At 40.7% G+C, this 63,788-nt stretch overlaps 1 long non-coding RNA gene and 1 pseudogene across 1 annotated transcript; one reads left to right on the top strand and one right to left on the bottom strand.

The window, feature by feature from the left end:
• The first annotated feature begins 24,673 nt into the window (after nucleotides 1–24,673).
• On the top strand, nucleotides 24,674–48,499 carry LOC102148875 (uncharacterized). The gene is made up of 3 exons (XR_288868.4): nucleotides 24,674–24,920; nucleotides 25,530–25,620; nucleotides 48,304–48,499. It is a non-coding gene; the product is annotated as an uncharacterized lncRNA (long non-coding RNA).
• LOC111773935 (mediator of RNA polymerase II transcription subunit 6 pseudogene) lies at nucleotides 36,297–41,087 on the bottom strand (annotated as a pseudogene).
• Nucleotides 48,500–63,788: the final 15,289 nt, after the last annotated feature.

Genomic DNA, 63,788 nt, shown 5'->3' with positions numbered 1-63,788 from the left:
GGAGGAAGATTAGCCCTGAGCTAACATCCACTGCCAATCTTCCTCTTTTTGCTGAGGAAGATTGGCCCTGAGCTAGCATCCATGCCCATCTTCCTCTATTTTATATGTGGGACACCTGCCACAGCATGGCTTGACAAGCGGTGCGTAGGTCTGCACCTGGGATCTGAACCGGCGAACCCTGGGTCGCCGAAGTGGAACATGCAAACTTAACTGCTATGCCACTGGGCAGGCCCCTATACAAATAATTTTTAAAACTATGTCCCAAATTTGTCTTAGTTATTCACTAAAACCTTTAAAGCAACAATCTATCTAGGATAGCAATTTATATCTAGGAAAAATGTATTCATTCAACAAACAGTTAATGAGATTCTTCTGTAAGCCTAATACTCTGATAGATCCTATAAGATGACGTAGTAGGAGCATGCGTATTTTTTTCTTAAGGACCTTGTAGTACAGTAGGAGAGTTAAGATGTAAAGAGTATTGTCTGCAAATGCAGTATAAGATACTACAGAAGGAACTACACTGAGGACAGAAGGATTATGTTGGGCAAGATAGTGTCATGGAAATTTCGCAGAGGAGATGTTGATGTCTGAACTGGGCCTTACAATAAAGCTAGAATCTGGACATACTAATCCATTTGCAGGAGGAAAGCTGATAAAGCACACTCCTGTGATATGAAAAAGGACAAAAAAAAAAAAAGGCCAGAGAAGAAAAATAATAAATCGTCAGTAGAGGTTAATCTGATTTGGTTAGATCAACAATAATCACAGCATCATTTTTTTCTACTTAATTTCAAAGATTATTGGCTTGGGATGACAACACAGGCATACAGAATTGAGTAGACGAATTAGGGAAGTTCGTAAAAATCAAATTCTCAAGTGTTTATTTCTATGGCCGGTATTTTTCAAAAGACTGAGAAATGAGTACCCACATGCTTAGTAAGATGTTCATGAGAGTGTCAGGGAGCTTGTTCATCAACCTTAATTGGCAACTGATGTTTAAAGACAATAGCGTAATTCTCATAATTTAATGGGAACATACTGCTATTTACTGCCAGAGTAGGATGAACTAATATATGCAAAAGCCTGTAGAATTGAGAAATATGGACAAAATAATCTCTTTTTTGTTTCAGGAAAATGTAAAGTGTTGCCCCAGGGATTGTTGGCAAATATTATCATCTTCGAAATCTACTACTTAACACAAAATCCGGGAAAGAAGAGACTTGTGGGTAATGTGAATCACAAAGAGAGAATGCCCCATTCTGTGGCTGGAACTTTTTAATGGAATACTGATTGATCTAAGTGAAGAAGGCCAGGGGTCATCGTCAGTTTGGGAGAACTTTCTGCCTATTTAGGGCCCTTCTTTCTTGGCCTGTCTGATTGGAATGTTTTGTTTGATCACTTACCTGTGGCAGCCCCTCCCATCTCTGGGGATGGGTTCTTTTTTTTTCTCTAATATGTAGAGTTATATGTGTATGAATGCTACTTAACTTAAGACAGAGCTTAATAGGACTCTACTCGTTCTTTAAGTGAACATTTATTACGCACTGGTTGCATACGTGGTTCCTGTCTTGGAGGATCTTGATTTAGTGGTGGTATATACCAGTCAAGATCCACTCAGTAAAAGAGAATGACTCTACATTTTAAACAAGAAAGAATTTTCTATAGGAATTGGTTACTTGACAAGGGAAAAACTGACATGATAAAGAGGATGCTAAGACAACCCAGGGATTAGTAAGAGCAGAAAACTGCTACTCCCCTAAGGCAGAGGTACAGCAGGGGGTGATACTGTTGCCAGAGCCTAGGAGTCCAGGCCTGACTAGTGGGAGCTGGTCTTGAGGGGAGCAGTGAGGGACAATGCCAGGAACATCACAGGAAGCTGAGAGGGAGGGAGGAGAAATACCTTGATTCCTCCCAGCTTCCAGCACTCTGATCTTTCACCAGTGTCTTCCATTGGCCAAACCTATCCAGACCTAGAGGAAAGTGAACCTAGCAAAGGTAGTTCTCTGCAATACAGAGTAGAGCAGGGAATGAGTGAGGCCACTGAGGGGCACTGGGAAAGAGATGCATAAAAACGATTATAATGTGGTCAGTGCTGAAGTAGCTGTCTATAGTATATCCTGTGGGATCAGGTTGTACAAACCTTTGCATGCTGGGGATGGCTTCAGAAAAAGATATTATTTGAGCCACTTCATTATGAATAGTTTTATGGTAGGTAGAAGCAGCGTGGTGGGTAGGGGAGGAAGGACACTTTGAAAGAGAGTATCAAAGACTTAGAGGGCAAAAAGCTAATGTTAGTGCTGTGGGGTCAGAGCATCAGTGGATGGCAATGGTGTAGGCCATGGGGCTGGAAAGAGTTTGGGACCCGCCCAGGACCTCCTGGTGCTTAGACAAGGAGTTAGCATAGCTAAAAGTTCCTGCCCAGATCCGTGCCAACATGAAAATGAGGTATTGAAGAGAGACTGAAGAGAGGGAGATCAGTTAGGGGGAGGAAAGAGGGGGTAGAAGGGCCAAATTTGCCAAGGTGGAGCACACAGAGAGGAGGGAAATCTAATGATATAAAAAATGTAGAACATATAGGATTTGGTGATCTAAATGCAAATGATTAGGGGGGAGAACGTAATGCCATTGGATTGTATATACACACAATATAAACTGGGTTTATATTGTGATGGTTAGATAGAAGATAGAATAGAAGATAGATAGAAGATAGATAGATAGATAGAAGATAATTGAGGTGATGGTGGTGGTGCCATTTACCCCAAAGAAGGAAGAAACTTTATCTTTACCTTTCTGATATTTTTTCTTTATGTTGATTTTTATTTTTGGCTGAGTTCTACAAATTGGTGGAATATGAAATGGAGAAATTTAAAACTGCCTAACTAGTTGCTGCCCCATTACTGATAGAGAGAGAGTAGATAGCATACCTACTTCTTTCCCCATTAGCCAGCGCATTTCCTAGAGGAGAGACAGATTATGCAATCACAGAGTATCAAGGTAACATGATTATTGCTGTGAATAGAGGTCAGTGCAAGGTGCTAAAGAGCTGAAGGGAGAGCTAGCCTCTCTAATTCTGCTTGTGGTGGAAGTAGAGGTGGGGTATTGGGGAAGGCTTCTGAGAGGAAGTGGCCCTTGAACTGAGGCTTGAGGGATGAGTGGGAGTTTAGTGGGTGGAAAATTGAGAAGAAAACTGTGTAAAAGCATAACGTATAAGAGAACATAGCTTATTCGGGCAATGGCAAATGATCCAACCTCGTTGAATACTAGTGTCAGAGGAAGAGAATGACGTGAAACAAGGCTAAGAAGGTAATCAGGGGCAGAACAGTAAGGGCTTTGACTCGATAAGAAGTTATAATTTTTACCCTATAATTGGTGGGCAGCTGTTGGAGAATTTTGAGGAGAATCTTTACAGCTGCCTCTCACTTGCTCGCTCACTCTCTCAGCAAATATGATCTAAGTTCCATGTTGGACCACTGTGGGAGCAACATGAAGGATGAATAAATAAAAGATTTGTCAAAGAATACCAGCTGTTTTCCAAAATAGACTTCTTCTTCTGCCTAGATATACATCTGGACCACATTTCTTAGTCTCTCTTGCAGTTAGGTATGGCCGTGTGTCCTTATTCCAGTCTATGGCATGTGTGCAAAGGTGAATTGTGCTACATCTTGGCCAAGTCCTTTAAAATGTCACGTGCTAAGTTTTACACGTTTACTCCTACTGGCTGACTGGGTTGAGACTTTGGAAATCAAGTCATGAACTTGTTAATGCTGCCGTCAGTATAGGCCTCCCTACTGTCTTAAAACACACCCTGGACTGTTATGTGAGCCAGAAATACACACTTATGATGTTGAGTCATAGCCGTTGGATCTATGACTGTAGCTTGGCCTACCCTAACAAAACAGAGTGAGATACGAGTTTGATGTGAGAAAATGAAAGATTCAGCTAGGGACAGTGGAAGTGGGGATGGAGAAGAGGGGACAGGGAGATAATAAACAGGTATTTAGGACATGGAACAAACAGGACCTGGAAAGTGGTTGGCTTAGTGGATGAGCGTGGAGCCCAGGTCCAGCATGACTCCCAGGTTTCTGACTTGGGTAACTAATAAGACAACGGTAACATTCATGAAGACAGAACATGCCACGAGAGGATCAGGTTTGGAAGAAGAAATGTTTGGTTTTAAAAAACCAAGGCTTAGGGGTATGAATCTGGCTTAGTGCAGAAGTCTGGAATTGAGATAAATATGTGGGAGACAATAAGGTATGAAATCATTCATCTGAATATAAAAATAGAGTGTAGAGAAGAAGACAGATAATGGACTTCTATGAAACACCAGTTTTGTTTTTTCATATTGGCCTTAAAATATTTTTATTTTGAAATTTCAAACATATAAAATTGAGAGAATGGTATAATGAACTCCTTGTGTGCCTATCACCATGCTTCAATGATTTCACTTTTGCTAGTTATCTACTGCACATAACAAATTACCCCAAAACTTTGTGACTTAACACAATAAACACTAACTATTGCATATCATTTTGGCAGGTCGTAAATCTAGGAATGGCTTAGTTATGTGGGTCTGGCTCAGACTGGAGCTGTGGTCATCTGACAGCTTGACTGGGGCTTGAAGATCTGCTCCCTCTAAGGTGGCTCACTCACATGCCTGGCAAGTTAGTGCTGGTTGTTGGCAGGAAGCCTTAGTTTCTCTCCATGTGGATCTCTCCATAGAGTTGCTCAAGCGTCCTCATGACATGTTAGCTGGTTTCTCCAAAAGTAAGCGATCTTAGAGATAGCAAGGCAGAAGCTATATTTGTGATCTTTTCTTGGAAGTCAGGCACCTTCATTTCCATAATATCTTGTAGTTACACAGGTCAACACTATTCAGTGTGGGAGGAGATCACACAAGAGTATGAATACCAAGAAGTGGGGGTCTTTGGGGCCACCTTGGAGGCTGTCTTCCATAGCACTCACAGCCCCCACCCTACTCTCCCCTGCCTAGATTGTTTTGAAACAAATCCCTAACGTTGTATCATATTATTAATAAATATTTCAGTAGATATCTCTAACAAATAAGACGTACCATTTTTGCACCTAAAAAGTTAACAACACTTTCTTAACAGAATCCAGTAGCTAGTTAGAATTCAAATTTCATTAACTGCTTTGTATATACATACATAAATATATGCATACATATGTTTACTTTACAATTAGTTTATTTGAGTAATGAGCCCACTAAGGTCTAAATATTGTAATTAATTGATATAACTATTAGATAATCTGTGGGTTCACTTTTTCTTTTAAAGATTACATTTATTTGTTGAGGAAAATAGGTTATTAGTTTTGTCCCAGTCTTTTTGATGATTGCAGTGTTATTTAACATGTCTCTTTCCTGCCTGTATTTCTCACAGAGACATCAATATTTAAATCAGCAGAGAAAGAAGACTTACAAATAGACAATTTTGTGGTATGGCCTAGTGTTAAGATCAGTATTTGGCCATAACTAATATACTATATACTAATGAAATTCTGGCATATGAGAATAAAGTTGAATTCTTATTTTAAAATGTAATTATTGCTACTATTTGTTATTTAAAAATTAAGTAGTTGGGGCTGGCACTGTGGCCTAGTGGTTGAGTTTGGTGTGCTCCACTTCAGTGGCCTGGGTTCAGTGCCCAGGTGCAGACCTATACCACTTGCTGGCAGCCATGCCGTGGTGGCTACCCACATACAAAATAGAAGAAGATTGGCATGGATGTTAGCTCAGGGTGAATTTTCCTCAAAAAAAAAAAATTGAGCAGTCAAATTTGAAAACTTTTGATATCATAGCGTAGAAACCATCATTCCTTAGTTTAATCTCTTCCTGGACTTTTCCTGTGGTCAAGCATCTGCACATTTATAATAAACTGCTGTTTGCTTTCAGTTGATGTCGATAGAAGAGTGCGATATTTGGGGGTACCCATTATTCTCTAACGCTTTCTTCTTTTCTTTATTTCTTTTATATTCTTTCTTGTGTTTGCACCAAAAATAACTGATTGTTGTTGTGTCCAGATTTTGGAAGGCCTCCTACTTGTGAAACTTGGAGGTGGCAAAGGTGACATTTTCCTTTTAATTTATCCTCACAAGGCATGAAAGTATTCCCAACAGACTTTTTCTTGAAAGACTCTTGGCCTAAAGCAATTAAATAACTGAACAGTCAATATAGTTCTTAAAAGTGATTTTATTTATTTTTGTGAATGTTAGTATAGTTAGTTAGTTAGTATAGTTAGTATAGTATAGTCTACAAAGACTAAAATCATGATATCTTGTCTTTACTATTTTGACCTGTTATTATTATTTAAAATTTCATAAACATTTTTGATTCAATGGATGTCATGTTCTCACAAAAGACACTTAGCAAACATACTGTCTACTAATATTTATATTAACTGATATATTTCCTTATTTAACTATTTGAAAGCCTTTAATAACTGTTTTCCCACATGAAATAGACAGCTTTCACAATTATTGTTAATTATTTCAGCATTCTACTCTTATATTGACACATATTTTTCAACTAACTGGTAGAGTTTAGGCATACACAGCACTCAAGATTTTCACTCCCAGTTGCCTCTAGAATGTTTACCTATATTTGAAAGTGAACGTTTTGATAATATCAATAATCTGAATGACATAGTTTTTCTGTATTACTGTGGTTTGATCAGATACGATGGAAACCTGTGCTATCCCATTATCAGTATGCACAAGTTCAGGAATGCCAGATATAACAATGGATTTGGCATTCAGTTATTTGGCTTTCAAAGATGAAACTGAATATCAGCTGCATACTGAGGTAGAAGGACACAGAGAGAAAGTCCAGATAAGCAAGAGAACCAGAAAGGAATAATTAACTCAACAAATATTTGTTTAGAGGCTATTATAGGCCAAGCACTGTTATAGGCACTTAGGATACATTAGGGAAAAACAGACAGACCCCTGTCTTTGTGGAGCATACACATTCTCATGTGATGGACTCAAGGAAGCAGGAGAGTTTCAAGGATCAACAGTTTGTCTAGGCCAATTAAATAAGGACTGAAAAATGCCCATTGGGCTTGATGCTTAAAGAGTTAAGCTGGTAGCCCTAGTGAGCATAGTTCTAGAGGATCTGTTGAGTTGGAGGTCAGTTTACGATGGACTCAGCAACAAATAGGGGGTAAAGAAGCAGAGACTATTATATAGGATTCATTTAGAAGTTTACCTGTCAAGGGAGGGAAAAAGGGCAGTAGTTAGAGGAGGGGAGGGGTGGAGGAAAGGATTTTTCTTTTAAGCTAAGCTTGAGTATGTTATGCTGATGGTACAAATTAGTGTCAACATCTGGAAGAATAAAGAAAGTTAGTGAGAGGTGAGTGGTCAAGGATGAGGCGAGGTAGAGATAGAGTTCTTTAGACATGCCAAAGCTGATGGAAAGGACAGCTGCAGAGAGTCTCCTTAGACTCTACCAAAATGACCTTAGCAATGTGCTTTCCCTTCTGATGAATGCGAAACAGTGACACACACAGCACTTCCTTTCAAGAGCCGTGGCAGAAGATGCCCTCCAACTTCTGGGTCCTTATTAGTGTCCAACCTGCCTAAGCACAGGGCTTCCTTCCAAACCACAGAAAAGACAACTGAAGTGCTGGGGCCACCTTCAAACCTGAAGCCATCATGCAAGCAGCTTAGGCCATAAAAATGAGGAAATGGTAGGATTCCTCTGGCTTTGTTTAGTTTTCAGAAAATCAAGAGTTCTGCACAGGAACTTGGAGTGACAGACTCAGGGCAGTAGGATAAGGTCAAGCAGAGTGTTCACTGTTCACAGGCATCTGGGCTAGGGAGCAAATGGAAACCAAAACCCTCCATTCATTGAGCCTTATGCCCAGGGCATGAGATTGCAGCCCCAGGAAGAGACATCTTTTGTTCTAATTCACACAGACACCGTAAGCGCCAGCAGCAGCCCTGGAAAAACTCAAAAAGACACCTCTATAGAAGCTCTACCAATGGCTTAGGTGAGAAATTCCTTATCTTTTAGATGCTTACTTCCGTACTCTCATACACTTGGAACACAATTCTGTTTCCAGAGTCTAGCAGGAACTTCTTGAATGAGAATCTTTTAAAGAGATATCTCTGATAACCAAGAAATCATCCACAGATGAGTCACACAAGAGGCAATGTGAATATTAAAGAAACACATGGGAAAACTTTATGATCTCATTAGAAAACAAAGTAAGTAGAATAGAGGAGCCTTGAGACAACATATTATACACACAAAAATGGAATGATTATGCCCTGTGTGGGGAAGTTGGTGATGCAACATGCATTCACAGGAGAGCTGGCATCATGTGAGGACTAACCTACTTGGAAAGCAGCATGGCAGCATGCACCAAGAACTATAAAGCTGTTCCTATTCTCTTTTCCCACATAGTTATCCCATGGCTGAAATTTATCCCATGGAATTAACTCAGGGAAAGAAAAACTAGATGCATGAAGTTTTTCATTGCAACATTATCTATAGTGTCAACTAAATCATAGGAGCTCAAGAAATAATCATGTACTGGTCTAGCAGTAAATGAATATACGTTTCCGCTACAGGAACATTCTGTATAGGATAACTCTGTAATAATGGGAAGTTTCTAGAAGTTGTATGTGCAAAATGTCCCACTGTTTTATAAGCAAATAGTCTATACAAATTATTCAGTGGTTTCTTTTGTGTTTACAAAGGATCTTAAGCAAAATTTTTACAAAGAAAATAAATCTAGGTACTGCTTAGTGCTTAATATAGTAGTAAGTAGTAGTTCCCAAATTGAAGTGGACATCAGAATCATCTGGAGGACCCCACCCTCAGAGATTCTGATTCAGTCAGTTTGAAGCGGGGCCTGAGAATCTGCATTTCTAACAAGTTTCTAGGAGATGCTGCTGCTGTTGCTCCCAGGTCCTCATTTTGAGAACCGCTAGTTTAGAGTAACTAGCTTTTGCCCAGGGAATCACAACGATCACTAAGTGTCTGGAGTAGAAAACAAAAACAAAAGACATAAATTCCTAGAGGTCATGAACTATTTCTTAGTTACCCATGAGTCTCCTGCACGTAACCCCATGTGGTTTCTAGGTGAATGCTTGTTAAATTGAGTTGCATCCAAAGCAAGGAATTTCAATAAACAGCGCAGATCTTCACTTCGCTTTCTAATTTCTTGCCATCCACTGGAAGTACGATTGACATGACCACCCAGTCATAGTAGTGTTTATGTTGAAACCTTCTGGTTGGCGCAGGATCTCTCATCTGACCCTTGAAATATTTAAACTGCTGCTGAGACTGGGCAATGGGGTGGGTGGTGAGTCCTGCTCTTGTTTTCTTTGCCTGTTAGATGCTGGACTTTCAGCAATGGAAGCTGAAAAATCGACGCGCTGGCCTAGGATGAACTCCATCCATTTTCTACAGCAAGGAATGGAAACAGCTGTGCCTATGTAGTCAGTGGAATTGAGTCTCTTGATGGGATGCACTACAAATAAAAAATAGACTTTAGTTAATATCTTTATTCAAGCTTCTTTGTCTTTTCACAAATTGTGGAAATGCTAGTCACGTGTCTCCAAATTGCTCTGCAAAAGGGATTTGACATGGTTTTAAAATTTTACTTCTAGTGATAAAGCTTCTTTACAGCTTTGTTGATATTGGATGCTATTAATCTTTTAAACTCTTTTTATCTTAGGAAAAAATATTTTTATTGTTTTAAGTTGCATTTTCTTGACTTCTAGTGTGAGCTGAGCAAATCTCATATGCTTATTGTCCATTTGTGTTTCTTCTTATGTGACTTTCTTGTTCTAATTTTTTGCCTATTTTCAATTGAGTTGTCAGTCTTTACCCTACTTATGTGTAATTGCTTTTTATGAATTATGAATAGTGATTCATTGTTGGTTGTATGTTCTCTCAGTCTGTTGAATGTCTTATAACCTTTTTATGCTCTCTACTAGTACACACAAATTTTTATACAGTTAAATGCCATTGCTTTTGTTTTTGGCTTCTGGGTTTTCCATCCCACACTCAACATTCATAAGATTATAAAAAGATACTTTCTCTTTTTTAAATTTAAATTTTACTATTAAATATTTTGTTTATTCTATCTGGAATTTATTTTTAGTATGGTATGAGGTAGTGATCTAATGAATATCCATTATCTCACAATATCATGACTGTCCTTTCCCCATTGATCTGAAACGCCACATTTATAATATTTTAAGTTCCCATATACACACAGTGTTTGTGAATATGTTGTTTTGGTGAGCCATCTCTCCGTTCACTAGCTAATACTAACATACTTTACCTTAGGTTTTTAGCATTCATCAAGTTACCCCTTACTATTATTTAGAAAAATATCTTGGCTTCTCTCATTCATTTTCCTTCATACAAAATTTAGAATCAGTTCGTCAAGTTCCAGAAAAGTTTTTATTGGAATTTTGAGTAACTTTTAAAATATATTGTATTTTTCCATTTAAAACAATGGTATATCTCCATTTATTTTGATTTTCTTTTATCTTATTCATATAGTTCTTGAATGTTTCCTGTTGGATTTTTCAGTGTTTGTTGCTGTTATGAATAGTGTCTTTTTCCTTTTAACTTTCTGATTATTACAGATGATTAGGAATTCTGTTAAATTTTCTGTGATGGTCTTGTACTAGCTGTATGTACTCTCATATGAGTTCTGGAAATTTCTTAGTTTATTCCCCTAGGTTTTATGTAGACAATCATATTATCTGCAAATAATGATTATATATCTTTTTCTTTCCCATATGTATGTTTCTTTTAAAAATTTTTCCCATCTTATTTAACTTGTTAGTATTGCCAGTAAAATATTTAATAATTGCAATCATAGCATGTTTTCTGGTCTTTTTTGATTTTATTGGAAATTATTTCAATGTTTCTGTATTAACATGGTGCTTTCTATAGGCTTTTGCGATATACCCTATATCTTTTGTTAAGTTAAAGAAATTTCCTTTTATCTTCTTTCTAAGGTTTTTTCCTTTTTGAATCGGAATATGTATTGAAATTTACCAAATGCTTTCTAAGTCTTGTAAAAGTCATATATTTTTTCCTTTGATTTGTTATTGCAGTGAATTTCATGAATATATTCTACATGGAATATAGAATAAATTCTACTTGGTCATAACATATTATTCTCTTAATGTTCTTTTGGATTCAATTTTCAAATACTGTCTTTTTATCACTTCATATGTGAAACTTACCTATGAACTATTAATCACATATTGATTGATCCAAGACTTTCTCTGCGATTTGTGTTTATTAAATCTAAGTTAAGGTTCTTGTGTTCTGTTCTACTCTTTACAGTATTTTTCTCTTGTGTCTGTTTCTGTTTTCAAAGAATTACTTATGATTTCTAGTCACTGATGAGACCTTCCCCTATTTTCCAGTGCTCATTGGGCTTATCCTTGTTATATTAAAAAAACTTGCGTGGGAGGTTTGACAATGATCTATGTTCAGTCTGTCCTCTTGATCCAATTCCAATATAGTTGCTGCTGTATTTAGGAAAAAAAATTGTGCCTATTTTGTAACTTCCTGCCCCTTATTAAATTCTCTTTTTCACATTGAGAGTTTTTTTTTATCATTTTAATTTTTTAAGATAAACAAAGATATTATGTGCAAATAATAATTTTATTTCCTTACCCGAAGCTACCTTACTTTCGTTTTTGTCATCTTATTTAATTGACTAGAAATTCCAGACTGTCTCAAATGTTTATGGTAAGAGAGAGCATCTTTATCTTCTTTCTGATGTTAATAGGACTCACCATGCATATAATGCATGGTGAATAGGACTTCATCATGCATATAATATTTGCTGTTGGTTTTATATAGACATTCTTTATCTTGTTTGGGTCATATCTCTTTGTTCCCTCTCTTTCCAGATTACTAAGTAATTTTTTAAAAATTAAGCATCAGTGTTGAATTTTTATCAAATTGCTTTTGACCTTTATTCAGAAGGGCAATTTTTTCCCCTTTGACTTAATAAAATAATGCATTTTCTAATTGAGGGACGTCACGGTCATCTTTTTCTCCTTGGTTTTCTTTCGTTGTTCTCCTATTGTCATTGCAGAACGGGATGAACAGTAAGACCCTGGTAAGTGACAGGTTGTCTCCTGCCGGTGAAGATGGCAAGATGGATGGACTAAAGTGTGTTTGTCTAGTTGTTTTTTTTTTAGTCGTGGCAATAAATTTTCATCACTCTCCAAAAAACTAACTCATTCTTAAAGAGAACAAGGACCTGCAGAGTCAGCTTCCTGGTCAGGGTGCCAGGTACATGCTGTAGCCATTGAACATGATGAAGTCAACTGGGGAATAGGATAGAAACTATGACCCTGGCTCTTTACCAACTAAATAAGCGGGCACAGACATCACAGGTTTTCTCTTTGCCAGTTCAACATGCCAAAACAGGATGCAGGGTCCGAGTTCATCAAGATTCTCTCCAGTGTAGCTCTGTTCCCCTTGCTCATTTTGTTCAATTTTGAATAGGCGATTTCATTCTGAAATATTTTATATTTGGCAATTTCCCTCAATGCTAAACTCTTAGAACTAAGTCTCATGATTTCCAACAGCTATGAGCAAATGCTTTTCTTGTGAATGCTGTTTGGCAAATGTGCCCAATTATCTCCCATGCTCACAATTATTTCCACAAGGTACATCCTGGACTTTGCTAACTAAATACAAGGCTAATAAACTATGTGTGGAGGAGATTTTTTTTTAAGTATTCAGCAGAGTCATGGAAGGTGAGCTATCTTTCTATGATTGTGTGATTGTAAAGGCCTGTCTTAGTATTCAACTACAGGTAAGACAACAGCCTAAACATTTTAAGGCTCTAGTGATGAGCCTCGCAGTCTAGGTTACCAAACTGTGCAAGAGTATTCAGGTGTTCTTGCTATCCAAAAACATGATTAGTGAAGGGAGATCTAGGAAACTCTGTCATGACCCCCAGGCTGCCACACTCAGGACCTCCAGCCCCTTTGCCAATTGCACCAGTGAAACGTCTCATTGCCTGCTCTAACCACAACCACCTTCTAAGAGGAGAAGCTCACAGCAAGTAGTCACGGCTGTTATGTTATTTGTCTCCATTACCACTGCCCCATCGCACATCTACATAACAGCCTGGGTGGGTACCTAACTTAGGCTCGTCAGTGACCTTGCTCAAAATGTTTTTGGATGAATGGCACTGCTCTTTCAGTAAGGTAGAATTGGGGCACTGAGAGACGAGCCAGGTAGGGAACGAACATGAAAATCACAGGTCAAGTTGGGGCAAGAGAGTTCTGAAGAAACCAAGTACAAGTTAAAATGATGAGTGAGGAAAGACTATGAGGAAACAGAGGACAATGGATGGCAAAAAGAGAAGATAAGAACAGATGTCCTGAGAAAAGCAGGTAAGTCCTATGAAATAAAGTGACCCTGGTTCCTGATGGTTCCCCAGTTCTGGTTCTCACGAGGCATCAGGTTGTGCTAGTTTCTTGTCCATGGGTTTCTGTGAGATCCCTATGTATTCTCATAATACCCACCCTTTATATGTGTGAGCTTGAATGTTCTTGCAGTCAAAAGACCTGACCATGAACACTGGGAGTATGAGAAATCCAGCTTTAGGCAGACAGTGGAAGCTTCAAAACTCTAACTTTGTCCTCAACCAGTTGTTCCTAATTTGCCTACTTCACGGGAAACCTGTAGGATCGGAGCATGCATTTCTTGGTGCAGGCTGGGAACACCCAGAGCTTGGGAATTTAAAGCTCACTGGCAGGGCTGAGATCTCTTCACACTCCTACCCACAAGACCTGGTGATCTTCTATCATCTCAAGCAGGTTTAATCTAAGGCTTTCAAGTCATGTGTGATTATTTATAAATGATGCTAGGTAAACTGACTCCTGCATGTCTACTTAGACCTCCAGAACTCTTCACGGTGACAATCCCACTCAATTCTTTGTTAAACAAAAGGTGAGAACTAATTGTAGGTATTGGGTATATTAGGAAAATATTCCTAATTTCAGCTTAGTGGGGAAAGAGAAGGCTGGAATGTGATAAAAGTCAGCGCCAGGAATTTTCTGAACACTCTAGGATTCCTATGGAGCCTGCAGTCATTCTCAAGGCCCACTTCACGAAGAAACTTTTCTTGAATTGAGACTTAAAGGGTGGATAGGATTTGGACATGAGGACATGAAAGGAATGGCATTCTTTGTGGAGAAAATATTGTGACTGAAAATGTGGAGAGGGTCAAGTACACTACATACACGGAAAACTAAGGACAACTCAATTCAGCCGGAGTACTAAGGGGTACGTTAAAGGGGAAGATGCATGTTGTACTAGAAGGTAAATTGAGACTGAATCCTGCAATGCACCTAGGCAGGCAAAGTGAGCACTGGAGTTTTATGAACAGGAGAGTGATTCATTAGCCGCCTTTAGGACACACTGTCTTGTGAGGATTGGGGTGAGGAAGGAGTGAAAATCAGAAGACCTGGTGAAATATAATAAAAGAATAGCGTAGTTTTAATAAAGGGAGAACAAGTAGGGAGCAGATGAGAAAGAAATTACAGACGAATGGCTAAAATGGGCCATGAGAAGAAGCAATCTGAGTCACTCTTGGACGTTGCTTGCTTGCATCGTTGGAAGGATGATGGTACCTTTTAGGAAAGTGGGGAAGGCTAGAGGAGCAGGAGGAGATGGGAGTGAGGAAGAAGGAATGGGGGAGGGGAAGCCATTCTTGAATCACTTTAAAAAACTTCAAAGACTCAATCGATGAGTTAACGTCAGATTTAAACACACCCTTTTTCAGTTAGGGAGAGACTCAGAAAGATACACTTATGTCATGGCTATATTAGACTGAATCTTTCATGTCTGCACTGGGGGAAGTGTGTCGGTCTATGTCCGTAACATATATGTCACTAAATTCTTCAATGCATTTGTAATTTGTATAAAAATGTCAAAAAAACCTCAATCTTTTTTTTCCCCCAAGAAACTGAGGCTATCCTATGGTCTGTAGCCTTGGATTTTTATTTCATTGTGATGATTTTCATATCACTTAGAAGTTTTTTGCATATTACCAATTTATGACTCCAAATTAGAAAAACCGAAGGCCTTCTGTCTTAGCACATTACATCTCTGATAAGACATACTTACCACAATGACATTTGAAGGATCTCTGGAGGTGACTGATGGGACAGTAATTTTGAGTGAATTTAGAGTTTTAATTACTGTTTTATTTAATTGCAAGTGGGTACTGTGAAAAAAAGGCCATCAACAAAGGAAATAATTGTTCCAAAGAATTACATCTGCACTGAATTTCCTTGTCAAAAATTTCTCATTAAAAATGTGTTTCTTTAAAAGTAACTCAAAGCAGCTGATGCAATACAAGAGCATGGAAAGTTTCAAATCCCAGTGCAAATTTGGATTCATCAAGGATCATTTGCCAGAGACTTGACTCAATGGCAAAAGAGCGTCTCACCATTTCTCACATCCCTTAACTGAGTTTCATACTTAAGTTCAGATGCCTGCAGTTATATTTCCAAAGCTGAGTATTTTCCACTTAAACATTTCCTTTTCATAATACTTCTAATGTCTCTGGAGTATTATTACTTTTTGATTTTTCCCTTTAATAATGACTCTTACTGTTGTGTTTCCTTATTTTAAGAGAGTGGATTAAAGAAAGACTAAACCATAGACGGCGCTCCTAAAGAGGAGACAATCCTGAAAACCATCCCGGGATGTCTGAGCCACCATCAAAGACTGGCATGTGAGAAATGGCAGTAATCAAGATTATTCCCAAACATGCTCCAGCTTTTTTGAAACCACAAAGATCAGGCCTGCCTGAGAGGCCACTGGGGCAAATCTTACAAAAGAATAAGACCGTAGAGAAATGTGACGCTCTCCTTGAAGCTGGCGCTGCTGATGACTGGGAAAGCAGTAGAGGGGCAGAAGGAGAGGAATAAAGACAGGCCCAAACTCGGATCAAGCTGATGCTCTAGAAGAGGACAAGGCTCATGGATGAATATAACGAACATCTATCGCACAGGGACGTTGCCCAATGCTGCAGGACTCCTTGTCTCAAGTGGACATTACAGTTTATTGAGAAGATAAGGAACAAATTTACCCAAATGATTTAATTATCCTCTCCTCAGGCAGGTTTTCCTGGAAGATCTCTCTTAATGGAGACCTTCTTGTCCTTTGCCCTTAAGAATACTATGATTTTCTTTTTTCCCCTTTCACAGCACTTTTTTTTAATTTATCTTTTTTATTGAGGTTATGATAGTTTACAACCTTGTGAAATTTCAGTTGTACATTATTATTTCTCAGTCATGTTATGGGTGCACCGCTTCACCCTTTGTGCCCATCCCTACCCCCTTTCCTCTGGTAACCACTAATCTGTTCTCTTTGCCCATGTGTTTGTTTATCTTCCACATATGAGCAGAATCATAGAGTCTGTCTTTCTCTATCTGGCTTATTTCGCTTAACATAATGCCCTCAAGGTCCATCGCGTGTTGTGAATGGGATGATTTTACCCTTTTTTCTGGCTGAGTAGTATTCCATTGTGTGTGTGTGTGTGTGTGTGTGTGTGTGTGTGTGTGTGTGTGTGTATACCACATCTTCTTTATCCAGTCATCAGTCAATGGGCACTTGGGTTGCTTCCACATCTTTGCTATTGTGAATAATGCTGCAATGAAGATAGGGGTGCATGAGTCTCTTTGAATTGGTGATTTCAAGTTCTTTGGATAGATATACAGCAGTGGGATGGCTGGGTCATATGGTATTTCTATTTTTAATTTTTTGAGAAATCTCCATACTGTTTTCCATAGTGGCGGCACCAGTTTGCATTCCCACCAGCAGTGTATGAGGGTTTGCTTTTCTCCACAATCTCTCCAACATTTGTTATTTTTTGTCTTGGTTATTTTAGCCATTCTAATGGGTGTAAAGTGAAATTTTAGTGTAGTTTTGATTTGCATTTCCCTGATGATCGGCGATGATGAACATCTTTTCGTGTGCCTATTGGCCATCTGGATATCTTCTTTGGAGAAATGTCTGTTCATATGCCCTGCCCATTTTTTGATTGGGATGTTTGATTTTTTGTTGTTGAGTTGTGTGAGTTCTTTATATATTATGGAGATTAACCCTTTGTCAGATATATGATTTGCGAACATTTTTTTCCAGTTGGTGGGTTGTGCTTTTGTTTCAATTCTGTTTTCCCTTGCCTTGTAGAAGCTCTTTAGTCTGATGAAGTCCCATTTGTTTATTCTTTCTATTGCTTCCCTTGTCTGAGAAGACACGGTGTCCGAAAAGATCCTTTTAAGACTGATACCAAAGAGTGTACTGCCTATATTTTCTTCTAGAAGCCTTATGGTTTCAGGTCTTACCTTTAAGTCTTTGATCCATTTTGAGTTTATTTTTGTGCATGGAGTAAAAGAATAGTTTCATTCTTTTACATGTAGCTGTCCAGTTTTCCCAACACCATTTGTTAAAGAGACTTTCCTTTCTCCGTTGTATGATCTGAGCTCCTTTGTTGAAGACTAGCTGTCCATAAATGTGTGGTTTTATTTCCGGGCTTTCAATTCTGTTCCTTTGATCTGTGTGCCTGTTTTTGTACCAGTACCATGCTGTTTTGATTATGATAGCTTTTTAGAATATGTTGAATTCAGGGATTGTGATGCTTCCAGCTTTGTTCTTCTTTCTCAGTATTGCTCTAGTAATTTGGGATCTTTTGTTGCCCCATATGAATTTTAGGATTCTTTGTTCTATTTCTGTGAAGAATGTCATTGGGATTCTGATTGGGATTGCATTGAATCTGTAGATTGCTTTAGGTAGTGTGGACATTTTAACTATGTTTATTCTTCCAATCCATGTGCATGGAATGTCTTTCCATCTCTTTATGTCATTATCAAGTTCTTTCAGGAAAGTCTTGTAGTTTTCATTGTATAGGTCTTTCACTTCTTTGGTTAAATTTATTCTGAGATATTTTATTCCTTTTGTTGTGATTGTGAATGGGATTGTGTTCTTGAGTTTTCCTTCTGTTAGTTCATTATTAGAGTATAGAAATGCTACTGATTTATGTAAGTTGATTTGTACCCTGCAACTTTGCTGTAATTGTTGATTACTTCTATAGCTTTCTGAGGCATTTTTTAGGGTTTTCTATATATAATCATGTCGTCTGCAAACAGCGAGAATTTCACTTCTTCATTGCCTGTTTGGATTCCTTTTATTTCTTTTTCTTGCCTAATTGCTCAGAGCACTTTTTCTACATAAGTAATTGTACATTTATTTGTTTACCTGTTTCTTGTTGGTCTACCCCCGCTGAGCTATAAGAATAATAAGGGCAGGGGCTGTATTTGTTTTCCTATTGCTGTATACCCAGTAGCTAACACAGTGCTAGCACAGAGTAGGTGCTCAATAAATGTTTCTTGAATGAATAAACAAACAACAAGGTTGACTGGAGCAAATCTCAAATGCAGTAGAATGTGTCGAGTGCACAGTTAGAAATAAAGTTTGCCAAAGCAACGTTTGGGGCCAGCCCCATGGTGCAGCAGTTCAGCTCGCACATTTTGCTTTGGCAGCCGAGGGTTCACCAGTTCGGATCCTGGGAGTGGACCTATGCACTGCTTATCAAGCCATGCTGTGGCAGGTGTCCCACATATAAAGTAGAGGAAGGTGGGCACAGATGTTAGCTCAGGACCAGACACACACAAAAAGCAACATTTGACAAGGAGGAGCCTCTTTACTCAGCAGAACTGACTCCAAACTGCAGGTGGGGGTGTGTCCCCGTGGCAGCACTTGGAAGGGTCTTTAACTGAGGACTTCATGGAAACAGTAAAGGCATGAGGATGACTGGATCATGCTATCAAGAAAGAATAACATATATTTTATTCTATCTTAACTTAACCATTATATATTCAGGGGGTAGAATTTTGATGATGACTCTCCTTTCTCCTCCCTGAGGAACCACTGAGAACCATTGCCCAGTGTAGCTCAGGGGAGCGGTTTCTGGTATGACCTCATCCAGATTCCTCTTCTCCCAGCTTCTGCTGACCTCCTTCTGAGTTTGACACTGGTCCTTAAGTTGTTCTGCCCGCTGGGGAACAAGTCACTTCCTAGTTTCGGCATCTTTATTACTATTTCCAGATTACTCTCAGTCTCTGAAAATGTGATTGCTCAAATTTCACTTTAAATACAGTCTGCATCAGTTGACATTTACAGAAGTTTTACTTCCCTCTATATATGCTGCAAAACACCTCCTGCCTGTTAGAATTCTATATCTATGTTCTCTGCCTCAGCAATAACAATGACAATATCAACAATAATAATAACATAGCCACTATTTATTTAGTACTTACTGTGTGGCAAACATTGTGCTGACTCCCATAAGTAACTAATGTAATCTTTGCCATGGATGAGGAAGCTAAGGCATACAGAATGTATTCAACAGAGTGGGACACCTACTGTCACATGCAAAGGCTTAATTTTTTGCTCATGTTACTGTCTACGTAGTTTGGTGGTCAAAGGTGTCAACTCCACACAGTTATTCAGGGATTCAAGCTCCTTCCATATGGAGGTGACTCCATCTCCTAGGGTGTCAGAATCCTCCCTTAGATCCTCTGAATCTGGTGGTAGTTGATGAGAGAAATGAGAGAGGATGTTGAGGATCAAACAGAAGGGTTTAGATTTCAGGCCTAGAAGTGGTATATCCTTTCTGCTCAAATTCCATTGGCCAGAATCAATTGCACAGTCCTATTTAAATGCAAGGAGGCTGGGATATATGTCTTGGTATATGCCTTGGAAGAAGAGGAAATGGATTTAGCCTGTATCTATCTAGTTTCTGCCACACAGAGCTTAAGTGATTGTGATACAATAAATAAGTGCAGATCTGGGACTCAAACCCATGTCAGTTGGACTCCAAGGCCAAGCTGTTAAAAACACATCTATCTATCCTCCCTTTTACTCCCCTTACTCATCAGGTTTTGCTGTTGTTTGTTTTGTCTTTTTGTATATTTACTACAGCCGTACTGTGAAGGGAAGGTTATAATCTGGTCTTTGTCAGGAAGACTCGTGGCCTGATTAACGGCCAGGCTGAAAATGGATTATCTGAAAGACAGAAAAATGGATGCTGTGAGACTTCCTCTATGAAACCATAAAAGCTCCCTCTTCATGGCAACAGCGCAGGGGTGCTGTTCCTGCTTCACCAATTCCTGCCAGATAGCATGAGGCCACATTAGACTAAGGACTTTGGACCTTACCCTGTGGCCAGCTTGTTTATGTGCTCTTAGCTGGATGCCTTTAAACTGCACATGTAGTCTCCCTTTGGTGTATAGGAGGGCCTTATGCTTGTGTAATAAGCATAACTTTATTTTACAAGCTTAGGAGTGCAAGAGATGTACTTTTTTTGGGGGAGGAAGTTCGGCCCTGAGCTAATATCTCTTGCCAATCTTCCTCTTTTTGCTTGAGGAAGATTGTCCCTGAGCTAACATCTGTGCCAGTCTTCCTCTATTTTGTATGTGGGATGCTGTCACAGCATGGTTTGATGAGCAGTGTGTAGGTCTGTATCCGGGATCTGAACCTGTGAACCCCAGGCCGCTGAAGCGGAGCATATGAACTTAACCACTATGCCATCGGCCTGGCCCTGATATGTACTATTTTTATTGAAGTATAATTGACATACAATATCCTATTGGTTTCAGGTATACATCATAGTCATTCGATGTTTATACACATTACAAAATGATCACTATGATAAGTACAGTTACCATCTGTCACCATACAAAGTTTTTATATTATTGACTATAATATTATAGTCAATAATAAATATAACATTTAAAAGGGAACCCTTTTAAATATTTCTTTAACTCAAATGATCATACTTCATTAATTCTAATACACACCTTTTCATATGTTAACATCTCCGAAATCAGGATCTTATAATTGATGGCATCCTTGAAGCACTATTTGCCAGGGGACAGTGCTGACATAATTGGTGTTGCCTGTGCATGTTTGAACTTGGTCATAGGTATTCATATTATTGTCCCTTCAGTTGAATTATATGCATTGTTGGTACTACCCGTGTTGAGTTTAATTGCTGTTTAAAGTATTTTCAAAAAGATCATTCTAAGTTTCAGTATTGAAATGAAAGTTATAATTAGCAGAAAGGAAACGGAGCAGTGGGGTGCAAATATTAGTAAAGCAAATTCTTTTGTTTTTGAGAAATCACTGCAAAGCAACAACCCCATACGGGGTAATAGAGATAGATCGCTACAAGTATGTGAAACTCTGACACATTTTGTTACTGTGTTATATAAAAAGACATTGCCTGTTAGTACATGCCAAGCAAGAATGCACCCACATCAAACCTTTCAAAATGGGTGGCAACATCTTGGAAGAATACTTGGAGCCAACAGTGGGGGCACTTGTAAGAAATGTTTCATCATCAGCGTGGAGGACAATACTGTGCAGAAAAATACGAAGACTGAATCAGAAGAGTTTGAGATTCTGAATGTGAAGATAATTTCACGAATTTTTTAACCAATTTATTTTCCTTTTTATGTATACACCAGAGTGCTATATAATAAAAGTCTATGTCCTGATAAGTCTAGAAGAGTTTTTTCAGCAAGTATAAAATAAAAATGCTAAGTGATGAGAAAGCATTGTTTCATACATTAAGTGGCGTCTCTCTTTGCTAGTGGTACACAAATTAATGATGCGTTTTACAATCAATGGTTTCTTAGTACCAATGAAATAACTACTTTGTCTTTTGAGCTCCCATTCCTTTGGGTATTAGAAATTAAGTTTCAGTCAGTTCAGCAACCCCTCTCCCCGTGTGTACATTGCATTTCCTCAGGGCTTCCGTATGGCTACGATTTAGACTGGAGGCAGTGCATTTCTTGAGCATAATTTTCTGTCTGTGCTGGCAGCCATGGAGATGTCCATTCTGCCTGATCCTGGTCATCAGGTCACGCAGACCATTGCTGGGTCCTTTCTGTTCTCACCTCAGGGCCCTTTCAGAGCTAGATGGCTCTTTCTGCTAGTTCAAGAGGGCTTGGGGTACACCTCCCTGGACACAGAAACTCTGAGGCTGATAACGCCCTGGACCGCTCAGTGGGCTCTCCGGAGCATGAAGGGTGTTCTGCCCCTACGCATCCTGTGGCGTGGCTGGGTATAGGGTGGAATTCACTCCTTCCAAGCTACTTTTAAGTGTGCAAGAGTCTAACTTCCCTTCTGTATCATTCGGAATGGGGAAACTGAGCATCTGTTTTGGGCTGCTTACATCTGCCATGCCATCTTTTCTACTCTGGCATCTGGAAGCCTCCCTGTTCTACCAGGGAAAGGGGTACAAATACCTCCAAGCCTGTGTGAGATTTCTAGCCTTTCCCCTCCCATTCCTGCACAATCAGGGGAGGTGGCTGGGCTGCAGAACCCATCACTGGGGACCCACCAGGGCCCAAGCTTTCCTAGCTTCCTCTCCAAACACTCCCTTCGTCCTAGTCTGGGCAATGCTTTCAAATCTTGAGGGCCAGCAAGCCTCTCTTTTAGTTCGTGCCCCAAATTCTTCCAGCTTCTCAGAGGCTTTGGGCTCTAAAACCCAAGCCAAGAACAGATTTGTGGTTTTCCCTACTTTCTGAACACGTGTCTCAGAACACACAACTGACCGACCGGAAGAAAGATCTGGTGAAAAGAAAAACAAGAAGATCACACTGGCAAACATCTCAAAATACTGTCCCAATGCCAGTTCTCACTGTGGTTACCCTTTCACCTTTATTTTAACGTGTTCTTTTAGGCCCATTTCTTACATTGTTGATTTTCTGCCCCCCATCTTAGCAGCCTGGTGCCTGATTTCAATGACGCCTCAGATTTATTTTCTCTGATCACCAAAGAAACCAGGGTGAAGGGACAGCCACTTTCTCCCCCATGCCCTCCTCCTCCTCCTCCTATTGTTATAATATGAAGTTTATAATTTTTGTTCCATTACGGAGAGTCAGTAACATCAGACAAGTTAGAAGGAAGGAAAAAAAAATCACATATAACCTCACTATTCTAAGACATCCACTGTTTGGTGACGTTTTGATGTTTCTCCTTCAAGTTGGTTTTTACTGCTTACTTAGTTTGTATATATTTTTGTGTAGTTAACATTGTGTCAAACACAAACCCGTATATCCTGCTTTGTTCATTCAACACTATGGTTGGCTATTTTTCCTTATTACTAGAAAGTCTTTAGAAACATTAGTTAAATGTAGCAGTTTACTCAAAAATTTCCCTAGTGTTGAGCACTTAGCTTATTCCCATTTTTATTATAAATAAATAATAGCATTGTGTTGACATCTTTGTACATGAAGATTTTCCTCCATTTCTGATTATTTTCTTGAGATAGACTCCCAGAAATGGGATCACTAAAAAGCCTGCCATTTTAAAAACAACCTGTTTCCTTCGACTCCGCATAGTGTCTTCTTTCTAAATATGAAAAGTCTTTTGCCTTGATACCCTATATTATATCAGGCTGTACTGGACATTTCTGGTAGAAAAAAAATCTGATCGCTACTGATGCAAGGACATTGTACATCTTCACAATAGTAAAATTGATGATACAAAAAAACGTAAAGCCTAAAGCTTTGCCTGTTCTTTCCCCATTTATCAGTTGCTATGGCAACGCTTCTCTGAGGGTAGTATACACTGTTCGGCGGGGAGTTTTCCACAAGCTGCTTTCTTTCGTCTGCAGCTTCTATGAATTTTGATGGCTTTTTCTGGCCTCATTACAACAATTTGGCATTTATAGGAAGAGATGCACTATACGTACAAGAATAAAGTCTGACTCAGTTACTTCTAAAGTTTTATTATTATTTTTTAACCTAAGCTGCTGAGAGACAACCTGTGGCATTAGAACTAGAGGATTACATTGAACATAAAGTGAGTCTAAAAGTTATGTGGTGGATTTTGTTTTAAACAAACACCCTAAGCTGATCCATTCAAAGCATTGTCCTAGGCAAGGAGCTACTCTAAACGGTGAAGCACTTATTCCTACGATGCATCTTCACTCAAGATGTCCTAAGGCCTCCTCTTTTGAAACTGCCATCAGAGTCTCTGGCACATTCTTTTGAATATCCTCAATGAAGAAAAAAATGTTAATCCTTTGAGAAAGAATTGGATCTTTTCAGCCTTTCAGTGGTATTCAGAATCAAAGCTGAGAGGATAGTGGGATGAGTGGGAGTACGGACAAGATTAATGAAAATAAAACACCAATGTACTGTTACAAAACAATGAGACTGATTTTTTTGTGTGTGGCTAGTAAATGGCATAGTATAGGAAGACCAATATGCAAGAAAAAAGAGTTACATTTTAAGCCACAGCAGCATCCTTGGGACATATGGATCAACCATATTGAAGGCCAGGCTGAGGCACTATATACGCCAAGGTGTGTGACTGAGGCTCATTACTTACTGGAGGTATCATTTAAATTAAAATATTTACGTATGTTTACAGAAAAGTCAACTCTGACTTTATCACAAGAAAAGCAAAATCTATGTATTGAAATTTACGGGCTCGATTAATTGCAGCACTCTAGGGAGAACCCTGCCTCTTTTAAAACAACGCCATTTTATTCATTTAAAATAAGTAATACAGACTCATTATAGAGAATTTGGAATAATCCAGGAATATCGTCACTCAGAGATGTTCCCTCATGATATTTTGATGTAAAAATATCTTGGATTGGCTTCCCTGGAAACAGACTCTGAAACAAAAGCTGCATGCTGAATGTTTATTGGGCGAGTGCTGTCTCGAGACGCTCCTGTAAGGAGTGAGGGAGAACCGTGCAGACGGAGAGTCTGACTCCACATGCAGATGCCACTGGGACTCCGCTGACTGTCGGGGGAGCGGGAGCTGGAACGGCCTTTCAGAGCGATTCCAAATTAAGGTAAGTGGGCAGGCCTTTGTGTCCCTGCATCAGCAAGTCATTGGCCCCCTGGAGGGGCTAATTTTGGGTGAGCCTATTTCCTAGGGCCGAGAACAATTCCCAGTGAGGGATGCAGCTGTGAGCTATCAGCAATGATATTTGCAGCAGCTGGGGAGGGCTAAGCACTCCAAAGGGATTTGGGTGAAGGGTATTATCCACTGCAACATCGCGTCAAAACTGGGATCACACCATACATGCAACTCCACAGCCCACTTTTTCTCTTAACATTATTTGCTAAATTTTTCTTATTTCATTAACTTCTCTTTGAAGACATTTTAAATAGCTGCCTATTTTATCACATGGAAATATTTATTTAACCATTCTCTTATTGTTGAACATATAATTTTTGATAAATTTTCACTGTAATAAATAATGTTACAACGAACATCTTTGTCTTTTTCACGTACATGGTAATAATAAAAAGAACCTACATTTAATTGAGTGCTTATTACTGACCAGGTAAGGCCAATATTTTTCTTGCCTTCCTTGAGGAATTTTTGAGGAATAAATGAAAAAACGCTATGTAAAGAATGTTACATTTAATAACTCATTCAATCCTTTTAACAACAGCGCGATGCAGAGAGTATTATCATCTCCATTTTGCAGATGAGGAACCCAAGGCACAGAAAGATTAAGTAACTCCTCTAAAGTTCCACAATTGGTGAGTATTAAAATACAGTCACTGTAAATCCAGAGATTAGGCAATACGCTATACTACTTCTCTCATCCTGCTTTTCTGGGGATTTTCCTAAGTTTGTATCCTCAGAAGGAGAATTCTGAGGTCAAAGGGCTTGACTTATTTTAAAGCTCGTGATAAGAATTGCCAGATTATTTCCCAGAAGTAATGAGCACTCCCATCAGCAGAGTGTGAGGGTTTTTCTCACCATAGTCAACAAAGAAAAACCCAAATCCTTAATTAGAACGGTGATAAAGAATGAGTAATCCATTCGCTCGTCTTCCATCAGGCCTTATGAACATTGATTGTTCTTAAGCAGAAGGCTTTGCTTTTGTTTTTTTAGCGTGCTCCATTATTTCAAGACTATCTTCTAAGCATTCACTAAAATGTACCACCTACATTTCCAAGAAGGATTTTTAATTTATGGAATGAATGTGTGAATGAGGGCAGAGACAGGGCATGAACCAGCAACCTTCTACTGCATTGGGAGCTGTGGAAAGCAGGTGAGTGAAAATCCTGCAGAATAAAGTCCTCCAAAAACAGGGAAGTGGTTTTGCCACTTGGAAATTTTTCCAAAAATTCTTCACTAGGGTCTTTCATAGTCTCATTTGAATTGCTTATTTAATAAACATTTAGTCAACATCCCTTACCTGCCAGCTCCTATCACGTGCTTGGAAACATCGACTTTTCCTACTGGAATGAACTTTAGGGTCCTCTGGCCCCACCCCTTATTTCAAGGAGGAGGAGCTTGAAGCCACTGCAGCCCAGTCAGGGCATTTCCCTCTTCTAGGGGTGGGGTTGCAGGAACTGAGGGTTCTATATCATTCAGTCATGGTCAGAGGAGCCCTTCTGGAATGTGTTAGAAGGCACCTGGCATTATTTTGAATTATTTTAACATTGGCTTAGACTGGTCTTACCTTCAAATAGCTCAATATCTAATTTAATTCTGAATTTTGAAGGATTTCTTTGGAAAACCAAGTTTTTCACTCAATGTTGGCCTTTGGCATTGTATTGAACCTCTCCAAGTTCATCTCCTTACCACCCCCTCTTCCACATAGGTTTTTGTGAGGCTCAAATGAACCAAAGTAGGTATAATTCTTAATAAAATACTTTCACAGAGTAAGCGCTCTATAAACATTGGCTTCAGCCCCCTTCCCTCTCCTGTGTCCCCTACTCTTGCTTCTTCCCAGAATGGTGTATAGTTGGGTGACCTTTCTGAACTTCAATATCCTCATTTGAATAAAATACAGACTATACTTCACTATATATTCACTACATAGAGTTCACTGGAGATCAAATGAGGTAATTGGTGTGAAATCTCTGCTACAACCCCTGGCACAGAGCAGGCAGTTAAAATTTGCAGCTGTGATCACCTTAATGCTTGTTGGTATGCATTAAGTCAGTTGTTTAATTGGCTGGGCTGTCTAAAGGAATGGATCCTAGGCACTTGATTAATTTTCAGTCCTGGTGAATTTAGGCAAAGGATAGAACCTCCATAGAAAGAGTATAAGATTTAGATTTTATGGGTGAAGTAAGAATTTCAATCCAGTTATCTTCAATTTCTGTGTTTTTTTCATTTCTTTTCTTGATTTCTTCTTTCCCTTTCTCATACTCTTCATTTTTTTTTTTTCTTGACAATAACTGTAGTGTGCCTTTCCTTATGATTTGCTTTGAGGGATAATTTGTGCCAGTGATGAACGTTGAAATTACTGTTACCAGGCCATGTGGGATCTCAGTTGCTAAATCTGGTCGATTGGTCCTCTTGGCCTTTGGCACCATTTAACACAGCTGAACCCTCCCTTACCTGGGCCTTAAGGACATGACTCTCTCCTTTCTTCCTGTTTTGCCTCTATTCAAATCCTTCAAGGTCTCTTCCTCTTCCTTGGCCGACCATGTAAGTTCTGAAGTTCCCCTGAATTTTATGTGTGACCATCTTCTTTCCTTATTTCTCATTGTTTTCCTGAGCGATCTTCTTTCCTCCTATGATGTGTGATACATCTTTATTATATTGAGTACCAAATCTGAGTCTCTGACACAGACTGCTCAGCACCGTTCATGGCTGGACACATCCTCTTGGATATGCCACTGGAAAGTACAGCTCGATGTGTAGAGAACAAAACTCATTCATCATTATTTTCCCCCAAACCAGCTTCAGCTCCAATCCTTAGCCTCTATGCAACTACCAGTACAAAAATGATCAGTCCAGGCAGCACAGTCAAGTGAATAAGTTAAGTATTTTGCCTTTTCTGAGTAAAATCTCTCTCACTTTTCCAATGTCACCTTCTCCATGAAGGCTTTGATTCACCCCATCATTCTCTTTTCTGTACTATCTGTGCATTATGATAGCACTTACTGTATTCTATTGGTGTGCTTCATCTATATTTCTTTTCTTCTAGACCAGGGGTCAGTATACTTTTTCGGTAAAGGGCCAGAGAGTAAATATTTTAGGCTTTGTGGGCCATATGGTCCCTGTTACAACTACTCAACTCTGTGGTTACAGTGTGAAATCAGCCACAGACAAAACATCAATGAAATGAGTGTGGCTGTGTTCCAATAAAACTTTATTTACCAAAATAGTCAGACAGCTGAAATTGTCCCATGAGCTGCGGTTTGCTGCCCCTGTTCTAGACTCTGGATTCTTCAAGGGTTACTTAATAACAATTTAAAGTTTAGAGACCCTTTTACCTCCCAGAGGCTGTAAGAGGCCTGAGGATCCAAAATCAAGTAAGACTCAGTTCTTGACCTCAAGGAGCTCACATGGAAACCAAGCACACATGCTGTGATGGAGGTATGGATGAGTCTCATGGGCTGCCATAACAAAGTACCATCAACTGGGCAATTTATTGTCTAAAAGTTTTGGAGCCTAGAAGTCCAAAGTCAAGGGGTTGGCGGGGTTGGCTCCTTCTGAGAACTGTAAGGGACAATCTGTTCCATGCCTCTCTCGTAGCTCCTAGGGATTTGCCAGGAATCTTTGGCATTCCTTGGCTTTTCAATGCATCACTCCAATCCTCTGCCTTCACATGGCGTTCTCCCTGTCTCTTCACGTAGTCTTCCTTCTGTGAAAGTCTGTCTCTGTGTCCAAATTTCCACTTTTTTTTTCTTCTTTTTTTTCCAGTTTTTTTTTAATTGAGTTATTGATAGGTTACAATCTTGTGAAATTTCAATTGTACATTAATGTTTGTCAGTCATGTTGTAGGTGCACCACTTCACCCTTTGTGCCCACCCCCTACCCCACCTTTCCCCTGGTATCCACTAAACTGTTCTTGGTCCATAGTTTTAAATTCCTCATATGAGTGGAGTCATACACAGATTATCTTTCTCTCTCTGGCTTATTTCACTTAACATAATTCTCTCAAGGTCCATCCATGTTATTGCAAATGGAATGATTTTGTTCTGTTTTGCAGCTGAGTAGTATTCCATTGTATATATGTACCACATCTTCTTTATCCATTCGTCTGTTGATGGGCACTTAGGTTGCTTCCACGTCTTGGCTATTGTAAACAGTGCTGCAATAAACATTGGGGTGCACAGGACTTTTGGGATTGCTGACTTCAGGCTCTTTGGATAAATACCCAGTAGTGGGATGGCTGGATCGTATGGTAGTTCTATTTTTAGTTTTTTGAGGAATCTCCATACTGTTTTCCATAGTGGCTGCACCAGTTTGCATTCCCACCAGCAGTGTATGAGGGTTCCTTTTTCTCCGCAACCTCTCCAACATTTGTTGCTATTAGTTTTAGATATTTTTGTCATTCTAACGGGTGTAAGGTGATATCTTAGTGTAGTTTTGATTTGCATTTCCCTGATGATCAGCGATGATGAGCATCTTTTCATGTGCCTTTTGGCCATCAGTATATCTTCTTTGGAGAAATGTCTGTTCATGTCTCCAGCCCATTTTTTGATTGGGTTGTTTGATGTTTTGTGATTGAGTTGCGAGAGTTCTTTATATATTAAGGATATTAAGCCTTTGTCAGATATATGACTTGCAAATATTTTTTCCCAGTTAGTGGGTTGTTTTTTTGTTTCAATCCTGTTTTCATTTGCCTTGAAGAAGCTCTTTAATCTGATGAAGTCCCATTTGTTTATTCTTTCTATTGTTTCCCTTCTCTGAGAAGGCATGGTGTCCGAAAAGATCCTTTTAATACTGATGTCAAAGAGTGTACTGCCTACGTTTTCTTCCAGAAGCCTTATGGTTTCAGGTCTCACCTTTAGGTCTTTAATCCAATTTGAGTTTATTTTGGTGAATGGTGAAAAAGAATGGTCAATTTTCATTCTTTTACACGTGGCTTTCCAGTTTTCCCAGCACCATTTGTTGAAAAGACTTTCTTTGCTCCATTGTATGCCCTCAGCTCCTTTGTCAAAGATAAGCTGTCCATAGATGTGTGGTTTTATTTCTGGGCTTTCAATTTTGTTTCATTGATCTGTGCACCTGTTTTTGTACCAGTACCATGCTGTTTTGATTACTGTAGCTTTGTAGTATGTTTTGAAGTCAGGGATTGTGATGCCTCCCGTTTTGCTCTTTTTTCTCAGGATTGCTTTAGCAATTCGGGGTCTTTTGTTGCCCCATATGAATTTTAGGATTCTTTGTTCTAATTCTGTAAAGAATGTCATTGGGATTCTGATTGGGATGGCGTTGAATCTGTAGATTGCTTTAGGTAGAATGGACATTTTAACTATGTTTATTCTTCCAATCCATGTACATGGAATGTCTTCCCATCTCCTTATGTCGTCATCCAATTCTCTCAGAAAGGCCTTGTAATTTTCATTATATAGGTCCTTCACTTCCTTAGTTAAATTTACCCCAAGGTATTTTATTCTTTTTGTTGTGATTGTGAATGGTATTGTATTCTTGAGTTCTTTTTCTGTTGGTTCATTACTGGAGTATAGAAATGCTACTGATTTATGCAAATTGATTTTATACCCTGCAACTTTGCTGTAGTTGTTGATTACTTCTAACAGTTTTCCAATGGATTCTTTGGGGTTTTCTATATGTAAGATCATGTCGTCTGCAAACAGCGAGAGTTTCACTTCTTCCCTCCCTATTTGGATTCCTTTTATTCCTTTTTCTTGCCTGATTGTTCTGGCCAGGACCTCCAATACTATGTTAAATAAGAGTGGTGATAGAGGGCATCCTTGTCTTGTTCCTGTTTTCAGGGGGATTGGGTTCAGTTTTTGCCCATTGAGAATGATGTTGGCTATGGGTTTGTCATATATGGCCTTTATTATGTTGAGGTAGTTTCCTTCTATGCCCATTTTGTTCAGAGTTTTTATCATAAATGGCTGTTGGATCTTGTCAAATGCCTTCTCTGCATCTATTGAGATGATCATGTGGTTTTTATTCCTCAGTTTGTTGATGTGGTGTATCACGTTGATTGATTTGCGGATGTTGAACCATCCCTGTGTCCCTGGTATGAATCCCACCTGATCCTGATGTATGATTCTTTTGATGAATTGCTGAATTCTGGTTGCCAAAATTTTGTTTAGAATTTTTGCGTCTATGTTCATCAGTGATATTGGCCTGTAGTTCTCTTTTTTCGTGGTGTCCTTGTCCGGTTTTGGTATCAGCGTGATGTTGGCCTCATAGAATGTGTTAGGAAGTGTTCCATCTTCCCTAATTTTTTGGAATAGCTTGGAAAGGATAGGTATTAAATCCTCTCTGAAAGTTTGGTAGAATTCCCCAGGAAAGCCGTCTGGTCCTGGGGTTTTATTCTTTGGGATGTTTTTGATTGCTATTTCAATCTCTTTCCTTGTGATTGGTCTGTTCAAATTGTCTGCCTCTTCTTGAGTGAGCTTTGGGAGATTGTAGGAGTCCAGGAATTTATCCATTTCCTCTAGGTTATCCATTCTGTTGGAATATAGTTTTTTGTAGTATTCTCTTATAATCTGTTGTATTTCTGCAGAGTCTGTTGTTATTTCTCCTCGCTCATTTCTGATTTTGTTTATTTGAGCTTTCTCCCTTTTTTTCTTTGTAAGTCTGGCTAGTGGTTTGTCAATTTTATTTATCTTCTCAAAAAACCAGCTCTTTGTCTCATTGATCCTTTCTACTGCCTTTTTCATTTCAATAGTATTTATTTCTGCTCTGATTTTTATTATTTCTCTCCTTCTGCTGACTTTGGGCTTCATTTGTTCTTTTTTCTCTAGTTCAGTTAGGTGTGCTTTAAGGTTGCTTATTTGGGATTTTTCTTGTTTGTTAAGATGTGCCTGTATTGCGATGAATTTTCCTCTTAATACAGCTTTTGCTGTATCCCATATGAGTTGGTATGGCATGCTATCATTTTCATTTGTTTCCAGGTATTTTTTTATTTCCCAAATTTCCACTTTTTATAAGGGCTCCAGTCATATTGGATTAGGGGCCATCCTAAAGACCTCATTTTAACTTAATCAATTTTTTAAAGATGCTATTTCCAAATAAGTTCACACATTTGAAGGTACTAGGTGTTAGAACTTCAACATATCATCTTTGGGGGGACACAATTCAACCCACAACAAGATATACCTATTTACTGTGTGTATGCCAAGGGTACTAAGGTCAGGGAGAGTCATTTTGCTAAACAGTGGGAGAGAAGGAAAGAGAGGGCACACAAAACCCGGACAACATTTGGCCTGGAAGGATGACTAGTATCTTTCTAGATGAAGAAAAAGGAAAGAGAAATCCAGGCTGAGCAAAGAGCTTAAGCAAACACACAGGGGTGGGATTGTAAGGAATCTATATTGAATGATTATCCCCGCGCAGCTATGAAATGGTGAGGTTGGTGGAAAGGGCTCACAGTGATGCTAGAAAGATAACCTGGGAAAAGACTAAACGTGTGTAGGCTTAAAGTGTTGCTTGGACAATGTTTGTGGGGTGAATGAGCTAATGAAGTGGAAGAGAATGGTTGTGACTAATTGGCAGCTATGAATTCCTCCTCTTTCAATGTCAGGGGCTCGCTCATTGTTCCACGTAGTCATTCGCATCTGGGCTATTATCCTGCCACTGCTCCTTTCACCAACACTTGCTTGGGTTCACTGGTCCCTCACAATTTTTGTGCTTCTGTGTGTCCTAGAAGAATTCAAGGACAATAGAACTGGAGGTCTAGCTCACAAGCAAATGTTCTCTGATGGAAATATGCAACTTGTTTATCTTTCAGTAATAAAAATGGCCAACATTTGTTGAGTGTTTACTCAGCACCAGGCACTGTTCTAAGCATCGTGTATACTGACTCATTTAATCTACACGTGTCTCCATGAGATGCTATTATCTCCATTTAATACATGAGGTAATTGAGGCTGAGAGTGATGAACTGGCCCAATGTAACCCAGCTGGTAAATAACTGACCTTTAACCGCTAGGCATATTGCCTCCCTCTCCCTTTCCCATCTTCTCTTGCCATGCTTGTCTCTCCATGGCCATCATGGATCAGTCAACCTTCTTCTCTTTGCCTCCACCCACCATCAATTAAAATGCAACATTCTGATTCTTCTCCGTCTCCTATTTCCTCTTTTCTTCCCTTATCCTCATGCTCTCCCCCATTTCTTGGCCTCTCCTTCACTGTCTCTACATTGCCTTATTGGTCTTTCCTACTTTTGGTGTCAGGAATACACTGCTATTTTAAAGGACTCTTCATTTTCCTCAACAGTAACCAAATGCTTTTCAGCAGCATATGAAAACAGCTCTGGCAGGTCTTATAGCTAAGCCACTCCTCGATTAGGAGGGGCCAGAGGATGTACAACGTGTTGCATGTCCAAATACAAAAATGCGAAATATCATTATAGTCATGTAAGTTCCACTAAAGAGGATTATGGAAATGCTGAGAATCACAAACTTTTAGAACGGAGTGTACAAAACACTCCCATATCTTGTGCTAGCAGCATAATTTTCTGGATTACTGTTATTCTGACATTTTACGCATGTCTGACTTTACCAGTACATATTGTTCAGCATTGAAGCTTGAGAATATTTTCCTAAATTTGCCATTTCTGATTCTATCGTAGGAATAACTTTAGAGAGAACTCGAGGCTAATCATCCGACAGTAGCTCCCTAGAATAAAGGCCGTGAACTTTGTATTGTGTGAAGCTTTGGAATTTTAGAGGAGTAAGACTTGAGAGGAATTCTGGGATGATGGTGGGTGGGAGGCAGAGTGGACAATAAGGCCATTTTCAAAATCATTACACTAGATTAAGCTAGATTTTTCCTATAAAGCGTCCTTGAGGTGCCCTAGCACTCTTTTCTGGTAATTTTCTTGGATAGAAAATAAACAGAGGACTTTTGGCTCCTGACCACCACTGTACCTACAGAAAGCAGCTTTTTAGAACTCGCAAGCAGCTTGTGTGTGTGTGTGTGTGTGTGTGTGTGTGTGCGTGTTTGGCAGGAATTTTCTGGAGAGGCACGAAGCACTACTTTAATTCCCATGGATGCCGCTTGTTCCTCAGAATGGAAAATGTTCTATTTTTGGCCACAAGAATATTTCTGAGGAAAAAAATTAAACAAAGCATGGTAACAAGTTCATGTGTTCAGTTTTCCGAGTTTGAAGAAGTTTTAAGAGTTTCATGCATTTGGGGAAAGAAGAACAGCTTTTTGGATGCACTGGTCTCCGAGTGACAACAGGAACTATTCAATTTGGATTCCTGAGTTAGGACTGGAGGGCTCTGGGCAGAGAGGCCGCACGAGTGGGTGGGTCCTGGCTGTGAAGACTGTAGCCTGGCCTTTGATGACAGGCATATTGGCTGGTGTGGAGAAAAACGCCTTTTGCACCTGAAAGAGGAAAACACTCAAAGACAGGCGTTCCCTGCCCATCATAAACCTATCTTGGATCGTAAAGTAATAGTCTCCCTCAAAGCAAGTCCACGGGGAGATTTCCAGGAGAGTCTGATCTCAAGGCAAAACTGTGGGCCAGCTACATGGTGGAGCAGATCTTTTTTGGCCCTCCCACCACCAGACACCATTCCAGGAAACAGCTTTTTGATGCCATGATGTTTTTGCTGCTGTTTGATAATCTTGATATGAAAAATGCAAAGGCAGACAAGTACGCCACCAGCCAGCAACTCTTAAGGAGCATCGCATATTCAAGGTATCTTTTCACTAGAGGTGTGGAGCCCAACCAGCGCAGCCCAGGAGCCTATGAGAGAATCTTGAAGGTGATGGGGGCATTTGGAGAAGTGGTTGAAGTGCCTGGGAAGAGTGATCACAGAACTGGAAAACCCTAAACCCCTGGAAACGGAGCTGTGCCTTGGGCTTTGATTAAGAAACGCAGGCTTGTTTAGAGGGAGCCATGTAATCTGATACTCTGAAACAAACCAGGGGTGGAGTTCTAAGAGGCAGCCTGGGATTTTCTCTCCCCATCGTGCTCTGTCGAGATATTCTTGAATTCCAGTTGGTTGTTTCCTTCATCTGCTTCAAACCTAGCCCTTGGGTGCAGAAGCAGTTGTGTTTCTGGGTAACATTTAATTCTTCGTGGGAAGGGCTGTTCTCTTCTCATGAAGAGATTTGGTTTCTTTGGAGTTACGAAATGAAGTGCTGCTGAGGAGACTTATTACTCGTTCCTGAAGCAAAGCATTTTCCGAGGAACACTGTTCTTGAAAGCAGCTCTCAGCTGATGCCTTGTGAGCATGGGAATTTTTCTTCTTGGCTGCAGTCTTTTGAAACAAGTGCTCAAGATTGAGGAACTTGCATTGCATTGGTTCCGAAATATATACAGACAGTGTGGGGCATCTGTTCTTGGAGCCAGCTAGATTTCTCGTGCCTTTATGCTCGTTTATTCAACATCTATGTACCAAGCTCCTAGCATGTGCCAGGCACAAGGGTGAACACAAGAGACACAGTTAGCCTCTGCTTACATAGTGCTAACAGTCTAGTAGGGGAGACAGAAAATACATAAATATATTCACATCCTGGGGAGTGCTGTGAAGGAAAAGAACAGGGTACTGAGAGAGAGAATAATGGTAGACATACTTTAGAAAGGGTAGGCAAGGAGGACCTTTCTGGGAGGGTGATATTTAAGTTAACATCAAAAGAAGAAGCCAGTAATGAGAAGAAAGGGGCATGGGGATGAGATTTTCAGACAGAAGAAACAGCAAGTGCAAAGGCCCTGAGGTGAGAAAGCTAAGTAAGTCTGAGGAAGCTAACGACACCTGAGATGAGCTGGAGCAAAGTGAGTGAGGATGAGAAAGGCCTGAGAAGACTTTGGAGGGTTAGCCATTGGCCTGGATCACACAGCACCTTATAGGCCAAAAAGAGGAGCTTAAATTTTATCCTAAGAGTGTTGGAAAGCCACTGGAGAGCTTGAAGCAGGGGTGTGACACGATCTGTCTTACAGTTTTGGAAGAACACCAGCTGCTATGTGAAGAATGGTTGGGAACGGAGGCAGGAGTGGAAGATTTGGAATGCTCTAGGTTATGTCCATGCAAGAGGTGACAGTGACTTTCCTTGGGGGTGGCAGCAGCTCCCTCCTATGTGTGTTCCTTCTGGTCTCCTTCCACATCTTTTCCTCCCCATCACTATTTTCTAGGGGAAAAGCTGACCTTCCTTTATTACAAGTACTGCATGGGGGGGACTGGTATTTTAGGCTTTTCCCAAGTTCTTTAAGTAAATCATCCCTTTTGATGATCTCAGTAAGCCTGTGTGGGAGAGAGGAGCTTAGGATATTGTCCCCATTTGACAGACAAGTAAAAAGGAGGTTCTTGAGGTTTTAGGAAGTTCCTAGTAGAGCCAGGTTGTCACACTCCCAGCCCAGGGTTCTCTGCTGCTCCTTCAATCCGTCCTGTTGACCTTTTGGTTGTACGTTGTCAATCTGGTTTACACCTTGTGTTAAAAAATAATTTTCAAAGAGGTAAAATCTTGATTCTCAGAGAAATGTAAAAGAAACACAAGTCAAAGATTTTATTTACCTCATTAATTAATGAGGGATCCAGTAAGATGTTATGGCCTGCTCAAGAACTATCTAAGAATTGCGGATATTTACAGGAAATTTAATAACAAAATGTTAGGATATAACTGGTTAATGTCCAACAGGCCATAAATCCTAGGGGTTATCTGTTCCACCAGATAGAAATTACTTGCATCTCTACAAGACAAAAATCTACAAGATAACAGGTAACTTCACCGAGGCAGGGACATTTAGTCAACAGTAGACAATGAGATAAACTAATTGCATTCTCCTAGGAAAGGGACCTTGGGTGGCCTGAGAAAGATGTACTGCCCACTTTTTTTTTTTGCCTTATTTCTAAGTTGTGGCTGTTTTTATGACACTGTTTCTTAGAGGAGTGATCATGAGGTATAATGCCTTTATTATGATGTTTACAGAAGCCTAGGGAGAGAGGTCAAAACCTGTAAGAAATGGTAAGGACTACCACCCCATCTCCCCCAGAAGGAGTTGGGGTTCACTCATTTATCACACATATATTGAGCACTGACGAAGGATACGAAGAACCCTGTGTGAGGCTATGGGAGCTCAAAGCTCCATACAAAACAGTTCCTACCCTGTGGACCTCACAGTCTAGACGAGGAGACAGACACATAAGTGGGTACACTCTAATCCATCATGATTAGGGACAAGTAGAGATGGGGGGATTGTGCGTGCACAAGAGAAGGGAGTGGCACCTCCACCCTGGAAGAGTCAAGGGGACTTCCTGGAGAAGGTGCGTTTGAGCTGTGTCTTGGAGGATGGGAAAGGGTTGCCAGGTTGAGAAGGGCCGGGGCAGGGAAAGTCATTGAGGCAGGATGTCAACTACTGACCTGAGAAATAGGGGGGATGCAGGTAAAGAGACTCACCATTTTGGTTACGACAGATTTAAAATTTTCTCCTCAATTCTCACTGCTGGTTGCAGAATTCTAAGATTCTGTGGGGTAAGGAGGGAAGGGGAGTGGAAAAGGGAAGGAGAAGTTGGAGTCTCTTGGGCAAGCTTGCAAAATTTTCCTTTAAATATTAGGTCAAATTCTCTATAAAAACCCTATTTAAAACTTTTCGAAAGACTTTGAAGTCCCAGCAAAGCAGGAAGTTAATTAGAGTGGCTTTGATATCTTAGGGTATGTTTTAACAGCTGCTTAAGACAGTTTAAACAATAAGAACTTATGTGGTTTGGGATGCGTCTGTGATAGTCAGCTCCGGCCACAATGAAATCTCATGGCATCTGAGAGCAACAGCACTTGGCTTTAATTTTAGAAAGAGTTCAAGCCAAAAAGTTCTCTAAAACCCAAGAGAGGAACTCTAAAGAGGAAGATTGCTCCTAGAGAATGCATTTGGGGTAAAAGATGAATTGAGTAGGGACAAATGATCTTAACTTGGTTCTTGGAGGAGCACAGGGCATGTCCATTTCTGAATAATTCTCTTAAGGGGGATTTAACCAAGGATACTTGTTGGCAGCTGCCATTTGTAAAGGAGTCCCAAGGAGATGGATTAGCATCTCTGAGGAACATTTGAATAACCCAAAGGGTGTCCAAGCAATTTAAATTTCCTGGGGATTGTCATTGTGCTTGAATTAACACCTAATTTGTTTTCCGGTCAACACCTTCAGCCTTCTTAATTATTTCCTCAACACCCTGCCCCCGATTGCATCTTCTCCATGCTAGAGAAGAGCACGTTGAGGGATCCTATGATAAGCAATAAGGAGCTGCCAGTGGAGCAGATTTCAAGAGATTGTGGGAAGGCCTGTTCTGGAGGCCCTATGTGGGTAGCATGTGATGCTTCTGCTGTGGCTGCTGGGTGATAACGATGATGGTGGTGCTGGTGGTAGCATTAGTGATGATGATGATGATGATGTTAGCTAACATTTGGAGAGCTAATGTTTAAATGATAGCCAACCTACTGAGTATTTTATACCCATTCTCATGCAGTAGGTATTTTACCCTCACTTTACAGATGAGGAAACTGAGGCTCAGAGAGCTTCAGTGACTTTTCCATTCATCCATCCATTCACTAAGTCCTTGGCTTCCATCAAGCTCCCTACCTCCTAACAATTTACACAATAGTGTATTGCAACCTCTTTCCCCACAAGCAAAATTTGACTAAAAATATAAAAGTGGTTTGTAGAGAGGTACTTTTGGTAATGGGCCAAAGGCTGGCTGACAGACAACTGTATCATCCCGTTCAAGAGGCAAATTTACCTTCCAAAAATATTGCTTTGGGAATGTTATACCAATCTTCCAAGGACTTTCCATTTTCCACAGAATAAAGACCAAATTCTTCTGCCTGCACTATACATTCCAGGTCACTCTGCATGCCACTTGGTGGGAAGTGTTTGGGGCTCAATTAATTCCTTGCTTGCTACTGCAGTTGGGGATTGGCTTGTGAAGACTGTTGTTTGTTCCTTAAAAAAGTGCCACCACCACATCTTTTCTAAAGAAAGTCTTAGATTTATAAAATAAAATGAAAACTGCACAAGACCACATTTGGGCAGCACCTACACTCACACTGAATGGATTGAGAAAAGATTGGCGTGGGTCTGTGCACAAAGATAACATGGTTTTTGAAAGTTCCATTTTTGGTGTAGTAGCTGCATAAAGAAGAACTTTAAGACAGTTAGCTCTGTGAGTGGGGTGCATTTGTAAGCGAGCAAACTTGAGACAATGTCCACGTACAGATGAAAGCCTTCTACAATAGTCAACCTTTCTTGATCAACTATTGTCCTCAAACTACTTAAATTTTTTGTAATATATACATATCTTTATATATATTTACCTCTATATATAGGTACATGAGTAGGTGGGTGGGCTGCCCAAGCCCAGATGGGGAGGGGTACAAATAATGCATACGGAAAGTTCAGATAGAAACACAAAGGGAGTAATCTCCTTTCTTAAAGAACAGGCACTTTCCATACAGAGAAGGCTATGACAAGGTGTTCTAGAGCTCAGTATCTGCCACAAATAGGTGGGAAATACAAAAAAAGAAGAGGAGGCATGCTAGCTTCTCCTTCGTCCTGCACTCACTGGTGTCTTGCCTAGTTCTCAGGGAGCCTGTAGTACTCGCTTTCTGTGGGATGCTCTTAGAGGTCTTTGTCTCCTCCGATTTTTCAGCTCGTGGTAGGTTCTGACTCCTCCTTTGTTTGATCTTCTGGGATAGGTTTTTCTCCAGATCTCTGCTGCACAAATTTGGGTGGAAAATTTTGTCAAAGTCCACACGGTGCCTTTGGAAATAGAGCTTGTTCTTCTCTCCTTTGTATTTGGGTTTGGCCTTCTCTTGTTTTTCCGTCCTTGGTGTGCCACCAATAACCTACGGATGGATGGTATCAACAGTGTGACATTTCTTCATCAAAAGCAGCCTGAGTTCTGTGCACTGCAGTGGGTACTCTGGAATTCACAGCTGATCCCAAGTCTCTTGCCTGAGAGCTCCCCCCAGCAGTGACATGTTAGCAATCCACTAGTGGGATGACTTGGGTAGGAGGCTGCTGCTGTTGCTTCCAAAAGCTAAAAAGAATAGGCTCTTGAGCAGCCAAAGGATGCCCCATATTTTTCCCTCCAACCATCTCATTTAAGAATTCTAGTGTTTCCAAATTTCTAACAGATATTAATCTTCAGGGTTCAGAGATGAGAAATCAGAACTCCCAGGAAGTCTTAGGAATTCTCCAAATCCTAAATTATTCTTAAAATACTTCAACATTTGTCATAATCTTTGCTTTATTACCATAGATATCTAAGAAAATGTATTTAATAAATAAGAAACATTAAATTTAATAGTATTTGCAAGGAATTGTAGCCTATTGCACATATTCAGATGCTTGAAAATGCCAGCAAACATTATTGGCTAGTATTTGAATAATGTAACATTGGATCTCCAAGCAAGGTTAAGAGCACAACACAGCATCTCATATTGAAACTGCCAATTTAAGGAATTATCTTACTCCCAAAACTTTATTTTTTGGTATACTGCTTATAGGATTTTTTATAAAATGTATATGCATATAAATTTATTAATATAATTTTTTGTTTCAAAAATGACTCACCATTGATAGCAAATGAGACCACAAACACACAGTTATAACATGGCAACAGCTACAAAGAAGATTGACTGTTTGGATCAAGGCAGCTTCCCTCTTCCATTTGCCTGTCCCAGTTCCCTGAAATATCGGCCTTAACCCTTGGCTGCACTTGTCAGCTGTTCTGCTCTTGCTTTCTACTTGATGTCAGTGATTCCTTTAAACCAGTAATGTCTCTGTTGACTGCTAGGCTTTAGTTCTTACAGTGTAATTATAATACTTTCCCCCATTGTGTCAATTTCTTGACCAAGTTTTCTTGGGATTTGGGATTCAGAGACAACATATTAATTTCTAGAGATATGCTGGGAAGGAATTGCCTCATGGAAACACTAAAGTATTCTAATGTTAGTTTCTGTAGTCTGTCCACTTCCTTATTACATGTCCAGTCTCGGAAAGGATCACTCTTTCTGGGAGTAATCCAGGACACCACCACTGTTTGAAATGGGGATTGAGAAAGTGTTAACTCAAAAAGTCTCCAGTAGCTGATCTTGGATATCCACCACTGGCATGATTCAGTGGTGTTTTGGGGGGTCTTCCTACAGCAAAGGAATTCTTTAAAAAATGTAAAAGCTGAACCACAACAGGCATGGGAAATTCATAAATGGAATGAGTCGGCACACAGCATCCATCTTGAGCCCTGTGGGTCATTGATGAAAATGGCTGCGTTGAGCCACATTAAAGATATAGCTGTTGGTTACTTCATTTTTCTCATGATGTATAGAATAAAGATATAGTAAAGAGTGAGAGTGTCAGACCACCTGAGTCGAAATCCTGGCACTTACTAGTTGTGAGACACTGAGCAAGTTATGTAACTTCTCTAGAGCTCAGTTTTTTTGTCTGTATTGACCTCACAGGGTGGCTGTAATGAAATAACACGTGTTACAGTGCCCTGGCACATGCTAACTATGAACTAAAAAGAACCTACTCTCACATTTTTTCTTCTAAGAAAGAGCACATGGCATTACTAAGAGGGCATCTTACCAGCACTTTCATGCATTATTCAGAGGTCTAGGTGACAGGCAGTGCCGGTTATGGTTCAGTGCCCTGCCATCTGTCTTGGACTGTAAATTGCTAAAACAGTGTTGCTCTGCTCAGGCTGAGGCCCTCAAACCAAATCCAAAACATGGTTCCAGGAAAGGACCTTACGTCTTGTGACTCTTCTTCTTGACATATCACAGGACTTCAAGGGGCAGCTTAGGACTTCAGCATAGTAACGAATGCACAGGCAGGGGATGGGCTGAACAGGTGAAGGTCTGGGTAGCCTTGAGACCAACTGCAGAGCAGTGCAGACTCCCCAGCCTGGGGCAGGCCTCTGGGGTGTTCTGCCCACGCTCCTCTGCACATTTTAGGTTGTGGGTGCAGGTTTCATGAGAGAAAGGGCCACCTGCGAAGAGTTTGTCTTTCTGAATCTATCTCAAAAAGATATAGGAATTCTCAGATACAGTCACATAATCCGAAGTCAGAGCCCCTTGAGTAGCTTTGCTGTGTATGGGACACTCAGTAAATAGTTTGCACTGGATTGTAGTAGAAGTTTCTAGGTTAAGAGTATTAATGCAGACTTCAGCACATTTAAGTTTAAAAACCACTTTTTTCTTTTGCTAGCTGTGTGACTTTGGATGAGTTACTTATTATCTCTCATGTTCTGTTTCTTTGGTTATAAAATGGGGATAATAATTGTATCTACCTCATAAGGTTTTCTTGGGGATTAAGTGAATAATATACATAAAAAGCTCTCAACACAGATCCTAAAACATAATAAACACTCGAGAAATATTAGCTATTTTTTTTATTATTACGGTTGAATCAAGGAGGTATCCAAATACTCCTTGGCATATTCAAATGTCGCATTCTTGAATAGATCAAGAAGAATTTTCTCATAAAAAAATATGGTAAAGAATGGAGTGAGAGGAGTTTAGTCGTCCGTGGGGACGTAATTTTGTATTATCCTGGCCTACATTCACACAGCGTGGTGTTCCTGGACATGGACAGCGGGAGAAGTGAAGTGGGTGGAATGAGAAGGGAGGAGCTTCTATGGAGCAGAGGAAGCACTGTCTGTGTCAGATGTGGAAGAGGATGCTGTGGGTGGTGGAGACTCCTTCCTAGCACCACCAGAGGTTGACAGCTGGGCAATCTCCTTCAGGCCTTTCTTGTCAGTTGTTTAACTTATTCCAACCTGTTTAACTTATTCCAATCCTGGTCTAGTTAAATCATAAGACTTTAAAAAGGAACTCTTGAGTAGCTTCTCATGAATAAGGCTTTTAAACAGCACCCCAATCCATCACTTGCAGAGTCTTTCTAAGAAGAAAAGTCTGTTCAAAGACCAAGTTTATCAGTAATTGATCAAATAAATACCGGTGATGAGACTTCAGGGGATATAAACATCACCTTTCTTATGGGCTAGAGGGGAAATTATTCTTCAAGGATGTCCTGACCAGAGACTGGCAGATGGGGAGACTCTGAAAGACCTCATTTTCTGGTCTATTCTTACATTTCTAACCCATTAGGTTTTAAAATGAAATCAAAAGAAATGTGAAACTGGGAGCTTCCAGGGCCTTTTTCTCAGACTACGTCATGAAGACCGCGGAGCTGTTCCCACCACTCGTGAAGAATGTGCAATCAGCAGTCTCTAGTTGTAGACAGCTCTTAGGGTGTCTTCCCAGGTCACGATGAACCCCGACCCCCGGACGGAGCAATGGATTCCCAGCAGCCATGCATATTGTGTGACCTCCTCCTTCCTGGAATGTTTTTTGATTTAGTGCTTGCATGATAATAGTCAACATCACAGTAATAACAGTAGCTATTTTGAGTGCTTCTGTGCGTCAGGCACATCACTAGATACTTAACTGACATTATTTCCTTTAATTCTCAAAGCCAGTTAAGTAGCATTATCTCTAGTTTACAGATGAGGCTACTGAGGGTTGGAGAAGATCATTCATTTGCTGCTAAAGTGAATGGAATTGAAACTTAAACCTAGGTCTGTTTGACTCCAAGACCTTTGCCTTTAACTGCTAAACAGTGGCTTAAATGGATGTGGCCATAGCATCAGCTCCTCATTTTGGAGAATTGGAGCTACATGTAGATGCCAGGTGACCCGCTCTTCTTGACACCAGCCATGCCCTGATAATTTATGCTGGTTACAAATCTCTCTTGGTTCTCTTTCTAAGATAGATGTTATGCCTTTATTTTGGTCCCTGTGTATGCAGCATTGGCAGCTCTTGGCTTGAGTATATGATACATGCTTGTTGGTTGGCATTACAGTCTTGTGGTTATTGGTTAAGAACTTGACCCTGGCGTCAGATTCAGACCCCAACCCTGATACTTACTAGGTCAGTGATCCTGGGAATGTTGCTTATTTTCTCTCAAATTTTGCATCTGTAAAGTGGGGACGGTAACAGCACCTAACTCATAAGACTGTTGCAAAGATTAAATGAGGTAAAGTGCTTAGATGAGCAAATGGTTTATGTTACCTGCTTAATAGAATTATTCAAACTTGGGAGGGTTCACTGAATGTTAATTATCACTAACAACATGTTACAGATTTACATACTGCCCGTTACAATCTCTAGTTCACTGACTTTGGTTCGATTCTTTAACAAATATTTATTGAGTGCTCACTATAAGTCACACACTGTACTAAGAGTCATGGGTAGAGAGAAGAATAAAACACTGCTGTTCTTGCCCTCAAAAAGTGTATGGTGTGGTGGGGTAGACGGACATCAAAACAGACACCTTCAACTTAATGTGCTAAGAACGCAGGGCTCATTAGGAGCCTGGCGGAGAGGGACGTGTATTAACCTGGCGATGCAGAGAAGGAAGAGCAAGAGTTAATTTCCTGCAGAAAGATGGGAAAGGATTTCTATGCAGACAGAACATGTAAAAAGGCACAAAGACGAGAAAGGATAAGGTTGGTGTGGAGAATTATGAGCGATTTGTTGATGTTAGAATATATCTATTTTAAGCCCAGAAATGGGGCTGGAGACAAATGTGAAGGGACGGCTTTATTCTGTAGGGCATGGGGGAGCCATTTTAGTAGGGAAATTGCAGTATGGAGGGTGAGTTTGAGAGGACTAGGGGAGTGGTCAGGATTGGAGCAGGGAGACCAGGTGGCAGGCTGTTGGGAGGCAAAGTGGCCCAACTACAGCAGTCAAGTAGGATGGAGAGGAAGGGATGAATTAGAGAATTCAGGAGGTGAGGCTGCAGGACCTGTAATTGAATGGACATGGGCGGTGGGAGGGGAAGGAGTCTTGGATGATTACCCTTTCCTGCTGTAAATCCTGAGTTAATGCACCTCCTCCCCTGGGAGTTCTCATTTTAGAGGATAATTATTTTTCCATGTTTTCAGAAGGATCAATTAGACAATTAATTGTATGGGTTCCTAATGTCCAGTAGAGAAACTACGTGAGTAGTTGAAACCAGTTCTAAGCAGAGAGATTACAGCACTTAGTGTCTCTGCATCTCAGTTTTCCAGTCTGTAAACCGTTGGATTGACACAGGGATTAAATGAGCCAAAGCTTTTATAACAGTATCTACCATCCAGTGAGCTCTCAAAATAGGCGAGCTGCAGTTAGTATTGTTGGGACTGTTCTTCATTTTCTAGCCCAGCCCCATGCATCTCACTACCTGGGTTCAAATGCAAGCTCTGTGCAAGATTGAAAAAAAAATTACTTACCTTCATTAAGCTTCAGTTTCCCATCTGCAAAACAGGGACAACAATAGACAATAGTAAAAAAGTGACTACCTCATAAGCTCGCGTGCAGATTGAATGATGGAAGGTATACCAAATATGAGCACAGATCCTGGCACATAGTAAGAAGCAAGGAAATGTAATCTACTGCTACATTCTTTATTGTGTGCTAGGCATTTTTGTGTATGTGACATAATTTCATTTTTCCATCCAATACAGTAGGTGATATGATTTCCATCTTATAGATGAAGAGATTGAAGCATGGGGAGGTTAAATGCTTTGTCCAAAGTCATATACAGCTGTAGCTGAGCTGATATAAGCTATTCTATTTAGGGCACTTTGATACTTTTAGAATCTTTAGGAAGCTCCTCTAGGACCATAGAAAAATGAGTTTTCAGTTTCACCTAGTTTGTGATTATATTGATTTCTACCAGAAAGGAATTAGAATCATCATCAAAAGTTAGAGCTGGAAGTAACTTTATTAAGTATCTAAAAAAATGAATTGCAATCTTGTGTTAGTCTTCCCATCTGTTGTTAAAAATAAAATAAAACATCAACGAAAAAATCCAATACAAAACTTATGCCAAAATCCAATATGAGAAGCAGGTAATTGTGGATCTCTGCTGTCTGGAGGAGAGGTCACGGGGGCGAGATTCAAGTCTTTCCCCTTTCTTTTCTAAAGGGCTCCATAAAGCCCTAAGGAACAAACTTTGAAAACTACCAATCAGAAAATCCTTTCTTTGACTGATGAGGAAACCAAAGCTAAAGCTTTGGATAAAGCGGCTTTCCAGTGCCCAGCGTTGGAGCCAAAGTTACCAATTCCTCCTCTGGTTGTCCCAGCTGCTTGGTCACTGCTGTTGCCAACCCCCTCAACCCCCCTACACCGGTACACTAGGCTGAGTGTGACAAAGGGGGCTCCTTAGTTGGTGAAAGCCTGTATCAATGTTCACAGTAGTGATACTTAATTTCTCTTTTATAATTTTCTGTGCTTTGCAAATATTCTATAATAAATATTTATTACTTTGTTGTTGTTGTTGTTGTTGAGGAAGATTTGCTCTGAGCTAACCTCTGTGCCAATCTTCCCCTATTCTGTATGTGAGTTACTGCCACAGCGTGCTCTCTAGTGGTGTACGTCTGCACCTGGGATGTGAACCTGGGCCACTGAGGTGGAGTGTGCTGAACTTAACCACTCACTACGCCACGGGACCAGCCTCAATATTTATTACTTTTATCATCAGAAAGAAATAATTTTAAGATATTAAGTTGGTTAAGAGGGAAGAGGTGATTTCTATCCCAACAGTGGAGTAACCCAAGTTTATGGACTTTTCTTGTCTTTTGATTTCTCTGAGTGGGGCTTGTTCCAAAGAGATATGGTATTATTCTGTGAAAGTGTGCTTACCTTCTATCTGTTTATTTTTAATGTTGCCCCACATAAGGCCCAGCATTGGAGACCTTCCTTCATGTGTCTCCAATCCATCCCTCTAATATCCTCTCCCATGATTCTAGTCCAAAATGGCTAATTGCCCAGCAATCAGACCAAGGCAATCCCTGCCTCTCTGTTTTTGCCTATCTAGTTCCCTCTGTCTAAGAAAGCCTTTTTCCTCTCTCTCTTCTTACCACAGCACTGATCTTTCTTTTCAAAGGCCCATATCATATTCACTTCACTTGTTCACTGATTTATTCATCCATCAACAAATATTCATTAAGTGCCTCTATATGTCAGGAACTGACCATTCTAGGCCTTGGGGCTAGAATGCTGGACAAAGTAGACATGATCTCTGCAATTACAGAGGGAAATCTTCAGTGAGAGATAGTGATATTAAACAACTAAACATATGCATTAATACATCTATTCTCTATTTATCTATCTATCTATCTATCTATCTATCTATCTATCTATCAACTCTCCATCCATCTATCCATCCATCCAATTTCAAAATGTGATAAGTGCTATGAAAGAGAAGACCAGGGTGGTCCTATTTTATTATGAGTGGTCAGAGAAGGCCTCTTTGGAGAAGTGACCTTTAAGCTGATACCCAAAGGGCATACATGGAAGGCTGTGGGAATGGTGAGGGAAAAGCAATTTAGGCAGAGGAGACTCTCAGTTAGAAGAGTTGGACTAAGTGGAGGGAGTCTAGTAAAGGTGAAGCAGAGAGAATGACCAAGCATTTTACTATCATCATTTGACTATCATCAACATGCATTTTGTTATCATCAACTATCTTACTTAAATATTTTGTTTATTAGCTGTCTCCTCCTTCCACTACAGTGTAAACTTCATGAAGGAAGGTGTTTTTGTCTGATTTTTTGACTATTTTATCCCTAGTGCCTAAAACAATGCTTTAAAGACAGTAGGCACTCAATAAATGTGTTTGAGTGAATGAATAGAGAGCGCGATGCAAGGGAATCTAGAGAGGCAGGCAGGGGTGAAATCATACAAAGCGTGTGGGTTATGATAGGTGCTCGGATTTTATTCTACTTGCAGTGGCAAATAACAGGTATTTTAACACAAGAATTACATGATCTGATATATGCTTTTAAAGGCTTACCGTACTCTGATTTTGGGTGGAGATCGGCAATTGTAGAATCCAGTTAACTCAAAGGGCTATTGCAGTAACTTGGTTGGAGGGGATCATGGTGCTGGTGATAGCACAGACAGAGAGAAAGGCATGAATTTATGATGTATCTCAGAGGTAGGAATAACAACTTGCTGATGGATTTTGTGGCAGACATTTTAGGTTGCTTTCTCAATATCCATTCTCCCTTTCCTTCTTACTAATATAATGCTATATAATATAAATTATATAAAATTTATAATGTAAATGTTGTTTGGGGTGACAATGTACCTAACTCCCCCAAAAATCTGTATTTCCCAGCTTCTTTTGCAACTAAGGGTGGCCATGTGCTATAGTTCTAGCCAACAAGATGTAAGAGGGAACTGCTGAGCAGGGAGTATGGGAAAGCTCTTTAAAAGGAAGTGTATTCAACTGCCAAATGACATCTTCCCTTTGCTCTTCCCCTTCTTCCTGTCTGGATTGCAGATGCTGGTGTGGAACAGCCATCTTGAGGACAAGGGGCAACAAGCAAAAGGACAAAGTCACCCACAGAGGAAACAGAAAGAAAGGAGCCTGATCTGTGATGACATTCTGGAGCTCTCATCTCACCCTGCACTGCCTATCTTTGGACTTCTTTTGTGAAAAATATAATCGAACTCCTATTAAATCACTGCAAGTTAAATTTTGTTTAGAGACTACCAAATATATTTCTAACTGACTCAGATTGGAGGTGGGGGAAGCAAGAAAGGAGAATCAAAGATGATTTCAGCTTTTTTGTTTCCCTGAACAACTATTTAAATGGAAAATTGGGTGATGAACAGAATTTAAATGGGGGTATGCGTATGTGTGTGTATATGCCTGTGAGTGTCTATGTGTGAGAGACAGAGATAAAGAGCAAGAGAGAGAGACAGAGAGAGATGGAATCCAAGACTTTGGTTTTGGATATGTTAAGCTTAAGATGTCTGTAAGACATCTATGTGGAGATATTAACCAAAGAGTTGATTATATGAACTTGTCATTCAAAGAAGGGTCTGGAATAGAGATGAAATCTGGCAGTTGTCAGCACAGAGATACTATTTAAAGTCATGTAAATGGCTGAGATTTCCCAGAGCAGGAAAGTATAGAGATGGAAGAGAAAAAGGTCATGGCTAAACCCAGAGCATGTCAACATTTAAAGGCAAGGAGGGGAAGAAGTGTGTAAAAGAAACTAAGAAGGAATAGCCAGTGGGGAGTAACAGGAGTTAGCAACAAAGTATTGTCAAGAAAGTGGGCTTCCTAGGCCCATTTTGCTTGTGCACAGCACATGAGTGTTGTGTGCTACTCATTTGGCACCTTGTATATAGTAGATTGGGAAGTTATTTCTCTTTTTGCGTGTAGGCCGCTTTCTCTCTGTGGTAAGGCCTTTGGTCTCCAGGGAATGGGATCATGTCTGTCCTCTGGAATTCCCCATACCAGGGACAGTACTTAATCTTGAAGCAATGTTCCATAATGCTTGGCAATGACAATCTGTGCCCACTGGGGTCAGTGAGAAGAAAGAGGATGTTCAGGAAATGGAAACTGGTTTGGAAAAATGAAAAATTTGAAAGCATGCTCAATCCCAGGTGGAAAGGCTCATTGAGCAGCAGAATGAGATAGAGTATCTGACCAGAGGGAAGACTTTTTAAGAATAATTTTAAGAGCACAAGTTAGCTACAGCTCATCGGGCTTGGTAAAAGCCAGATAGATTAAAGAAAAGACGGCACAGAATCTGAGAATTCCCTTGATTCAGGGTTCGGGTGGAGAGGGTAGCTTCCACCGGAAACACCAAGCGCTTATGCCGGAAGCTGAGCAGGAAAGGACAGTGTTCCCAGAGCTGGGATGAGCTCATAGTGACTGCTGGGGTGAAATAAAGAGGAAGGAACTGTGAAACCCTGGCTACACGCTGACCCACAGGCATGGCATTGACTAACTCTCAAGATAATTCTCTCGTGCTCTTTGGTATGAGATGCTGATGTCTTGCTCTAGAAGCCTATGGGATGGGAGAGATGTGCAGCCTTGGGCTAGAAGGCCAAACTCTTGATCATTCATTCATTCACATGTTCAATCATATTTGATATGCAATTACTATATGCCAAGTCCTGGGGAGAGAGGGGTGCAAAAGAGAAAAAAACATAACTAATTTCATGAAATTCATTTTCTAGTAGAAAGGTTTATGTGTATGTGAGAAGAATAAGTAGAAAAAAATTAATGAACAAGATAATTTCTTATAGTAATGATAAGAGCTGTGAAGAAAATCAGACACTATGATACGCTAGAGCCAGAGTTGTCCAAAGCATGGTCCTGGGTCAACAGCATTGTATCACAAAGAAGCTTGTTAAAACGCAGAATCTCAAGAAACACCACACACCTATTGGATCAGAATCTGCATTTTAACAAGATTCCCCCCACTGCCGCCATGATTCCTATGCACGTTAACGTTTGCCAAGTACTGTGCTAGAGTGTTTGGAAAGGGGGATCCTTTAGGTTGGATAGTTAGGGAAGCTTTCTCTGTGGAGGTGACATCTGAGCTGAGACCTGAATGAAGAGAAGCCATCCATGTAAAGATCTGGGAGCAGAGCATTCCATGCGGAGGGAATAGAAAATTCAAGGGACTGGATGGTAATACGCTTAGTGTATTCAAAAAACAAAAAGATGTGCTCCCTCATCATGGACTCTCTCTTCTCTCCTTACCTCGTTAGTCCTTATCCAGCTGTCAGGCCTCAGTCCGAACCGTGCTTCCTCCTGGAGGCTTCCCTGAACTCAGAAGACCCTTCCCATACTATCCCACCCCCACCCTATTCTAGTTCTGTGTGCGAGTGATCTGGTTGTTTATCTACCCAATATGTCTGCAATCTTGGTACTGAACACCTGCTTTATAATTTTATTTAATGATTATTTGAATGAAAGTGAGAATCCCAGAAAGATGTCAGAGGTAGGCTATAAAACTAATCATACCGGGGCCAGGCCGGTGGCGCAGCAGTTAGGTTCGCACGTTCTGCTTCTCGGTGGCCCCGGGTTCACCGGTTTGGATCCTGGGTGCAGACATGGCACCGCTTGGCAAGCCATGCTGTGGTAGGTGTCCCACATATAAAGTAGAGGAAGATGGGCATGGATGTTAGCTCAGGGCCAGTCTTTCTCAGCAAAAAAGAGGAGGACTGGCAGTAGTTAGCTCAGGGCTAATCTTCCCCCTACCCCTGCCCCCCAAAAGTAATCATACCACATCTTTGTTGAGGGGCAAGGTCAGTAACTCTTGAAACCTGCTGACCTTTGTTTGGGGATATGTAACCCTACTCTGTTGTCTGTGCCACCAGGCCTCATGCATTTCCTTCCTCTTGACCCTCATTGCTCTGTGATCTGTGGTCAGGCTCTTCCTAAATATTTTCTTTCAGTCCTGGATTCAGACTCCAGCAGAGGCTATGAGCTACTAGAAAGGACATGCAATTGAGTAAACTACAATGCAATGTGCTAGATGCAATTACACAGTTAAGAACAAATGACTGCTGGAGCTCAGAGAGGGGCTTGGCACCAAATTCTGGAGGGATATAGGAAGTTCCATTTGAGCTGGCTCTTAAGAAAGGAAGAATTTTTTCAAGTTTAAAGGGGTAGTGGTGAGGTGGTGGTAATTAGATGGTAATGGTAGTGGACAGGCGGTGATGGTGTTGGTGGTGATGTTGGTTTTGAATGAAGATGATGGTGGGTGATGGTGGTGAAAATGACTATGGCAGCAGTGATGAGGTGGCTGTGGTGATGGTAGTATCATAAGAATCATAGTGATAGTGAAGTACATTCCAGACAGAGGCCAAAGCATGCCCAGGAACATGACATCATACAATATCTCACTAAGTTAAAAAACTAGGAGAAGCTCACTTGGTAGGTAGGCTGCAGATAAGATGGACAGGTAGCTTGGAGCCAGGTGTAAGAGCCTCATGGGCCAAGATGGACCCATTTTCATTAAAAGTAGGTGATGGACTTGGTTTGCTTTGGTTTGTAGGAAGAGAACTGGCAGCACTGTGAGGGGGGGTGATTTCTCCTGTCATAAGTGCTCTTCTCATTTTTGTGATTGTCCAGTTAGACACCAAAAGGAAGGGCCAAAAGAAATGAAATATGAACAAATCCACTTCTCCTTGAACCCAGCATCTTAGAGAAAGAAAGAATTCTCCCTTTCAGGCAGGATAATATTGCAGTCACTCAAGAAAGACATTCATGTGCAGAGCTTCATTGACTTACAATGGGAGTATGTCCCAATAAACCCATTGTAAGTTGAAAATATTGTTAAGTTCAAAATGCTTTAAATACACCTAACCTATCAAACATCATAGTTTAGCCTAGAGTAGCTTTTAAACATGCCCAGAACACTTACATTAGCCTACAGTTGGGCAAAATCATCTAACAGAAAACCTATGTTATACTAAAGCGTTGACTAGCTCATGTAATTTATTGAATATTGTACTGAAAGTGAAAACCAGAATGGTCATTTGGGTACAGAATGGTTGTAAGTGTATCGGTTGTTCACCCTTGTGACTGAGTGGCTAACTGGGAGCCGTGGCTTCCTGCTCAGTGTCTTGAGAGAATATTGTACCACATAATACTACCTTGGGAAAAGATCAAAATTCAAAATTTGAAGTACAGTTTCCACAGAATGCATATCACTTTGCACCATTGGGAAGTCAAAAAACTAAGTCCATCCATCGTAAGTTGGGGACCATCTAGAATTGTTTTCATCTACTTACTCATTCACTAAGTCCTTTACTCATTCAAAATATTTTTATTGAATGCTTGCAAATTTCAATGCCTAGGACGGGATGGTCAAAAAGAACTGTAAGTTACTTCCTTAGCCTTCAAGGAGCTTACAATCTAGTGGATGCACAGGAGGCAGCACTGTGAGGGGCACACAGAATGGGGAGTCAGGCTTCTTGTGTGCTGTCCTTGACCTTGCAGACGAGGACAGCTCTTTAACTTACTCATTCAACGCTTTCTTCCCTAGTCCTTGCTGTGTTCATGGTACTATATTGGAGAGTGCAAGGATAAATAAAATAGTTCTTGCCCTAGGAGCAAGAAGTTTCAACCTAGGGAGAAATCTTCTCTATACTCTTCATCTATGCTATTTACGTGTCTGAGTATAGGTGGGTGCAGAGGAGTCGAGCAGATGATTTTTAAGGTCTTTTACACATTTAGTATTTTATGACAAAAAGATCTGCAATTTATAGCGAGCAGTTGGATTATAAATAAACAGAAAGTTGACGCTAACTTTGCTAGATGCACTAAAAATTAATTACAGAAACCCCTCCACCCCCGCCCATACACAGAATAAATTATCTAGGATCCTTGTAAAAGGCTTATGGTGGATTTGTGAGGGGTTGTGGGTCAGTTTCAAACCTGAGTGCAGGGCATGGGACCATCCAAGAGAATTGCAGGACCCTGAAGGGTGTGGCTGGGGATGCAGTCATATAATGAAAGACCCAGTTGCTCTGTATTCATGCTGGGGAATGTGGTTTGAGTGGCTGTGGGAACTTAAACTTTCTGACTTTCTGTGTAACTGAAATCTCAACCCCCAAGTGTGTCGAAGTGACTTCTCTGACACAGCACATATAACTTGGCTCCCTCCTGATGTCTGTTTTTCTTGCTCTCAGAAGAAGAAATGGCCTAAACAATCCTCATGGGCCAACAGTTGAAAAAATATTTGTTTTGGTTTTGTTGAGCGCTTTCCCTATTAAAATGTGAATATTTCGAGGAGACAGGAGATCCCCACTGTGTACATTTAATTCATTTATGCTTAACAAATCAATTGTTTTAAGGAGAGACTTATGTGCGAGAAGGCTATAGAAAGCTTTACTGACCCTTTCCTTTCAGACAGGAAGTTGCATTTTGCCAAAAGTAAACAAATGTGAACCCGGGAAGGTTTGTTTAGTTTCTAACGCTGACTTCAGGACCTGAGAATGGAGTCTGTGCTTGGCAAAAATGCCTTCTCCGGGATCTATCTGGGCCAAAATGTTCTCTGCTCAGGACCTGGCCTTTGCGCTCTGGTAAACATCCTCCTCTCACCAGCCCCCAGAAATTCACTGCCAAAGTCCCTCAGCAGCTTTGCTTACTTATCAGGAACATTCTAAAGCTGATGGCAACTTGGAAACATACTTTCAATGGGATATAGCTTTCTGAAGAGTGGCCACTTTATGGAAATGGTCTGATGTTTGGAAATCTCAGGGGACGTGAATGCAATTTGACATTCTAGATGCTTAGGGATGGGCTAGCCTCTCTGGGTGAAGAAGCTTCTAGGAGAGTGACTGTTCCTACTCAGCTAACATGGTAGTGCTGAGCACTTTATAGGCCTGATTTTATATAGTCCTTGCAAGAGCCTAGGAGGAAGGCACTATTATTATCTGCTATTTACGGGTGATGGAAACCAAGGCTTAGAAAGGTAAGAAACAGCTCACGTTCACACAACTAGTCAAGTAATGGAGCCCTCTGGTCTCTCTGCCTTCTGGTTTGGAGATTTTAACTAGTTCAAGATCAATATCTGAACTCCAGGAAGTTACAAAATATTTAGGAGAGACCTACACGATTCAGGTAAAGAGCAGTGTGAGACAATTTACTATTACAGGCCAAAGAATTGAGCAAGTAGCATTTAAAGTTTTTAATGAATCAGTTTGGCATTGAATCTATCTTGTTCCATGAAGGATTTAAGGCAGCTGATAAAAACTCGGGGAATTTCTGAATGGGTAGAGATGGTGAGGTCTAGAGGAATCTGTGATGACTCTCAGAGGAAGGAGTCTGGTTCGCCCTCGAAGAATGCATGGGAATTAGGTAAGTGAGGAACGTTGAAGGTTTGGGGAATCAGAATCAATCTCTATTCAGTAGGCTTGTGTTAGAAGATACTTCATGAAAACATTCTTATATACACGGTGACCTTCCTTGGCCTTGACATCGCACTCTCTGAACTCTTCTATGCTTACCCACCTACATATACAAAGCAACATTTGGCCTGGGAAGCAATCCATCACTGAGAGGCAGTGGCAAAGCTAGCTGATATTGAACCAGAAATCCCCCTCCCCCCACCTCTCCATTCCTTCATGAGCCAATTGTCTCTAAGGGCTCCAGTCTTGTCATGGATCTGAAAACATGCTATTGCTGAAGTGCATGTCTCTACAGTACTTTATAGACATTATCATTAATCCTCACAACTGCTCTCATATGGTCAGTGAGATTAGGCCCATTGTACAGCTGAGCAAACTGAAACAGATTAAGAACTTTGCTCAAGGTCATACAACTTCTTGATGCTGGAACCAACTAATTGACGGAAGAAACGGCTCTGATGCCAAAGCCTATATTCTTTCCACTCTACCACGTAGGCTCCTTAGAACAGAACGAAGACTCTCCAGACAGTTTTTAGCTAGTATTCTGGATGTGCTTAAAGTCCTTATGAGATGTTAACAGCTTTAAGTCCTGTGGCGGTAGAGGAGACCTGAGTACCTCGGTGCATTTTCTTTTATTCAGTCTAACGGGGACACAGACCTCTGGCTTCCCTCGTGGAACCCCCTTTTGAAGTATCTCTGTTTTCTTCATTCAGAAGAACAGATCAGCATCTCTCATGCAAGACCTGGCTCTGTGCCCATCTCACTGTTGCAATGAGTTTAGCAACATCTGCTTTGCCCATTAAAGTGATTTTTCTCTTCCTGGCCCTCAGCCTGTGTGCTTGCTGCAATTGATTACCAGCAATTTCCTTCCCAAACCAGAGGGTTCAGTGAACTCTAAATTGAATTGTTGCTCACTGGTCTTCTTTGGACCAATGCATACGGCTTACGTGCAAAATGGTCAAGCCACTTAGTTCCTGAATCTATAGGCTGATGATTCTGGTTAAACACAGGGGAGGACCTGGTGAGTGATATTTCCCATTTTTGCACACGGTGGCCTAGGGCTATATTCGTCTCTGGGTTTCTCAATTTCAAACCTAAGGTGGGGGAAGGAGGTGAAGTCACCTTGCTCACAGCAAGGATGTTGCTGTGTTCATAGCCTCCTTTCTCTTGGTCCAATTGTAGTACCAGTGGCCTCAGATGAAATGGACTGGAAGGTTTACCTAAGAGACATCTGAGAAAAATTATCTCTAGCTCTAGAAGCAAAAGTAAAGACCTCAGGACGAGGTGTATCAATGTACCCTTTTGAAGGCAACTGGGGGTCCCCCACGTGGTTCAGGCGGCTTGTCTTATTAAATCAGAGCCCCAAATGAAGCGGAGCCTGTGTATCCAGCCTGCTGCTCCATCGTTTCTCAGATTGGTCGATTCCTAGTCATCCTTTAAGATGCAATCTGAATGTCACCTTCCAGGAAGCAGGCCCTGGCTCCCCCAGCCTCGCCACTTTTCACATGTTCAGGTTATCACACTTGTCATATTTTTTTGCATTTGTCTGCTTACACAGAGGCCTCTTACATAAGTCCTCCACCAGTCTGTGAGCTCCTCAGTGCTGGGGCCCCATTCCTCACCCACCCTTATATTCTTAACACCCAGCACAGGGAGTAACACATAGTAGGCCTTTAGTAAAAGGATGAAGGAGGGAAGGATGCTACTTGCCTTCTGAGAAGATTTGAAATTGGCACTTTGCTCTGAGCTGTTCCTGAAATGTCTCTCCTCCCCTACAGCTGTGGTGGCTTTATGGAAGGATGAGGAGGAATAGTTAGTTATTTGGAGAAGTAGAACTCTGGAGTCTTCTCCACCACATAGTCCTAAAAAAAAAGATCAAAAGAACCTGTTATCCATTAGTAGGCAAATTGCTGCTGTTTATTAGAGCAGTTAATTTAAAGCTAGGTATCTAAAATAAGAAAAAGGTAATACAAGTGACTAAATCCAGTAATAGTGACACTTACTTGAAATCCTTTGAGTCATTGCGTTTTCTGTTTCTTTGAGAAGACATTCCCTGTTTCCACCACGATCTCTGACAGAAAACCCACCTGTATTGGCAAGCACGTCCGAGATGATTATTGCAAACAAGCTGCTAATATCCTATTCCTGCAGACCTCCTTCACAAACATCTTCGGCATCGAGCTCAAGGCTCTTTGCTTTTATTTCTGGAAGAGATCTCATTTATTATTACCATAGTGAGACGTTCTAGAAAGAACACAGTATTCCAAAAAGTATGGCTCAGCTTGAAGCTGTGAGACCCATACCCCTTAACCATGTAGATTTTGAGCTGAACCGTCAAAGCTTTGAGAGAATCCTAGGATTTTTAGCTTCTAGAAAGGCTTTAGGTCTTTATTTAACACCTGCACATTGGCAGGTGACCCTGTAGACCTACTCAGGAAACGGGCTAGTGAACTTCAAGGGAAACTTAGCTTGGCCTCTCATAAAGATATGTAGTTAGGGAAAGGACATTTAGCACTTTTCTGTTTTTTAGCTTTGAGAACCTAACAGAGGAAAGGCTGGGGAAATGTTCCCATTGCCTGCCCTTGCTCTTTATAATCCATTTATTAGATGCAATTAAAGCTGGTACCCTTTCCCTCTCCAGTCCCGGCCGCAGAGAGGCAGGGAGCTCAGCCCCATGTAATGAAAGGAGATGGGCTGTGCTGACTCAGGCTGTTTCAGTTCTGCTGCCGGTCACCCCAGTAGCTGGGATGTAGAACACGTCCTTCCCCTTTACAGAGTTTGTGGCTCAAGTTGAACAGAACTTTTCTGAGAGAAATGGATCACTCTGAGGTCTAACTCATCAAGCCCACGCTTAGTCCAAGAGGTCCAGATTGAACGAACGATTAGGGATAGGGATGTACTGTAATTTATCCAGAGCTAACTAAACCTCCTGCAGCATTGAATCACCACCATTGCCGCCAAAATGGCGGTTCATTTAGATGAAGGCTTGTCATGTACCCGGCACCATGTAAGAAGTAACTATACTCGATTTTGTGTTATTTCACACAGCTTCATGAGGTGGGCTCTATAATCCCCTTTTACAAATGAGGGAACCGGCTCTGACAGTTTAAATTTTTAGGCAACAAGTATTTGTTGAGAGTATTGGGTGCTGTATTAGGTTCTGAGGATATAGTGGTAAATGAAATAAGCACAGTACTTTTTTTAGGAAGTTAACATTTAGCTGCTTAGTGTAGCATAGCCAAGACTAGAGCCTCTGTTGTCTTGATTCTAAAGTTTGCCTTAAACCCTAAATACAATTCCTCATAGTCTAAGACACTCCTTGGGGACCCTTTCGGAAACTCAGCATAGATATTGCATAGATAAAACCTGAACCGAGTTTATCTTCCTAACGTTATACCATGAAGTGTAAATTCACTTGGGAAGGACCACGTCTGTCTTCTCCTGTGCACACAGTTGTTGTCTCCTAGTAAATCTGTGTTGGATGAATGAGTACTAGCGCTTGCATTTCGGTTTCTGGTCTTCTGTCTGAGAATGGTCCCTCTCGGCTCACAGTGAAAGCACGTTGAAACCCAAGTGTTGTGACAGGCTACAGAGGAAGTCTCTGAGCGCTTTACGTCTAGTGGGTTTAATTCTTCTTTTCTCTCAATTTTCACACGCCCTCGCACTTCCTGCTCTTTCCTGGGCCTGGAAGCAGAAGTACTGAAATACTAAGACAAACTGTTCTTATGGTTTTTAGAGGTTGGCTGAAACCAGGAAGGGTGGGGAATTGGATGGTATCTCTGTCTGGGAGACAAGAGCTGGGTCTTGGGACCCTTGACCATGTTTCCACTCTTCCTTTGAGCTGATTGGGCTTAACAAATTCAGTCAAGGATGTGATCTTCGCTGCAGCTTCATTGTTCAGTGACAGATCAATTACTATTCTTTTGAGTCCCTTTTCCACCTGTAGCTGAAAGGTATATTTTTAGTGAGAGACAATGCTGATATTTATTTCCTGATTAGAGATTTGTATACGTACTGATTTATTCATCAAACAAATATTTATCAAGTACCTACTACGTGTTCTCCATGAAGAGCCCTCTAGAGCTTACATTCCAATGGAGGAAACAAAGTAAAGAAACAAATAAAATATCTATTATGCTAGAAGGTGAAATTGCTATGGAGGAAACTAAAATAGAAGAGGGGGATGAGGAGTTTCTTGCTGGGGGTACTGCAATTTTAAATAGGGTTAGTAGGCAAGGCCTCAGGAAGAAGGTAATACTTGAGTGAAGATCTGAAGGAGTTGAGGGAGAAAGCTATGTGGATATGGGCGAAGAGGATTCTAGACAGAGAAACCAGCAAGTGCAAATGTCCTGAGGCTGGAAGCTGCGTGGTGTGCTGCAGAAGCAGCAAGGTGACCACTAAGGCTGGAGCAAAGTCAGCAAGGGGAAGAGTAGACAGATATATAGTCAGAGAGGAAATGGGATCAGATTGTGTCATGTGGGCCTTGAGAACAGAGGAAGTCTTTCGGTTGGTCTGTGAGAAAGAAGGGGAGCCTCTGGAAGGTTTTGAGCAGAGAAGGGACATGGTCTGATAAAGCAATGTTGAATTAGCTATTTTTGCAGAAGCACTGACACTTCCTACTGACGAGCCTGTGCAAGAGAAGCAAGGGATAGTGGATTTGAGAGTTGATTGAGCTTCCTGACCCTCCATGACAAAGCATCATCCTCATTTTAGTGGAGGCTGAGGAGACTTAGGGAGTTTGAGTGACTTCCTCAGGCCGTTGGCCATACAACTAGTAAGCGGAGAAGGTAGGCCAGGTAGGCAGCATAGTTTTTGAGCGCCTTCTGGCTGCATTCCCTCTGGAAGCTTTCCAGTGTCTAGAGGCTGCCCACATTCCTTGGTTTGTGGCCCTCTTCCTCCATCTTCAAAGCCAGTAACATCACATCTCTATGACCCTTCTTCTGTCATCAGTCTCGCTCTCTCTGACCCCAGATGGGACAAAAAAAGGTTCTCCACTTTTTTTTTTTTTCAGATTTTTTTTTTTAAATTTTTTCCTTTTTCCTCCCCAAAGCCCCCCGTACATAGTTGTATATTCTTGTACATAGTTGTATATTCTTCGTTGTGGGTCCTTCTAGTTGTGGCACGTGGGACACTGCCTCAGCGTGGTTTGATGAGCAGTGCCATGTCCGCGCCCAGGATTCGAACCAACGAAACACTGGGCCACCTGCAGTGGAGTGCGCGAACTTAACCACTCGGCCACGGGGCCAGCCCCAAGGTTCTCCACTTTTAAGGATTCACATGATTAGGTTGTACCCACCTAGATGATCCAAGATAATCTTCCCTTTTCAAGGTCTGTAACCTTAATCACATCTACAAAGTTTGTTTAAAATATATATTAAAATATATAAATATGCGTGATATATTTATATACATTTTTAAACAAATATTTTTTATATATACTTATCATATGTATATATGTATATATATATATGCTGAAGTTGTAGGCCAAGGCAAACACTTTTAAGTGATCTAATATAAATATAAACACCTTAGAGGCCCACATTAGCCTCAAGAGAGGAAGACGATCAGGAAAAAAGACGGGGGGAAGCGAAAAGAACAGAAGACCAGGAGAATGATCCTTATTTAGAAGAGAAAATAGATGGCTTGCTGTCTGTATATTCACACATGTAAATCTTTGCATAACAAAAAAATCAAGGGGCTGGCCCTGTGTCTGAGTGGTTAAGTTCACGTGCTCCACTTCAGCAGCCCAGCATTCACTAGTTTGGATCCCAGGCACAGACCTACACACTGCTCATCAAGCTATGCTGAGGCTGTGTCCCACATAGGAGAACTGGAAGGACCTACGACTAGAATATACAACTGTGTACTGGGGCCTTGGGGAGAAAAAAAAAAATCAAGATGAAATATACCAAATGACAGTGGTTTATTACACATAACATATAATACATGTATTATATTATATAGTATATCTTATATATGCATACATATGACATGTAATATATGGTTACATAATAGTATATATAACTAGTTGTCTATATAATAGTTGTATAATAGTTATATATAATATATATTATATAGCAATAATTTTATGTATAAATATTAGAGGAACAGGAGGGTCTAGTTATCTTGTTCTCTTTGGATCTTTCCTATCCGTGTTAATCAATTCCCAGGTCCTGGAGATTCTGTCTGTAAAGTCATCATTTTGATCCCCCAAATTCACACTTTTATTACACTTCTCCTCGGCAATCATAACAGCCAGGGCTGGGGTGACAATAACCTCTACTTCCAGCCCATTTCCAGGCTTAGTTTCCTCCAGTGCAGCACCAATCATGTTTCAACTCTCCATTGCCTCCCACCCCATTTGCACTACATCAAGTAGAACATCCTTAGTCTGCTCTTCGAGGCTGCTTATACTATAATCCCTCCTAATCATCCGTTTGACTTGCATCTACATCTCAGCTAAATAGACAGAAGAGACCTCTACCCTTGTACCACTTCCCAGTCCCTGTACCATCGCTCAAGTGTTTCTCCTATAGAATGTCTTCTAACCCTCCCTCCCTCCTTTTCTGGGTCATTGAAATTCGACCCATCTTTCCTGGGCTTTTCTCAAATCTCCATGAAGCTTTCCTTGACCTCGCCCAGCAGGCGTGACTTATTCCTCCTTTGAGTACCTTCTGTGGGGACTTTGTACCCTTCTTTGGGGCTTATCCCATTTTGCAGTTATTTCTGTGATCATCTTTTTTTTCTTACTAAATTACCCTCTCTTTAGACCAGGGAGTAGGTCTCACTCCTCATTAGGTTCCCCATGGCATCAGCACGCATAGTGCATTCTGAATGATGGCTGAGCTGTCAGCAAGGGCGTAGGCAGTAAGAGCGGCATTATTTACAAGATAATTGCTTAATTCATCACTGGGTGCATGAGGGAGCAAATGCCCACTGAGGGGTAATTAGAACTTCCATTTCTATGGACCACACGCATTTTTATTTTCACTCGCGTTATCTCAGTGATTTGGAAATGTCAGTTCTTTGAATCTTTTCACAACCTTCGCTGTTTCTTTGTACCACCTCCACTATTATATACTTAATTTAAAAAAAAATTGACTCACTATTTTTATCCCTCTTTCTTAAGCCATAACATCCATGAAAATCCTGGGTCTGATATAATACTTATACATTAAATAATTACAAAACAATGAAAATAAAACGTCTTCACTACATCATACTACAAGGACTGCACTTGGAAAATTCTCCCTGAGAGCTTGATGGGTGAAAGCCCTTGAACAAGGTCACTGAGCTGTTCTGTCTCTTTCCACTGGGCCACGTTGCCTCAAGACACGGGACCTAGAGATAGAGCGTACAGAGTCCATGACACAGTACACTCTGCCAGGACAGGAAACGAGTCTGTCTTGCTCATCACCGTACGGTATACACGCTGCAATTACTTGTAGGATGATGTGGAACATGAACGTGTAAGCACATATACACACGCATGCAAACTTGCACACCCACATTTGAACTTAAACTTGGTGGCTGTCAGTGTGTTGGGTCACTCTTGACTTTCTTCTTCATGTTTTCCCCAGACTTTATTCAATGGGGTGATGTTAATTTTCTATCATTCCCAACCTTTGACTTCACCAGTGAACCTTCACGAGCTGCCACTGCAGCTGCTTTGCTGGGGCCAGTTGGCCCCTGGCTTGTTACTTCCTCTCCTTTGGGGCAGTTCCCTCACTGCTTTGCCCACTCATATCTGCCACACAGCTGTGAAGCGCTTCCCAACATACAGGGCACGAGAATGCTTCATCATTCTACCCGAGCCTTTTTTTTTTTTTTTTTAGGAAGATTAGCCCTGAGCTAACATCTGCTGCCAATCCTCCTCTTTTTGATAATGAAGATCAGCCCTGAGCTAACATCTGTGCCCATCTTCCTCTGCTTTATATGTGGGACACCTGCCACAGCATGGCTTGATAAGCTGGGCTCGGGCCTGTGAACCCCAGGCCGCTGAAGGAGAACACGCGAACTTAGCTGCCCACCAGGCCAGCCCCTCTACCCGGGCCTTTTTATATTCGCTATGGCCAGTCACAAGGGCATCGGTCTCCGAGAATCTCTGAAGTGTCCTCACAGAAGAGAACAATGGCTCTGAAGTGCTACCACAGGCAGGAAATGGGGCTGTGCCACTGTCACTCCAGAGTAACAGAGCAGCTTTGAATTCCCTTTCTCCTCCTTTCTCTCAGTCCCTGCCTTTCCCGCAAAAGGAAAGAGAACACTAAAATTATTTAATAACTTTGTTCACCATTCACTGTCATTTCACAGGAGATCCCGAGTGGGACAAAAGCTGATACTTGGAAGCTGGAGGTGGATCATAACAGAACTTCTTCAGGGGAGCGCTCTGTCTCTGCCCTTCAGTGACGAAGCGTGTTCTTCAGGAATTTGCCAGATTGTGGGCGAGTTTGCCTGGTGTCAGAGGTGAGAGCTATCTCTGGACACTTTTTGCTTTCTCACCTCAAACACTAGTGGAGAATGAAAAAGAGAAGGGGAGGCAAAGTGGGAGGCCACAGGCTCTACCAGGAGCAACATTCCTGGGCTTCGAGGTCAGAAAGAGTGGAGTTCGAATTCCAGTCCAGCAATGTTAGCTCCTCGGATCTTGAGCAATTTTCTTAAATGCCATGCTTCAATTTTCTTCTTGCTATGCTTCAGTTTTCTGTCTTATAAGAGGGGAAATACTCCCTGTTTCTCGACGTTACTCCCAACATAAATATATTGTAGAAAACATCTTACGTCAAAGTGTGGCACATAGTGGGGAGTCAGCAATATTAGTTTCGTTCTGCTTTTGGCTAATATCTCTGCATCACGTGTAACCAGGTTATTCTGGTGCCATTCTCTCCTTCATTAACGTTTATAATGTCTTCCAATGCTATGAGCTACTGAGACAAAACAGACAGATGAAGTGACTTAAAAATCTTTATGAAGCTGTGGGTCCAACGTGCTGCTTAACAGAGCTTCAGTTCTGTTGTGATGTTTAGAAGATGCTGAGCTTAAAGGTCTTTACGTGCCTTTCAGCTCAGAGATTCTGCAATTTGGGTCTTTGATCTCACATCATAGACG

The sequence above is a fragment of the Equus caballus genome, chromosome 1 (genome assembly GCF_041296265.1).
Source record: "Equus caballus isolate H_3958 breed thoroughbred chromosome 1, TB-T2T, whole genome shotgun sequence".
NCBI classification, from domain to species: domain Eukaryota; kingdom Metazoa; phylum Chordata; class Mammalia; order Perissodactyla; family Equidae; genus Equus; species Equus caballus.
The sequence above is the reverse complement of the archived record's forward strand: the minus strand, read 5'-3'. Positions and strand labels throughout refer to the sequence as shown.